Here is a 72,089-nt window from a genome sequence, read left to right as displayed (position 1 = left end):
CAAAAAAAACCTTTCCACTACATGAATTTACATCGTCCAATCAAATCATTTTACCTGAACAGAAAAAATATTCGTTGACTTTGAAACTTTGATTTTCTTCGGCGCATTTTTATCATTTAATCATTTGGCATATGTTCCTTTCATCAAACTCAAATTCATAATAGGGAAATATTCGGATGGGAAAGTGAACCAGAGATGACATTCCGTTTAATTGCCACCTCATCTTGAGTATGCCTCGAGCATTTGGGACCCTTCGCAAAAAGATTTAATTTCTGAATCAAACAAATTACAAGGGAAAGTTTTTTAATTCGTTAAAAAGTTGGGTAAACCTCCAAAAGAACAGAGAAATGTCAACGATCATCGAAAAACTTGAGATAGGAGAGGACAGAGTTACAATGAATATATTCTCCAATGAACAATATAGATAAATAAATAGCGTGTCAGTTTAATTCTAAATCTGGAAGATCAATTTTAGCTTTCAATTCATTGGTGGAAACGAATTGTTAGGGAAAATAAGTTTTCTATTCAAGAAATCCTTATTCCCTTGCAAAATTTGTTGTCATAGCTGCAGAAAACTATCTGCACGATCATTGAAGCAACTCGAAAAAATATTATTACGCGATAATGCTATAAATAAATACCATGGTGAATTCTTGACTGCTCCTAAAGGCATGTGACTTAATAATCTCTCCTTCACACGCCCCAAAGGAGAATTTATTTGTACATGTAGGATAGAATAGTAGTAAATCTCTTTTTATTTTTCCATGCTAAACAAGTGAAAATATTATCCTATCCAATTATTTTTGCCGCTAAAAATGACCTTTTTTAAGCAGAATAATTTTTTTATTGATATTTGATTAAATTTGACTGTTGATTATCAACAATTTTACTCGTGATTTTGGGAAAGTTTAACCAAATTAAGAACGAGTGATCCAAATAAAATTAGATATAGGTAATTAATGCTGTATATAATGCCGACTCGAAGAAAGTTTCTAATTTCATCTGCTTTTTATTCTTAATTAGTGGGAATCATTCCAAGATAATGAAAAACGTACGACATTAAGACGGTAATTATCAGGAAATATGAATTATGCAAAATATTTTATGCATCTCGGAACAGTGGATAATAAAATATTTTGTTCAACTGCTGGTTCCAAATTAACTGTGTACCTTTTTTTAGCTAGGTCGAAGAGAAACATATATATTATGTTGATGGCCAAATTATAAAAAATGATCTTTTACAGTAGCTCGTATATTAAGTGATAGTCAGATGATATGAATTAAATGAAGGAAACGGGGAATTTTCGTCCATAAAAACGAATATTTAATTATTGCCGTTGTTTTGACTTTGATGTCTCCTTCACCGAACAGACTGCTTCATTAACATGTAATGTCAGTTGAGAAAAATATTATATAACCGCTCAATATACGTTGAAACCTTTATGCAAACGGGGCATGAAAAGGTCCACGTTAATTCATTTGAAAGTCGGAGGAAAAATAAACTTTGACTTCGGAGGTTTGTCCACGTTAATTTATTTCAGGGTCGCGGAGAAAATGAACTTTGGTTACGAAGGTTACAATCTCAACGTGAGTGGATTTGAATAATCTGATCTTTTGAGTGCTTTTCAAATCGAAATTATTAAAACAATGTACACTACAACTCTTTTGCTTGTAGCTTGACTTAGCTTGAAGTTTGACAAGATGAGAGTTATTATTTAATATTCAGCTGATGTAGTTCCCCAAAGACGTGGTGTCAATTTGAAGCTATGTTTGTCGAGTGGGATCATTAGAAATTTTACCTGGGCTCTTCGGCCAAAAGGTAACTCTTCTCTAAACACTACATTTCTACCTCTACTAATCACACACCCTCAAGGATTCATTCTGTCGAACTTTACACTCCCTCCCCAATGGCCACTTTTCCAAACCCTTAAGTCATAGTGTCGCCCAATATATGAGTGCGTACCTCTGCGCCATTGCCACAACTTTTCCCATCCTCAACTTCCCTTTTTCCTAATGAGCCTCTTCCTTTTTTCGCTCTCCTCTTCTCTAAAACCTCATCAGTCCATTTCCGCTGCCGCCCTCCCCAGAAAACAAGCAATATGAACTTGAGAAAAAAAGAAAGCAGTTGAAGGTTTAGAGCCCTATGTTTTTTTGCCCTCGGCTATCCGCTTTTGATTCCCGCCGAAAATAGCCGAGTGAAATTATTACGGTAAGGTGAGGGATGTATGGTAAATAATCATATTTCTGACACAGTTTAACTGCCTAACAATCTATCCGATCTTTTCTTAATAGATCGGCATCATCCTGGCGCATATCATATTGTTCCAATCGTTAAATCACCATTAGCTTCTCCAAAAAAAAACAAGTTTGTGATCATTTCAATAAAAAAACACAGTAAAAAGGCGTCTAACATACTCCCAGGGAAAGTGATGTAATAATTGGCCTTAAGATTTTTATAATTTTGCAGTTTGGTGGACCACATATGGAAAATTGATGTCACTGTCATGATAGGAATACATTTCCCAAGCCTTTATGTCATTCAATTTGAGTAATCATTATTTCCGTAATTTCTGCATTAATTAATTGATTGCATAATCAGCCTCAGATATTGTCAAATTGAACCTATTTAAAAGACTGTTTTCAAAAAGCTATTCACCACACTGACTATTGCGCTTTCTCGATAGTGTTTAAAATATACAAGACTAGAATTAAAAATCTCCATTTATAGTTGCAAAGATCTCTGCAAGCATTATTTTGTGAAAAAATAATCCGACGAGATATTTGATTGTGATGTATATTCTCCATTAATGTTCAAAGAGATATATTGTAATTATCTGTTCAGCGAAGTACTTGCTCATATTATTGAGGTGCAGGTGTATATTCCTTTTTCAGTTATCATTGTTTTAAGTTGATATTTATGGTATTTTTGGAATAAACTGGTTAAAATATACAATTAATGAGTTAGCTTTCCGTACTGATCTAAAAATACAGATGAAACGGTATCTAGCCCCCCAATCTCATATAAGCGTTTTAATAATTCCCCTGATCTATTTACGTTTATTTTATTAGTTTCAAATCTTATCTCCAACTGTATATTTTTCCCTCTTAGCCCCTCAGTGGGGCCGATGGGAATGAGATGCCCCCGGAGATTTTTCCTATCATGAACACGGAAGAGAACTGATCGCGTCAGATAAAAACCAAGCGTGAAAGCCGATATGTGGCACTTGGTCAGCCAGATATCATGTTTGTGAGTGGAACGAGGAAGAAAAAGCAATTCCCGAGCAGGGAACACCGGAGGCGAAAAGCAATACAAATCTTCAGCATTCGATAGCGACCTTATTCATCGAATTACTTCTTCTCGGAAAAGCCGCGAGCACCCTCCCTTGTGATGACAATCCTAAGGGCCATTTTGCGAAGTAGGTGGTCGTGGATTACCTAATTATAAGTAAGATAACTAATTGATGACGCATTCGCGTATTCAAAGCACACCACTTAGTATAAAATTCTGTTGAAGTCATAATACGTTGGCCGACAATAATGAATTTGATCGATTGATTTACTGGTAGATTTTCGGAGTTGCCTTAAAATCGGACGAATGGTCGGATTGCATTGACTAGAAGAAATAAATATCAACGTAAAAAAATGTAAAGGAACACATAATTTGTAAATTTAATTCCATACATGAATGTCAACTATTATAGTATTTAATTATACGTCAATACGGTACTCTGCTTGGGTGTGTCGCAGGATATCGCAGTTGTGATTCAACCGCAGGCATGCTTCAAAAAGCATCACATTTTTCTTTATTTTTAACCACATTATACGCGTGTCAAATAACTAAAGTGCATATACCTATGGTTATCATATATGTTTATGCACTAAAGTTATAGGTACATGCACTTCGGTATCTGAGTGAGATATACCTCTCTTCTTATACGTGAGGAGCAATACGAACAAGACTACATAAGAACAATAACTAAGGTTAGATGTGATAATGACAACATACCAGACTACTTAGAATGAAAAATGCCTTTTTTTCCCCTGGCGTGTTTGGAAACAGTTATTCTGATCCCTTATCGTTCTTGGTAAGACTAACATCTAAAATATATATGTTCTACGCCTGCACTATCTAATATAATTCACGCAGTCTATTCTTCCGCAGTATGATGATGTTAATAATATTTGTACATCATCAATGTCATCGTTACAGAGGTCTCCTTTCAGTTAGTGCATAATTTTTATTTTTTAATTTAACTTCCGATGTGCGAGTGATTTCTAGCCCAGATCCTCCAATAATATTGATACTTTTTAATTCATGCAGTAAATATAAACTAACAATATTAGGTAAGAATGTAAGTCGTATTATTCATATGCCACATAGAGTGCAATGAACTTCCTGAGGCACATATAGAATACATATTATCATATACTAAAATTATACCCTTTGTTTGAAGGTTTTAGCTGCGATTAGCCTCTTTGCCAAATATTTTTTTCTGATTTTATGTTAATAATTAAGCTAATGCGCAGCATTAATGCCGAAAAAAATACAAAATATAATTTATATTTTCTCCTAATGTCCTCGTGAAAGAAAAAAATTAATCGACAATATTCTCCAATTTCTATAGTTTTTAGATTTTGCGTTGGTTTTATTTGATGAAACAACTTTCCCATGCAATACTAGGAGATGATTTTTAGCTTTACTGCGTCAAAAATAAAGTCTTGATTTCCCGATGGAAAAGTGACTCGGGACTCCAATTCTACATGCTCTATGGATATATAAACATAAATTTAGCAAATAAAATCTGGAATATAAATTCGTGGATTCATCTGATGTATTCAACCTCGCTTCCTGTGCTTACTACTCCGAATCTTATTCTCCATCGTCCCTCTCTAATATATTAGAGTAGATATATAATTCATCCGTATAATTCACCCGCATAATTCATTACATTGGAGTTCCCGAAGTATAAAACAATTCTGAAATTATCAAAATATAATAAAATGCATTATTTGCCTGACGGATAATATGCATATATTTCATAATTTCACTAGGTACTAATATTTTACCCGGGCCGTGGCTTTTTAAATTAGTTACTCAAATTACGGAGGAAATATATCTATGAATGGAATGCCGTATTCCAATTTAATCAAGTGAATTGCAAAGTAAATTAAATGAAAATGACGATGACGCAAATTAAAAAATGATATGAAAATTAGAGGAGATGGTCTCAATCAGTATTGTTGCCTCATTGCTATATCTACTTAAATAATAAATTAGACCTGACCCCTACCCTCACATCAGCGTATGAAAGTCTTTTTGTTATCTCATTGTTCATATGACCGATACTTATCAACGATATCATTGAAAACAAAAATTATATGAATTTCAGCAGGGTTTAATTTGAAATTAACAAAAGCAATTGGAGATTTTCCTGAGGAGCTCGTCGCCTAATCATGTATCGGATGAGTGAAGGCTTGGCTGGTTAGTTTCTGTCCGCTAAACCTCCATCAACCCTGCTCTCAATTTCGCCCTCGCACGAGTTCAGCGTCTTCCAACCCCATCCCTTCTTCGCATGTTCGTTTTTTCGCCCTCGCCGACCCCTCCCGCCTCCTTCCTCACCCAACCAGCACACACACACACCCACTCTCTCTCTCTCTCTCCCTCTCTCTCTCTCTGGTAACCCAAGTGCTCCCATTTCCAATGGACGCGTGCACGCGTATGGCGCTATCCGAAAGCGTTTTTGTTATGCGGGGGGGAAGGAAGGCGGTTGGAGGAGTGGGGGAGAGAGGCGGTGCCTTATGGATTTGTAAGAGAAGTAGGATGAGGACGAAACATGTAAACATATCGCGCGAGAAGAGCATGTGGGAGCGGAAGGGTGGGGAGTAGGTAGTGGGGGGGATGGGGATGCGGTTATGGCCGCCCCCTCTTAGTTCTTATTTTATTTAACGACCTCGGATACTTAATGGAAGAGCCGTTATGAGTCCCCGGGATGGATTTCGCGGTTTCCTGCCACGAGGAGGCCACCCTATCACTTTTTAAGCATCCCCCCATCTCCTCACGCCGTCGTTTCACTCGGGAGCCCTTTCATTTCTGGTCCTTCCCCAACCCTCCCCCTTGTTTTCGAGGGGAAAAGTGGGAGCTGCAAACAAAGCATCAACAATTCCTTTCGGCTACCGAGTGGTGTTCGTTTGATCTCCTCCCAAGATCATTCGGAACACTTGAATGTTTCCCGTACTCAAAGGATGGGTAGGGGCGTATACAGTAAACAACGTATTGGCTTCTGGATAAAGTCGGCTCGGAAAAGGTTGGGACGATATGTGACAATTTTTATGTTGGTCCAGCAACACCCGATGTGACTTTTCTCGGCCCTTCTGGATGAATAATATTTTGTTCCACGCATTTTCAACATTCAATGTTTTAACCAATTACGTTGTTCGCAGTTGCATGCAATCTTTTAATCGTGAGGTTTTTTTTGTTTTCTCTTTCAAAACTGTAGCTCAAATTAAGTCAGCATGGATGACAGACGACTTTTGATTTCGAAATTTAGAAATATGATTCAAATCTGTAATCAAAGTAGAGCCGTTGTGAACATCTCCCTTCTTGAGATAATTGAATAAAAGTAGTCGTAATGAAATTATGGGAGGTTGCATGAAAAATTATCTTCTCATTGATTTTATTCTATACTATCGTTCAATAATGGATCTATAACAGCTTGCCGCAACATTGCGGAGCTCATGTTTTCCGAAAAGCATGACTAAGCCTATGCCTGGATTTCTTTTCTATAAAAATTTTCAAAGTTGGTATTCATTAATCAACCTATATCACTCGTTATGCAATCTAATAATTACCTTTTCCATTCAGGGCTAAAACGAATAGAGAGAGAGAGTTATGGCTCGTTAATAGCCAAATTTAATTTCCGGTCGCATGACCAATTAGAATATAATACCTTGATTATATTTAATATAGCCCAGAGCGAGCATACTTAAATTAGCTAAATGGGGTCTCAAATTGAACACAAATTTTTCTTTTTTATTAAAAAGAATATATATATATACAGTTTCTCTGCATTCAATTTATAGTGTTCCGTTTCCCGGATAATGTGAAATTTTAGCAGAATTATACTGCCTCAGGTCCTCCGGATATATAAGGAGCGTTTCATGGTTGCATGCTTCTATTAATTTTTCGCCATATATTAATTAATTACAAATTTGAAATAATTTCAGTTACTTTTTGCCTCAATATTATCACTTGAAGAATCTAAATGACCCTATTTGTTAGCATTTGTACGTAAGCTACTAAATTTGAACCCAGGTTTTCGCAGCATTGATCCTCGACACCATGTTTCTCAATTGTTTCCGATAGTGGTGATCAGTTTGTTTGGTACCTGCTCCTTATTACCTTGACCGAAAATATTAGGTCATGCATGTTTCCTTATTGCACAAGCCTTTCGTAGTATTATTGTGATTTTTAGGTGCCTCGACGACTGAGGTTATTTTTATCTAACCCTTTCGTTCTAATAGGCATGGTTTCTCTCGCTATAGTTACGGAATTACAGTTAAAATTGATTCATTATATGAACTTAACGTGCTTTATAATTTTTCTCACCATCTTTGATTTGAGACAATCGACCGATTTACGCGCGTCTTTGAGTCCTACGTCAATTAGCCGTTAAAAATGACTCGAAACATGCAAAATTGGTGACCTTATTAATAAAACACAATGTCGAAAATTGTATGTGTATATTTCATTTAATATCTTCATTCTGATATAATCAAACTATTATTTGATGCATCTCTATATTTTTCGTCGTAAATAATCATTCCGAAGGACTGATGGACTATTCATCACAAAAACCCTTTTTAACTCATTTTAACTCCATTCAATGCTTTTTTTTAGCTGCTTACTAATGAAATGCAGCTAAGCAAATGCTCTTCGGCTGAGCAAATGGCTTATTTTTTTTGTGGAGGCTCACGTGGCCAGTCCAATTCATCACAATTCAACATTAATCCGTAACGTGTTTGATCGCATTCATTTTCCATTAATTAACCCAATATCCTCGCCAACGGGGATTTACTCGGAAGGTTAATTACGTTCGCCAAAGAATTAGGAGGGATTATCGAGGATTTCATCGAACACACCAGGCCGCATCAATCATCGTCAAGTCGATGCGGACCCGCGCTCATTTCAACGTCCTTTGTTGTCATTTGATTTTTGTTTCATTAAAATGCCATTTTAATCGACATATCCTCATTCTAAATATGGCTGATCTGTCGTGGTCATTTGTAGACACGTTGCATATTTTCTGTCCGGGTTTTGTGAAGTTGTAGAATATTGTCATGTAAGTGAAATTATAGCTATTGAGTCCTATGAGCAATAAAGCTAGTCTGTAATATTCAATTTTGGTTCGTACCCTACTTCTTTTCTACGCGTCTTCTAAGATTTCCCAAAACATTTGCAACCAATTAATCATGCATTTCAGTTTTGCTGCCTCCAATGAGCTTCATCTGAATATAACGGATGGGTACATTAATGTCCTCGGCCTAGAGATTAAACCGCCAGACACAGAAAACTTTGAAGAGATAAAATGTCTGAAGGTTGATTTTCCTAAAGGTTGGCCTTCCTTCTCTCTCTTTTGTTTTCTGATCCCAACATCTGTCATTTTAGGCTCTAATGTTAGAACATAATTAAACTTTGTTATTTATTTTGATTGATATGTAATTTTTGACACATTCATCACCTTCAGTAAATGTGCCTGCTGTTCAATTAACATCTAATTTCAATTGCATATTACGGACGATATTTTATAATGGTATACATCTTCAAACATACTTCTATGCTTGGGAATTATCTATTTTATGGCAAATTCTGATTGAAATCCTAGATGTTGCATTGCCACTCACCATCCTACTACTCTACATCTACATCTACATAATACCCCGCAAGCCGCCGCAAGGGCGTGTGGCGGGGGGTGTTAGGTCACCACCCGTAAAAAGGAACAATACCACATGCAAAGACAACAACATGAAAAACTATACCCACAGCTGCGCACACACTCATGCAAAAAACCCTTCATCCAAGACTCATACAAACACATATACCATAAACCAACAAACAACTGCACCCCAGGATACAGCGCGAAAGCCATCCAACAACACGCAAGCCAGGACACAACAAGCAAGAATGCGAAACTCCTCCACCACATGAACATGCAACACAAAACACTCTACCCCCAGAAGGGTTTATTACTCACGCTGTTCATTCGGTCAACAAATGTATGTAATAGTTTTTTTTTAAAGAGAAATCAGTATCGTCGCGAGGTAGAGTATTTATGAAAATTTTTTTTACAACCTTGCAAAAATGTTATCAGTAGGTATTCATTTTCCATTGCATTTGATGCGTTCATGATAAATACAGAGTGGAGCAGAATGGACTCCCTGATTTGACGGGTGAATTGTAAATAAACAAACCAAGATAATTAAAAACTGTTTTATTTATGAAAACTGCCTTCAATTTAATATTATTTTCATTAAGTTTTGACAATTATTTCATCAAGATGACGACCTTAGTGAGCGATACACATGTTGAGTCGTTCAAAAAGTTTCCGAAAACTCTTCTCAGCATATGTTGCGTAATTCCAGCGATGGCATCTGTAGTTGCCACCTTAAGACCTTCCAAGGTCCTTGGTCGAATTTGGCAAACCTCAGCTTTGAGATATCCCAAAGAAAAAAATCTCATGGGCTCAAATCCGGGGAGCGAGGGAGCCATGGAACATCCCCTCGTAAGGATATCAGGCGGCCGGGAAATTGTTCTTGCAGGATTCGGCGGGCGGCATGAGCCCCGGCATCATCCTGTTGAAACCAAAAGGCCTCTGTGTCATATTCCTCAACATACTCTTCCATTTTGGGGAGTAAAAAGTTCTCCAGCATCTCAAAATAGCGCACAGAGTTCACAGTAACAGTTGAACCTCGAGATTCAAAAAGGCACGGCCCAATAATGCCTATTGAAGACAGCGTACCAAACTGTCACTTTGGGAATATGGAGAGGTCTTGGGTGAAGTTCACGAGAGTTATTAGTCGCCCAGTAACGAAAATTTTGCTTATTTACCGAAACGGAGAGGTAAAAATACGCTTCATAGCTAGATCACAGGGCCCTCTGCGTCGCCACCACAATATTATTGTTCTTAAAGAACGTTTCTCATTCTGCTTCACCCTATAGTCGTATTCTATTTCACATGCGCATTGCTATTTTCTAAAAATTTGTCAAGAGTATGTTTGGCGCTTAATATTTAAGCGGTTTATCCAAACAGTCCTTCATTCATATATTCGCCTACGTTGGTAAACCCTACTTTGCCTACGTTGATAAAAAATTATGACCTCACAGAAAATACAAATGAGCAATTTGTTACACACGCGTACACAGTTTAATTAGTTGACTTGGAAAATCAGTTGGCAGAACCTCAGCCTACCAATGGAGAGTTTCAGATTGGAATCATGCAGATTACTATGGGTACCTCTAATCAAACCCAAACTGAGTGTTATTCTAGGCACCTGAACTTACCGGAAACGGCAGGTGCCCAAGCTCTTTCATAGCGCCCTTACCCTACCCTAGTCTTCTATGTCTGGTGACCTAACGCCCCCCGTCACAAGCCCTTGCGGTGGCTTGCGGGGTATTATATACAGGTATACCTGTAGATGTAAATGTACCCTGAATTAGTGAACTTAACTTATTGCAGGGTGAGAGCTTTCGTCAATTATCAAAGCGAATTTTGGTATTACCTATTTTAATTTTTTCAATAAGATGAAAGATCTAATTCAATAAGATGGAAGATGGTTCCATTAGTATTATCAGATGATTGCCAAAAAATAGAAAATTCCTGGTTGACTGTGACTCCTGGAAATATGATCTTTATGTAGATTTGCATAAATATATTTTTCAATATTAGTTCATTCATTTAAGTCATTAAAGAGCAGAATTCAGATGAGAGTGAACTTTCATGACGCCCCTACGAAAGTATTGGGGATCTTTTGATTATTTAAAAATTTAAAAGACAAATTTCCTTCGGAATTGGTTTTCAAAGTGAAGCTACTATTCCGTCGTGGGTGAATTTCACCCCTGGTAATAGGGGAACGAGTTCCTTTCCCGGGACCGATTATTGAATTCACACTCAAATATTCTCTTATTTCTTCCAATTATTTTGACGCGAGGAAGTCAATTATCACTTAAAATGGAAATCGTTGAGCAAAGAATCTCTCGACCACAATCGATTACAAGTTACAAGTTGGCTGGCAACGTTGATCGCCGTCCATCTAACAAACTCGTCATCCTCAAGCACAAATTCCCCGTCTATTCCTGCTGCCCAAGGCGTTCCACGCTTCTATCCGTTTCCTCCTCCTCTACCTCCTTACTTCCCCATCTCCCCTCCCTTTTGGTCCTCTCTCTTTCTCTACCCCCTTCCACTTCCCCCTCTTTCCCTCGGGAAGAAGACTCCCACCCTTCCATCGCTTCCCCACTTTAACCCCGTGGCCAGTTCCTTCCCAATCCTCCACATGGTGCGTTCTCCCGAGTGCTCAAAAAAGAAGGACGGAGATTCCTCCGGCGGGTGAGGTGGGATTTCGTAAGACGTCCGTCTTCGGGTAGGGTGATCGGCATTTGCGTTAGCCGCCTATCCTCCCTCTCTCATTTCGTTTATCGTCATTGACTTAAGTTCCGAGGAGAATAGAGCTCCGCATCGTTTCCTCTTTTTCGTTTTTTCCCTCCAATCGGAAGAGGATTAACTACCCGCAATCGAGTAATCGCCGCACCCTTCACGGTACTAACAAAGGGAACAGTTTCCTCGGCGTCTTCAGTTCGCCCGCCGTCCGTCGTCATTTTGAGTGTTAAAACTCGTGAAACAGTGAAAACGCATCGTAAATTCGAGCATGAGTGTGTGTGTGTGTGTCCGTTCATTAATTCATCTTCTGAACTATTAAATAGTGATCAAGTGAGTAAATAGATAATTCAAAGAAGTGGTTTTTTTGATGAATGAATTTCATCAATAGGACTCTAACGCGAATTTAATTTATTTTCCTTATTCTTTGATTAATGAACTTGTTCGCTGTTATACACAAAAATTTGATGAGTGCAGCAGTTAGGTATGTAATGCTCAACTGTGGTTAATTCTTAAGACGATAGATTACGTGATAGAAAACTGTGCCTACTATATCGCAATCTTTGAATTTTTCGGGACGAACGAGATAAAATTCAACAATCTTTCAAATGAATTCCAATTCTGGTTTGAGCTTGTTTTAATCAACATCCTGGAGAATCTCGACTGTAATTGTTTCTGGTCCTATTCGCCGTCATCGACATCGGCCTTCGCCGTTCGTGAAACCCTTTCCTGGGACCCCACGACGCATCCGCATCTCTAACGAAATAGCAGTTCAGTTTTTTCAAAAATATGGGCGAAGGCAAGGAAGTAATGGGGAGCGGTAAGGGAAGCGGTGGCGTTCAGTGCGGCAACCGACAGCCGGAGCAGGGGATAGCCGAGAGTGGCAGTCGCCAACAGCAGCAGAGGAGGCCCAAGTGCGCGCGGTGTCGCAACCACGGCGTCATATCCGGGTTGAAGGGTCACAAGAGGCTTTGCCGGTGGAGGGAGTGCGCCTGCACCAGCTGCAGACTTGTCGTGGAGAGGCAAAGGGTGATGGCCGCCCAGGTGGCTCTGAGAAGGTGAGAGCCGGTGGGATTAGGGAACCGTACAAGGGTACATCTACATTTCCATCTAAATGGTACCCTTCAAACCACCGCTAGGATGTGTAGCAGGGGGTGATTACGGACCAACCTACTGCCTTCGTTCCTACCTGTCCCTCTTTGTTTTACATTTAGATCCCTCGCAACTATCAATTCAACACGAGGAAGATGAATTTTCCGGGCAATCTACGATAGCTTTTCAATTGGGGTGATCCCAATTTTTTATGCAAAAATTTTATTTTACGTTATATTGTTAGTTTAATTTGTCATGCATATATATTTGATTATCTCATTGCTTCTCATTCCACGCACAGAAAATTGGTAAATGAAGGTTGTATTAGTTATTTCTTTATGTAGAGGTAAATCTCCGGAACGGTGCAGGGAAAATAATAAATGCCTTAGTGAAATGACAACTCATTTTCCACGCCCACTCCACTCAAATCCTGGGCATATTGGACCTGGAATTCGTTTTTATTCTACTGTCTTACTGAAATGCTGGTTGAGAGTTTTTGGAATTGCGGAGTTGGGGAAAATATGGAAGTTATTTGAAGTCGTTCAAAATAATTTTCGGTTTTAAAAACAGTTTTGCTCGGCATAATTTCCTTAGTTCATCTCATTATAATTTAAAATTGTTGCAACGCCACCCATTTCCCTCCCTCTTCCACGTACAGATATCATTCTTCCCTGTATTATAGCCTTAAAAACACCAACACCTACCGCTCTCTATGATCTCATACGCTTGTCTTCTCTGCTACTCACAGTTTATTTTCTCTATTATTTTTTTCGCTTTAATCTCCAATATGCAATTGTCATTTTTCTTCGAAGACCGGGATCCTTCTCTGCACAACTCCTCATATTACGTAAATACCTACTTTTTGTTACCTAAACTGAGTTTTACCTATTACTCGTGAAGAGAATGGTAGTACAGATTGTTTTATCCAATTCACATGATGAATCAAACAGTTAACATGAAGTGATTTATGTGGTGGTAATTCCGAGCACCAGGGACCAGCTTAGGGGAAACTGACAATATGCAATTACACCAATGACGATCAAGAGAGTCAGGGGAACTTAAAGCGGATTAATTAGACTATTATGTCTTTACTGGCTACTGAAAAAAAAACATAAAATGGGGAAGCACTAGACCTAGAGGTAACCTGTAGTTGGAAGAAAAAATAGAAGTAAAAAACAATTTAAACTAGTTTGAAACGAATGCGAGTATGTATATCTACTACGAAATGACACTTCACGAATTGGAGGAAGGTAATCTTTACAGAAAATTCTGGAGTGGCTTGGAGAGTAGATTTACACAGGTTTATGTAAAATGTGGGTGTAGTGATGAGATTCGAAGTACGAATAATTAATGTTCGGCATTTAACAGGGGGAGGAGTAGGATGGGATTTCGTGCCAACGGTTATTAGTTGGCTGGGAGAGGAAGTCATTTCCGAAATGATCGTTGATCACGATGTGAGCAATGGGATATGACAGAGAGCATGTGATGGGCCGAATCGTTGTTTGTGAAATGAAAATTGTGCTTGAAGAGGTAAACTTTTGAAGGCATCTAGTAAATGATTGGTGTCAGTTTGAGGCTTTTTACTCATAGGTAATTGTAAGTGAATTGTTTCAAAAATGGATTTTAAGACATTGCTGTAGGTGTAGCAAACTTTCAGACAATCTAATTTCAATATTTTTGGGTCCTTGCGTTAAATTTGTTTCAAAAGACAAGTCTGCATACCGGAAAGGCTTGGATTTAAAAAAAAGATTTTTCAGCAAGTTTTTCTGAATTTGTTTGCATCAATTATGATTTAAATTGTGATTCTTTCAAATCGCAATAATCAGTGGTATTATACAGGTAGGCTAATCCTTTATGATATATATCATGCATTTACAGTGCATGTGAAAATAGAGTTAATTATTAATTAGGTAATCTACCAATTAAGGTAGGTTTTGCATTGACAGAACAACCAAATAAATATGTTTTCTCCTAACAAAACAAAACTCGACATCCTGCTCTACGACAAGCCCCTTTCAACTCTTGTATCCTTCCATCCGCCCAACATCTATCTTATTCCTGCCCTTTCCTTGTTTGCCTAATATTCTCCCCTCTATCACAGTCTCCAACACCCCACTTCCAATCAATATGATCTCCATCAATTTTTCCTGCCTCCTTATGATTTCTCCTGACAATTCCCTCTCCTCCTCCACCATTTTTTTCCTTTTTGCCCACTTCACCCTCACCATCCTTCTCCAGATCCACATTTTAAAAGCCTCCAATCGACGTCTATCACTCTGCTTTAGTGACCATGTTTCCGCGCCGTACGTAACTACGCTCCATATCAAAGTTTTGACGAGCCTCTTCTTAACATCCTTGCTCGACGTCTCTGTCATCAATTCCTTTCCCCTTGTAAAAGCCTCTTTGCCTAGTGAAATTCTTCTCCTTACGTCCCTACTACTTCGACCATTTTGGTCCAAAACACTTGAAGATACGTAAACTGTTCCACCTGCTCTAGTTTGTGCCCTCCTACTTCAACATATAATTAGTCTTTCTCTTTCTGGTAAACCACATAACCTTTGTTTTATTTAATTGGTTTTATTGATATCAATACATATAGGCGGATGACTCCGTCAAAAGTCACTGTCGCGGTATCTCCCGCAGTTTCTTAGAATTTGTCATAGGTAAAAAAGTGTTTAAAGTTGGCTTTAACTTCGTGGACTGCGAATGCATGTGACATTGTATGAACGGTATTTCGTCATCACATCTTGTTCCTTTAAAGCCCCGAAAATTTCGCAATCTAACAAGATGCCTTCATAGCTTAACTGGGTGAAGCACTTGGCCGAATATCGAGGGAACCGGGTCCGAAATCTGGTAAAGGCGAATTAATTTTACACTCTGAAATTGTTGCTTTGTTTTATTTATATTGACTCTCATTCCATATTTATCGTTCTGAATTTCCAATTCACTTAATAATGCTCGCAAGTTATGAAAATAAATTTGTAATTCATTTTAAATGAACAATAATTTGAATTTAGCAAATGTAATCATGTTGATGCATTACAAATTCAATGTAAATGCATTTAAACGTTTTCAAAATGTATTTTAATGCTTTTGTTTGAAAGTGAGATCTCTCTCATTTGAATTTATCAAATCCTTTATATTGGAATTGATGGCTTTTGATTTGGGGCCTTTATGGTCAAAAAAGAATGTTATTTTATGCAAACTGTCTTGTCCACTAATTTGAAACATCATATTAAATTTTTATTTAATACGGCTAAAGGTATCATTTAAATACCAAAGTACAGGTAGAAAATTTCTCTGAATATGTTGTCAAAGAAAGGCGTCAACATTTTGGCCAGATTGAGTTACCAACAGCAGTGCTTAATTTTTGTAAATAAAATTGGTCCTGAAATTTTGAATAAAATTATATACTATATGTCCGATACATTCTTCAATGCTTCACTTCTAGGCAGATTACATGCAACCAGTTTTCCAACACGTGTGCAGCAATATTAGAGGGAAAACCTGGGAAAAAATTCGATATATATTAGGAGAAATTATAAATTGATTTATCTAATAAAGCAAATACGTACCTCTTTTTTAAGAGAATGGCGGCTCTGGAATCAGAAACTGAATAGTTGTAAAACCAATTATTATATGCATTCAAGAGATTCACGAACAAGGAGGTCCCAGATGCGATTACTCTCATGGAGCATTGCGCACTTGGGAAAGCATTATAACCTAGGTAGATAGGCTGTGATTTGATTTGTAATACCTAAATTCAGTTTTCTTTTCAATTCAATTTGAGTAATAGCTGAAAAATGTATTGCACTGAGGAAAGATTTCATTGTTCGGGTTCTTTCTTTCTTCCATGCATGTACCGGTTGTCAGTAAGTGATTAAAGTTGCGATAATACCATCTTAAATTTAAGGCACGGCTGGTTTGATGAGCAAATGTAGCTCCTTTTACTTTCCAGCAAGTGACTTCCAGCCTAAGTAGCACTCATCGATTTTTAATCGGTTTACACAGTTTCTCCAGGAATTGTTAGATGGACCAAGAATATTTGAATAGCGCTTCCACCTGTAGCAAGTTTCTCAACGCTACATTTTTCTTTAAAACCCATCTGAAACAAGTTTCATTTGTATTATCACATTTCTCATACTGTGTATTTTGGACAAGTATTTACGCCGCCATTTGTTACTTCAGCAGACACCGTGTATTGAAATTATAAGGACATTGAAAATTGAGTTGTAGCTTTGCGAAATAGGCTCCTGACGTTTCGTGGAATGGAGAATAAACCGTAGAGAACATAAAATGATGTACGCAGCCATTTATTAGAAGGCATTTCTTCAGATCGTCCAAAATTGAAACTTATTAAACCGAAACAATGCGAAAGGCTGAATACGAAATTTTCATGGCATTTTTCTTTATCTACTATGACTTGTAAAATCTAAATTTCTTGTAATACTTCTGCAGGCAACAGTCCAGTGACGACGGCGCTTCGCCCGGAAGGCCAGGACGAGACGCCAGCGCTCGGAATGAGAGACTTCGTTCGGCCGAGGCCCTCCTGGCCCAGAAGAGGCTCTACCAGAAGCATCTACGTAACCTCCAACAGCAAACTTCGCTCGCTGCAGATATTCTACAAGGTAATGGATCAAAATAACTAACACCATTAGAGTAGCAATAGCAGTTAATAGTTTGTCAACAGCAATATCAACATTGGGGCGCCATTCCGTTAATCTTAGAAGCAACCAGAAGCCTTAAAAGCGGCGGCGAACGGAACATAACAAGTTATCACACTTGGTTCACGGGCTACAAAACCCATATTAGATAGATAGATATTTTAGTACCCTGCAAGCCACCGCTATGGCTCGTGACAGGGTTGAATACACACCAGACTAATTTTGACCCAGTTATCATTTTTGAGTGAATTAACTGTTAACATATTTCCCTGAACCTCTCCGACGTACGACCAAAATCCTTTCGGATTCTCTTTCAACTTCGCCGCTAATCTTGTACTTTTGCATTCGCTTAATGCTTTCCGAAATTCCTTCTTAGCATTTGCCTTATATATCTTGTAATCATAAGTGATCTCATTCTTTTTTTTCGCTAGGGATATCATCCCTAATATTTTTCATCTTGGCTTGACTTAGCCTTTGACGTCGTAATACTTTTCTAACATTCGCGTTGTACCATATAGTTTCCGTGTTATCTTTTAGAAATTTATTTGGAATGAACTTTTTGACTGCTGAGCGCGTGATCCCAAGGAAGGGATTCCACGTATCCTCAGTATTTCGGTGATTTCTCTATTCCTTAAATTTTGTAAATTGACTCAGTAGCACGCATTTTAGGCCATTATAGTCCTCCTCTTTAAACGGTTGAAATTTTCTTTTAGGCTTCTTATTTCTGACCTCATGTAGCGAAAACTTGTAATTTACTGTCCTGTGGTCACTATTCCTTTCAAATTTTCTATGGTCCTTTAACTAAAATACAGTTCAACCAAATTTTCTTAATATACTACCTTGATCAAAAATTTCCCGGAATTTATTCAGAAAATTAAAAATACAAGTTTATTCATCTAAATCTATATTGTCCCCTTCAAAGTAATCCCCATCGACTGCAACACACTTATGCCAGCGCTTGATCCAATCCTCGAAACATTTTTTATATTCGGTTTTCGGTATGTCCATCAGTGCTTCCTGCGATTTTTCCATTACTTCCTCTCGGCTGCTAAAACGCGTTCCCCGTAATGGTTTTTTAACTCGATTGAACAGAAAGAAGTCACAGGGAGCCAAATCAGGTGAATTCGGTGGCTGTTGGATGGTATTTGTTGCATTTTTCGTCAAAAAATTACGAATAATGATAGCACTGTGTGACGGTGCGTTATCATGGTGCAAAATCCACGAGTTTTCTGCCCACATTTCTGGTCTCTTTCGGCGAATTGCTTCACGCAAACGTCTCATAACGCCCAAATAATACTCTTTGTTTACTGTCTGGCCTTCTGGCAAAAATTCATGATGCACTACACCGTTGTAATCCATGAAAACCGTCAGCATTGCCTTCTTTTTTGACTGAAAACGACGTGGTTTTTTTGGTCTCGGCTCATTTGGTGAACGCCATTCACTTGCCTGATGTCTGGATTGCGTGTCGTACTCATAAACCCACGTCTCGTCTCCAGTAATGATCCTTTTGATGAATGTGGGATCGGATTCAGCCTCGCAAATCATGTCTTTTGCGACGTCAACACGGTCTCTTTTTTGCATGAAATTGAGGTCTTTTGGCACCAACTTTGCTGCTACACGACGGAAACCCAAATCATTAACCACAATGTCTTGGGCGGATCCATAGGCAATGTTCAAGTCCTCCGCTATTTCTCTGATGGTTAATATGCGGTTATTGACCAACATTTCTTTTACTTCACAATTTTTTCACCGACTTTCGATGTCGATGGTCTGCCACTGCGTTCATCATCTTCGATTGACTCACGATCACTTCTGAACCGCTCGTGCCACTGGTAAACGACCGTTTTTTTAGAGAATCGTTGCCGAAACACTTTTCCAACATTTCCAACGTCCGTGCGCCACTAAATCCGTTTTTTACGCAAAATTTAATGCAAGTTCGTTGTTGCAAATTTAAATCCATTTCTGCAATTGTAAAAAATCGCCAACACACACAGAGATAGATGTACTCTTGGCTACGTAACTTTTGCAAATGTCAAGTTATGACACTAAGATTTAAAGGGAATATCAACAACAGGTGTACCAATTTAACAAAAAAAACAGAACTCAAATCGGAACGATGGGAGCGCCACACGGTGGTTATTCCGGGAACTTTTTGATCAAGGTAGTATTCATTTTTTTTTTCATTCGAAAAATTGAGTAAATCCTTTTCGTATGTGAGACATTGGAGATTTTTTTGACTCTATGGCTAGGGTTATGGCATTGTTTCAGTTAATTATTTACTCCTTTTTATTTTGACTAAAAAAATATGGATTAATAAGCCAATCAATCCCGCAGAACGACATGTAACGTACGATGTAAATCATTAGTTTTATTCCGAGGTTGTCATCCGATTTTTGGCTCGGCAATTATTGTCATGAAAAATAATTTTGTAGTGCGAATTCTAACTTAAGTATCCTTGTCAGTTATCTTGCATGTTTAACCATATTGTTTTAAAAATCAATTTGCAGTTTTTCCGTGCCTTTTTTTCGTATTTCACCGTCATTATCATGGTCTCTAATCTAGTTCAATGTTAATAGCTCAATAATGGTGCTTTTACTAAAGCTTCCGTAAGTTAATTCGTTATCAACCAAGGTTTCCGGGAATGTAGTGCCATTTTGGAATTGTTTGCGATTTTTCATCAAGAATTGGAAACCACCGCTCAAATTCGAGGACTGATACTGTATAGTCAGTTATGACGTGATGAATATCAATATGCATTAAAATGCCCACATCAAAGGTCGTTAATTGTGACTCGATTAAGCAATTATAAGGACATTTATTTTACACGTTGTTTTTGATCAAATAAATCCTTGTGGATGTCGAATCCGTAACATAAATATATTATCTTATTTAATACGCTTTTGTGCCATCGCCTAAATTTAACCCGTAATCATTTAATCGATAAATCACCGTGAAATCATTAATAACGCTTAATTCTCTCGTTGATAGGATATGTGTCCAACGCATGGGAATCTTTATAATTGAAACATTGATACAAGTGATCGTTCCTCAGGCGATGAAAAGTTGCCGCTTAAAAGGAAATAAACTGTGGGCGAATTCAATACTCAATTTTCCGCGTGCAGCCTCTCATAACTCGGTTATTGGAGATCGGATTAAATTGGGACTTGGAGATAAATTGATGCGATTGTGTTGGATTGTGGAATTGAAGTGTAAAGCCGATCGCTTTCTGGGATTTGATTGCTATTAAGCAAGAAAGAGGAGGAACCTTCATTTTTATTTCGGAGCCATCATTCTGGAAACGCTTGGTGGTCTCCACGGCTGAAGTGCAAACAGATCACATCGATTCGTTTTTAATTAGCCCGTTCACAGGAAAGTTTCATGGTTCAGAAATTCTCTTTTCACATTTTCCAGCTCTCATCGTCAGTGAGCGACGTTATCAGGTTGAAATTAATCAAGCCTATTAATTAAAGTTCCGAGTGAGCGCACGCATTACCCTGATCATGAGGACACAAATGACGAAGAATTTTATCGTGTCAGAACTCTATTGACCATTGATGGTCGCATATATATAAGCCTAAGTATGTGTCCATGGAAAATGTGTTCACCAAATCAGTCCTACTAACTACAGTCTATAAAGTGATTCAATAAACTCGAGCGGTCAGGCAAAATTATTATAAACAGTTAATTGCAATGGAAATATACAATTATGGACGCCTAGGGCAATTATACTATGGTAGTTGTAGGAATCACCTCCTTCATCATTAGTTTCGGCACAATGACGTTGGATAATACCTTGCAGTCATTATCATAAATCACAATGTACGCGTTGAATATCTGACGATTCACTGACTTGTCCTAATCTACTTAATCTCCTCCTTTTATCTTCACAAGAACTCGCCTAATAACTTTCCCGTGAAGTCCTTATTTGTATTATTTTCATTTTCTTTACAAGGTCTTTCCCAAAGGTAGTAGAACTGAGTCGATAAAAAATGTATTGTCAGAGTTAATGCATTCACCCGAAAGTCTTAGAACTAGCATCCTTGTGCGTCCACACACCGCTACCAGCGGGATTTCCACGACTCGTCCGCATTCTGGAAGGCGGTTCCCGGGATGATGGCTGCTACGTTCCCTCGTCACGGCCTGTTGCAACGCTTCCACGGAGCCATGGTGACGTCCTTTCCGCTCAAATTTGAGGCAGGAGAAGAGGAAGAAGTTATAAGTGGAAAATTTGGATCCTCTCTCACGTGGTCGAGAAGCTCTGTGCAGATCCGCGTGCGAGTTTCCTTCTGTTTGTCCTGGAGCACTCGCAGCACCAACTACGCACACACCTTTCTCATGCCCATGCCTTGGGTCTCAGGTCAATACACATCACTTTTAGCGATGCAAAATTCATCATGAACCAAGCGAGCACTTAATCTGCGATCCCTGTCCACCAAAGGCGAAAATCTCTTGCGAGATTTTCGTCACGGCTTGAGGTCGACGGGCGTCCTGAACGTTCGGCGTCTTCAACATCTTCTTTTCCCTCTTGAAACAACTTGTGCCAGTTAAAAACACCCGATCTAGCCATGGTGTTAACTCCATAAGCTGCCATGAGCATGTCATGAGTTTCTTTCTCGGTTTTGCCCTGTTTCACGCAAAATTTGATGGCGTAGCGTTATTCCAATGGCCAGTTATTGACAGAGCGTAGCGAGTTCACGTTGTAGAGGTTTCACAAACGAACTAGCTGCACTCTGCAACGACTGGAAGCAAACTGCGACCAGCCTCCAGACTTTCTTCAGACTCCCCGCCTTCGCACCCAGCCAGATAAACTGCCGCTCGCTCGCCCGTTTATCCGGGAAAAAATATCTTACTACTTTCGGGACAGACCTTGTATCTCTGTCTGTTCGATTAGAATTTTCCCTTGCTGCCTGTTGTTCTGCTTTCTTGCCATACATAACGTTCCCATGTCCGTCTCTGAAATTCTCCATGACTAAGAATTGTATTTACACCACAATTCTTTTTCCAAATTAATGGTTGGTCTAAATTTATGCTTGGCTATGTTTACATTCTCGTTCATACACACATTCTCGTCCCATTGGGCCTCACAAGTTATGGCACCCCATCGAAGCGTTTTTGCTAAGGAATTGTAGACAGGTGGACTACACCCAATCTTGGCACACATACTTTATTCATCTAAATATTTTACCTGTGACTCGTACCATTCCATCTGACTTGAGGACTCCCGAAGGAACAACCATCAATGGTGTCGTCTTGTATAAGGGTCATCATTACGTTCAAACTTTTCACCTCGTCTAATTCATTAGTCTTTAAAACCATAGACACAGTAATCAACCCGAAGGTCGGTTTGGTAGGTGATGGTAGAGTTCACCCAGTACTAAGCCCGACGGCGTGTGAAATTCACACATAAAGGGTAAGGGGGCCAGTTCCTTTCCCTGTGGCGGTTATGATTTCTTAGGAAGATCTGGTACTGGCAAATTCACATAGAGTGTAGCTGCAGGCGTACAGAGTGCCTTGCCGGGGAATCGAACCCGCGACCCTCCGGTCAGTAGTTCAACGCTCTACCCCCTGGACTACCGCGACCCACTTTATTAGTCTATGAGGGTGAAAACCATAAATGGCTTAAATTTTCAATTTGCGTAATCGAGAAGCGGCGACCTCAGAGATGACTTTACCTATGGGCTCTATAGTCAAATGAATCGGGGAGAACCCCTCAAAAATTTATTTATCCGAGGAATGATAGCGTTTTTGACCATTAATGTATGTGAGAAACGTTCAGCTCAACACCTTGGCAACTATTACTGTATCTTTTCTTGTGGGCTAAATTTTGTTTTATACTCTTGTCATGGCCCCATGTCGTTACCATGAGGCGCATTGATTTAACCGGCGATCTGGCTGACATCTCTTCCAACAGAGTATCGTGCGGGATTATTGAAGGTCCCATAAATTATTGAATTTTCTAAGGTATCATTGAAGAACCCATACACGTATCCCTCGACCTGTTCCCGGTGATCCACGAGTTGCAACCTGAAAGGCTGAAGCCTCCAGAGAATTCACTCAGTTGAATTTCTTCCTTCCATTGATTCTCACCCAGGGTGCAGACAGCGGCTGTCCAGGGTGGATTCGGTAGTGCTGCCACCAATTCTGAGCGACAGGATGAGGAAGCGTCGAGCATTCGCGGACCGAGACCTCGAAGTGGCCATGCTGCCACCTCTCATGCTCATCCAGCAGCCGCAGCAACCTGTCGCCAGCGCAGTCGCTATGGCGCCGCCCCCCCAGCCACTCATGAGAGCCCCACTGCCTCCTCCCATTCACCCTGCCCTCCTGGCTCTGCTCTGGGAAGCCCGCAGTGCTTCATTTCCTCATCCTCCGACTGCAGAAGTCTGCCCTGAAGACCTGAGTAGAATAACGGCTCTGGACGCTTCCATGGTCAGTTTACGTGACGCTGATGAGTCATTTCCTCGATTAGTGTTTTGCCCGATTTGGTATTGTCCATTTGTTAAATCCATTTGTTGGTAAACTTTGACATTTATGCTGTGCTTGGAGGATACCTACAGGTATGTGTCCCATATTGTAATAAAATCGGACCTCTTACGCTTGTTACTGAGTGTGAACATTCTCACCGTAGTAATTTTGTCTAGAACGAAGTGAACGAGCACGAGGGGGAACGATGCTATGAGGGTGAATATGATCTGTCTCGGTCTCCCATCTTTATTATTTTAAGTACCAAACCTAAGTAGACTACACTATTCAATATCTGTACTTTTATGCAATCTTTGTCATTCCTACCATGGTTATAAATGACTGTGAGTTTCAATGTTATCGGGCTCAACCTTGTGAACATTCATCTTGAGGAATAAGGCGAACTTTGTAAAATTCACAATAATTTAATGAATACGGTATTACCGGTTTCATTACATAGGTGACATAGTACCTGAAGATGTCGCCCATGTGATGAAACCGGTATTACCGTATTAATAAAGTAGTTGTGGATTTTACAAAGTCTGTCTTATTCCTCAAACGATTGTGAGATTGACGTAGCGTATATTTCAACCCAATCCATATAACGGGTGACCTAATCATGTCTACATTTCTTCCATGACTAGTTCTACATTTTGACTTTCCTTCAATTATCCCATTCGAAGTCTTCCTTTGTAAATGTATCTTTTGATTTTCATTCAACATATCTCTCCAGCAAAAGATAATCCTAAAATATATCTTTAAAAAATGTACAGAAACTTCTTTATACGAGTATGCCATTCTTCTTATAACTCCTTTACTAGTTATTTAATAAGTGATCTTCATCATTCCCTGGTAACATCACATTCTCATTATTTGCAGTATTTTTCTTCTGATAATGCCACCGACCAAGTTTCACATTCTTGGCCCAAGGCAATATATGTTCTTAAAAATGTATACGCTAAGCTCTTGTTTAGGAAACATTCCACAGAATAAAATCTTGATGAGATTTTTTTCCATCATTAATTGACGATTTACCAGAATTATATAGTTTTACCTTCTCCAAAAGATGTCGCAAACTTAAATTTCATATTTTCAATGTTACAAACGATATTAATTCTGAAATTTCAAAAATCGGAGTACTTAAACGAAGTAATACGAAGAACATACATACATTAAATTAACTATTCATCATCATTACTTTGAAATTTAGCCTGCACTTAATTTCATCGGTTAATTACGTCATAAGTACCATGTTTTTCTTTGATTGTTATTCGCCTCTGTTATTTATATTATTTATACGATTGGCTTACATGTGGGCTTCCAAATGAGAGTGCCCGGGTTCAAATCCTGGAGTCAACAAATATTTTTCAGCGGTATCTCGATTCCTACTTGAGGTGCTTTGTGGAGAGCACTTTGAGTGAGTACGACGTACGACGAGACGTTAAACTGCAAATCCCCAGCCATCCCGCACCACGCCCACATATTGAAATTAGGTATATCAACCAATCGAATGTATCTTTCCCACAAATCTATCTCTTTCTAAAATGCAATACAAGCTCGACTTTTTCCGTAAAGCGATCGAATGACCGCTACACTGATCTTGTTCTGTATGGAGGGAAAATACAAAATGTAACATATAATTTGGAAATAATCAACTCTCTTAAACCCTTGCTTATTTGTTCAATGCACATTTATTTTAATGATCATGTTTTCATTAAAGTAGACCTTACGACTGAGGACCTACATGTGAATTTTCTACGTGCCAAAATATTTAGAAATGGCATTTTCTGTGCTTAGAAAGCATAATGCCGCAGCACATAATACGTTTACGATTCGGTGTCTACTTCGCACATGATTTTCTTATGGAACTAAACTTTTATAAGTGGTGTAGGCGAAAAATCTATTTTTTTCGGAGATCAACTACGCCTGAAATCAAAATGGCAGAACAAAATACGAGGTTACGAAAGTATTTCGCTCAGGTAGCACCGAATTGCTAAGTACATGTAATTTTTATAGTTCTTTGTGAATAGTTCAAACATGGGATCACTGAGTGAAAGGATAATGTGAAACTAGGGTGAGGTAAATAAAAATGTCCCTTCTCGTTCGATTCCGGAGACACACTAGTCTGAAGTTCCTTAGCTTTCATTTCCCTAGGACTTAAAAATTACCGACGAGCCGTTTTCCAATCCCACACTCCCACAAACACTCATCAATAGAAACATGGTGTCAAGTTACTTGACGGGTCCGACAACACAGGACAACAACTGGTATCGTAAGCAATTTAGACGTCCTACCTCCATATGTTCTGGTGATTATTCAGCTACACCCTCGGACTCTCTTCACTTCCCCTTCAGGCAAAGGTTTCCCACATCCCCCCAAAAAGCTCAACTTCGAAGGATGCAAAAAGTATTCAACCCAATATAGCAGTTCTGCGCAGATGCTATCCGTCCCGAAGCCCTTATTCGATTTCAAACACCCTAATTCCCTTTCTCTCTCGCAATCAAGTATGCCTGTGCATATGTTAACCTCATGTACACCATTTTTACTTTCAATGTCTAAGCTTGCTGATCTAATTTTATCTTTCGGTGTATAACTTACTGGCCTAATATCCCTGACATATATACCACATATTTTCTTTCCATTTCTCTTGCATTTTTACTTGGAGAATTAATATGTGTTATACTCCTACCTTATCTTTGATAAAGAGCACGAATTTCCCTTCCCCTCCCCACGGATGTCACTTCATGATAGCGCTTTCACCTTCCATTACAGCGCGTCAATTTCATTCGGCCTCTGTAAACACTGCATATTGTCGCACTTCGTAGTTCTACACGCTCCTTTCGGCCGTAGTTTTGCCACCTCAGCTTACTATGCAACTCTCTATGCATCCTTCTTCCCTATTCTGTGTTTACATTCTTCCATTTAACTCTCTGCTCTCTCTCTTTTTAATCCTCTCATCTTCAATCCACGGTTTTCTCTTCCTTTCCGCATTAATTGTTGCTATAGTTACATTTGTGGCCTAGGGTATTCCTTTTTTGAGATATCCCCATTCCTCTTCTGCTTTACCCGCCTCCCTGTTTTCACTCATAAATTTTTCCCCTGTCTACCTACTGCTGCCCCTCGCGGGAAACTGTGCGAATTAATTACGCTATTCCTAACCATAATATAGTCTGCTATGTGGGTCTCCAGGAATTTCCCACGTGTACCCATGTCTGTTTTGGTGTTGGAACCAAGTTTTTACTTCAAGTAAATTATTTCCCGTGTAGGACTCTAACCGCTTTCTCTCCGCGATCATACCTTGTTACTATGTTGCAGTCCCCTACTCCTTCTCCATTTCTCCCTTTGCATTCCACCGCATTGAAAATTCCCATTACTATCAGATTTTCCTGCCAGGGAAAGGCCATTGACAATTACTTGCTGAAGAGTAGACACGAAAAATGGCCAAGTCCTTTGGTTCGGCTTTTAATTCAATGGTATTCTAACATTCGCCTCCTCTATTTTTACTACGCTTCTTTCTACCTTTTCGTTCGAAACTCATGCCACACCTCACTGGCACTCTTCCCCCCCTGTACATCACTCTGTAACTATCACTTCGGTAGATTCACATCCCCGCGTTGCAAGGAAATCGTGTAGTGAGACAGCGGAAGAGGCAAGACTATCGTGTCTAGGTCTTGCCTCTCCCGCTGCCGGGCGCTACATACGACCCAATAGGGCGAATCACGTAATTTCGTTGACTCATGCTTAGATCTATCTGTAATTGTTTCATTGGAAAATCAATTTAGGTGTTTTCCAGTTGCCTTACCCAATTGTTTTTTCAATGTGACACCATCACTCAAATGGCCGCCCCACTTGGGACAGATACCTTTGTAGCTGCCTCACTGAGGAATAATCGCCGCTTGGACTAACTTTCTTCTGGCTCCTACCCTTCGTCCTATCTGGCTGGCACGGTTGACCCCTCCAGAAGAAAATATTATTGCTTCCGCCAGCGGTACTCGAGGGGTCATCGAACCTACAAGCACATCCACGGCATAGTTGTAGTCGATGGGACAGAACCAATCAATATGAACGGTAATTAAAAAAGCGTTACAGTTAAAGAAGTAAAGTAACAAGACGGTGGGCATAGAATTAGGGATAAAAGGTACAAAGAGGTTAAAAATTAGACTGAAGAGATAAACTAAGAGGGCAGTGGAAAGAGTGGCGCAAGATATGGCTAAAGTGTATAGAGAAGGCGAAATGGGCGCGCTATACAATATCAAACCAGAAGAGATTTTGACAGGATGGAAAGAATGTATAAAGGTGCAATGAGATAAAGGTGATAGGTTTTACTTTGGATACATTAAAGTAATATGTTCCACATCCTTATCTATACACTAGCCCAAAAGCCATCGCAAGGACAAGTGGCAGGGGGTGTTAGGTCATCAGCTATACTACCTACTCCATTACTTCCACAATCAAATGGTACGCCGCAATCCACCGAAAGTTCGCGTGGAAGTGGATCGACTGTTAGTAATTGAGTGACTGTTAGTAACTACTCCTCTGGCTACACTTAGAAGGCTGATAAGGAAACCCATTAAAAGGACTGGTCCGCATGCAACGTAATCACTAATACCAGGTACCATTCTACTCATAGAGGACAGGCATTTAATAAATTTATTATTTGTTTTTTGTGCTCTATTTATAAGATCAGTTTGGGTTTATAAATAAGGCGTAAGTTGTTTACAGGCACCTTAAGTAAAGATGTAAATAAAGAACGGTGAAAACTTACAAATGGAGCGCAGTTCTGTATGACTCTTTAACTTCATCCTTGAGGCAAGAGGATAAGCGTAGATTGGAGGCTCTTGAGACGTGACGTCTATGTGTAATCTAAATTGTGATTTTATTTGGAAGCTATGTACTTGTATGCTGCTTAGCCCATCAAGGCGTATGCATAATTTAATTATGTAGAGGAACTAACTGAAAGATCAAAATACGTATCTGAATTTATTATTCCTGTCTCTTCATCACCAGAGTAACTTAAATTACAATAAATTTCTCTTTTTCAATTAAACACATGCGGATGAATTGTCAACTCTTTTCTTTATTTTATGCTTGACCATCACCTAAATTCCTGCATTTAATTTATTTTTCGGAGGTTTTACCTTAAAAATTGATTTATTTACGATTTCAGTTATCAACTGTTTCTGAATTTCTGCTTGAAATGTATCCCAAGCAATAGCAAGTTCCTGTAGTCCTCCACTGTGCTCCTTGGTGTCCACAGTTTTTCTATTTTTAGATGTCTCCTTTCAACAATTAATTAATAATATATATTCAGAATTCCCATGCGGAAATATTTAATTGACAGCAAGGGTAAAAGTTACTCTCAAGCAAAAGGAAATGGTGAAACTGCATGCTTTGTCTGCATACATTATAAATTCTGACTTTCATTCTGAATCTTTATGTTGTCTACACGCTGTTTACATGTAGAAAATTTATTTTACACGTACATGCACATCATTGAGCGTAATGTCATTACGTTAAGACGGGTTTAGTCGCAGTAATGATGGGGAGGTCATTTTTTTAATTCCAGATGCGAGAAAACACTTGTTCTAAGAGCCTGCCGTCACTCAGGCCACCAAGAAGCCCCAGACCAGTATCCCCCACCAGCTGCGAGGCCATCGGCTTGTCGTGCGATGATCCCCGGAGGAAGGCGCCGCCCCGCGATGACGGCGATGAAAGGAGCAGAGCAGCTGCGGCGGTTTCGTCCGGCGTTTCCCACCCGAGACCAAAGATCTCTTTCTCTGTCGAATCCATTATCGGCACGAAATAAAGTTTTCCTTGGAATTGCTCGCTGAACTTGAGCTCGGAGACATAAATCATTGGTGCTTCCACAGAAAGATCTCCATTGTCGTGCACCTTGCATTTAATGACTTCCATGTGCCGGAAAACAAACGTTCTCCTGAACTAGTGGACCATATTTTTTTACTTAGAGAATGTGACGTCGACCATGAACTCAGTGACATGACCATGGAGTTTCAATCGCATTCGCTCTCTTTCTCTCTGTGCTTGTAGAATGCTTTTTAATTTCTTTTCGATCTATAATTTATTTTGTTAACTATTTCTTTATTGGTGCCAAAGGCGCATGCCAATACATGTCCATGGGCTCTGTCTGAATAAAAAATGACCTCTCATGTTTGCTTAAAGTAATGAATTTTAAATCCACAGGACTCTGTCTTGAAATGAAAGCTTTCCTGCATTATTATCCAACATGAATGTACGTATTTATCTACACTTTCATCCTTGAAACGCTCTCCATTTGAAATTTGAAGGATTTATGGCAGTTGTGTGCATAACTAAGATGTTGAAGTGTATATAAAGTGTATGTATATAAAGTAAGTGTATGTATGTATATAAATACATATACATACATATAATTATATATATATATATATATATATATATATATATATATATATATATATATATATATATATATGTGTATATATATATATACATTTCTCAGATATTTCATCACAAACCAGTTTCGAAAAATCTAAATTTGGAATAATATGCCTGGTTATGCTAAAATGGGAAAGAAATTGAATCGCATAATCCGTTTTTAGCAATTTTCATCAGAGTTTATTGCTGTCATAAACTACTACAGCATTGTCTACTATCACTCTAGCTGTAATTTATTATACCTACTAATCGGTGACACCAAACTGTTTTCATAAAGGCACCAATACAAAACATCGTTGGTAGAGCACCTGACCATGAATGCCGTACAAAAACCTTATTTGCAACTTTCTTTGCCGCGGGAAAAGGAGGTTCGCTGGTAGATAAGCCTCTGGTTGCACAGGAGGCATCATTCAGTCCATCCCCATTATCGCTGAGGTTTATTTCTTCAATTAAAGTTCTAATTTCTCGTCTGTAGTTCCATCGTCATCACTGCGTGGAGACCATCGCAGGGAAATTTATCGTCGTAAAGGATAAGAGCGTAGAAACTGAGTACGTTTTAATGTCTCATTGTATTTCATTGCCTAGTTAAAACATTGAAGGTCATGATGCTGGGTTGTAACTCTTAGCATACTCTATCATCTTGGAAAATTACAATACAGCTTCAATCACAATCGACCTTTTAACTATTATTACCCGGAAAAGCATGCATCTTCCTACCACAATTTCGCAAGTACGACTGTTTTATTAAATCATTATTTCCTTGTATAAAGCACTGAAAAATTCGGGGTAGAGAAATGTCCTTGTTCCCCTTGTGTTAAAAATCAATTGAGTAGAGCACAAAACAATTACTGTTTCCAGTTGAAAACCACTCGAACAAGAATGGTTTTCATTCTTCTTGGGCGGATGAAGATGTAATGAAGGTGAAGTGAAGTAGATACTTCCAAAAAGCCCTTGCCAAAGATAACTGCCCCGAGATATCGGGAAGAGAAGACAGAGGAAAACGAGGAAAGCGAGAGACAAATTTTAGCATTTGGATTTCAAAAGAATTTTTTTTCTGGAACGTAACTAAAAAATGAATGCTTTGAATCCACGGAGGTATGGAATGGGTTCCCGATTTGAGTTCGTGGCGAGGAAAATGTTTGCTCGAGCCCAGGGCCATTTTTATCATGTCCTCCCGTTTTCCACACCGCTACGATTTTGTGTGTTTTTTCGCGGTGCAAAATTCCTTTCTCGATGTATCTACGCCGCTGCACGCGGTACATTTTGTGGTATTTTTATTATATCAATCTACGACTGTGGTCAACGCTGCGTAGGATTTAGTAAGCGCGAGAAAGCAAAAAGTATAGTGCTGGCAAAATCGCAAGGAAACTCTTTGTAAGCATTAGGGCCTTCACTTCGTGCCGACCAAAAACTAAATCTGCAGTCCCATGGAACCAGTAGCCTGGTTTCCACGTTAAGCTAGCGTATGCAGAAATAATTTCAATATCGCTCCACCAATTTTTATTTTTTTTTAATTTCACTCGACGTGACATGAGAAATCTATAAGGAAAACGTATTTCATGGTAAAATCGCAAATGTCACGAATAGCATTCGTTGATATAACCCGCTGTTTGAGCGCATGCAGCTAAAACGCTGATTTGACGAAATATTTAATTTTCAAATGTAATAACAGTAAATCTCATTACACATCTTTAGTTTTTCCATACGAATATTAATAAAAAATGGGAGTCCACAATAATGAGCATTTATTGCATTTAATTAATTCACTACGAGATACATTTCGTGTCGAGAATGAAAGCGTAATAAATACGGTAGAAGTAAAAGGGTTGTTGGTAGCATTTGAATTTAATTTAGACTTAAATGCAAACCCATTGACTGGCCAGTTTCAATTCCTTTCATTATGTTAAATGCAACAATTATAAAATAGGAAGATACAACTTTGTAGCATTGCAATAATGAGCGAGTGAAAATTTAACCAATGACCATAAGACTTGCAAATTCGAAAACTCAACACATGTAAAAAAAACTATACAAGAAAACTGTTTTCAAGAACGAGATATAGCTGCAATGGTCAGTATAGAGCTAAAGGAAGTTAGAGCCTGAACACTAAAAGGAGCGGTATTTATTTTTAAAATACAAATATGGCTCTCGGAGAGCAATTTCGAATTTGTTCTCATTGCTTGCTCATATTTCATCACCAGGACTCGAATAAATAACTCGTATTTGAGCAAGACGCGGTACACTTAGCGGGAGGGTGAGAGAAAGTCACTTAGAAGTCCCTGTTGTCTTCTTTGATTGATGACAAAGTGTGTGGAATTGCAAAGTCAATAATTTCATTTCAATTTGTATTTCCCAATTTTTAATTTCCAAAAATACCCCAATTTTTCAATGTGGATTTACGTCTTATGCTCCGCGAAATGACTTATTATATTCCATTTCCAACCCTCTTCATGCGACCTGAAGAATGCTGGTCGTCTGGCTTATTTCCAAAATTTTTACTTGAATAAGTTCAAATAATTCCACTTAAATCATTTCATGAATTAATGTTTGTTTCCTTCTCTCTGAGAGTTTAGTTGTGTTTGGGCATTAATTAAAATTGACCTCTCCGAGCGTTTTTCGCATTTCCACAACTGCTACAGTTCATTTTTTGCTAAAAGGCTTGATGTATCTTTATCGTTGCTTTTATTGAATTGAAAGCTGCAGTCGAGTGTGTAATTTAGAATAACGAAAGGAAGTCAGGCAGGCAGGCAGTCCTAAGTTGGTGGGGTTTCTGGGTACCAAACTGTGAGATAAATCGTAGAAGAGGATCGGGGAGGAGCTGGCCATCAGCACAAAATGTGTGCATTTCTTACACCTCAGGGTTTAGTTTTTGTGAAATTTAACCTTTTTAAACCAGACTTAGGGCAGTAATGGTAGTGATAGTTTTTTTTGAATTGCCTCGTGGGTTAATTAGTGAAAAGCTATCTGAATAATTCACCCATCTACATGTTGTTTCATTTACCCATCTATATCTACACTCCTTGTTTTTCTCTGAGATTTAAAAATGACAAAACGCTTCCCGAAAGTAGTACAGGACTCTTTTACCTCAAAGGTTGTAATATCTCCCCAGCTTATATTTAAAATCCCATCACTATGAAAAACGTTTGATTCACCACCTCTGCCAAGTAACCGACCACAGGAAGTCATTCAAAATTTGGATTGACGGATGAGGGCAGAGCTCACTTCCAATTGTTTTCTAAGGCGAGTTTTTTCACACACTGCAATATGGAGGCCAGCTGTATTCCTCATACAGGGTACGGTTTTCCAGGAGAATCTTGAACCCGAAAAATCGAACAGCATAAATGAAAATGAGGGTTTCAGAGGCACCCGGATTTGAACCCGGGGCAACTAGCCAGCAGCCGAACACTCTACCCACTCGGAGACCACCTACCTAATCTAATTGAAAATTTATAATTTTCAATTGATAATCCGACACCACTTTTGGCATAGTTTTTTTACAATATTTTCTCAGAAACATTCAATATTCTTGTGAATTTAAGTGATTCGAATACGTGATTACTTTCACAGATCGTTTGTTTCGTGCTTGGAATGTTCCCTGACAATAATATTTATGGCCGTCGTGAAATCAGTCATTCTAGAAAATAAAGCAAAGGATACCCGAAAAAACGACACTTGGGTCTTCAAGAATTGTTTCCCGGAGTCCTAAAATTTGGTCTTAAACCCTGAATTGAGTGCCCTGAATAGAGATACTTTTACAAATGCCAAGCCCTCTTACATGCTTAACGGCGAACGAATACCAACGTAGATTGACTGCGGCGCCACCATTTACGAGTATGTGCAATTCGTGCGAGGACTATTGAAACGATCCCCAACGGGAAATGCGAACTCTTTGTTCAAAATAGTTTTTAAAATGCTCTGACTCGTTACTTTACGAAACATTTCCTTCAAATTACATAGGGTTAGTATTGCATGATAATGGAAATTGGTGGGCTAAATAGATATATTCGATGTTTTTGGGCTTAACTTTGTGGAAATCCATTATCACTTAAGTAAAAATACCAATCTATATTTCCACTAAATGTCTATTCGGTACAAATAGTTCCAACGCATCGGCTTCATCCTCAGATACACATTTACTGTGTGAACAAGTTTTACCGAATAAAAATTTAGTGAAAAGATACATTGGTATTTTTACTTCAGTGGGGTAAATTGATTTTGGAGGAAAGACTGGAAATCTACTGAGTGGCAAAGTCAAGTCAAAACACCATAGTAAAAATTAAAAATTGTACGTCATTGAATGCCGAGCATTACATTGTTTTCACAGAGGACTGTATTCCCTTACAATCACAAGCTGAAGAGACATGTAAAAGGGGCTTTCGGTCCGTGGGTAAGAATGATTTCTGCCGGAGTAAGCTATTTGTGTTGATTTAATGAATCTAGGCACATTATTACTCCTTAGGTGACTGCATTATGTTACGAACAAGGCAAATTATTATTTATGGAAAAATGATTTGCGTCGAAAACTTCAAAGTGCAGTAGTTTTCTATCATCACGCTCTTTTTCCTATAGGAAACTTTTGCCTGACACGCTTTGTTTTAGGAAAACGTTTTTTTACGTAACACTCTAGCCAAGATGCACACTATATATTAATGTTAAAGTGTTATCATTTATTAAAGTGCAGCATGATAAGAACATTTGAAAAAAAACGTACTTCTCATTTGGTCTGTCTCTTTGAGACAACTCTATAAGAATGTAATGTTCATGAATCCACTTTTTATACAACCGGGGACTTAATTGAGCAGGTATGCGTTTTGAACCGACAACTTTCAGTAAAATATACGCATGCATTTATTTGATATTATTGGTAAATAAATGGCCTTTTCAATTAATTTTAAACTATGAACAGAGTTTTAAAATTATATAATTTGCATGCTCCGAATGCAATAAACGTTCAATAGTTTCTTCCGCCTTATACATTGACTCAATAGGGTTAAGGGAAAGGAAAATTATTACCTTCGACTAACAGTTGAGTGGATGCATAAACGAGGATAAATTCGTTATGAAAGATTAGCTAATCAATATTGATACACGATTTTGCAACGATTTCTTCGCAACTCCGTCCTGATCACGCATTTGCTATGCGGAAAAATTAAAAGAAATTTTGGCGAAAACGCAGCAAATGAAAAATTGTGGCATGAAACACTACATGGAGAAAATGATACTTTCATCACTCTCAATCGACGTCAGCTACACAGAATAAAAGCAGCGTTTCATTGATTCCATTCTTCTTTATTAATGCAAGCAAAGACACTTGGGACGGCATTATCACGCGAACATAAAACTTGAAGTTAATTGCCTTTCTTGTAGATACTTACATGCATAACCCTCATTAAAAATTATCAAACCAAAGATTGCAGTACTTTAACTCTTGATTTCCTTCTCTCCTCAGATTCTCTCTTCATTTTGTTGAAGCATTTCATCGATATCTTCCGTTATCTGCTTGGCACAGTACTTGATCTTCCTTTTCAGTACTCCTCATCCATTTCTCCTTCCATAAACTGCCTCTGAAAAACTGCTTTAATTATAATATCTTCAATTATATTGTCTCCTATTCTTCATAGTTTCAAAAGCGGCATCAAGGAGAAGAAATAAAGCCCTTTACATTCCACTCGTTTCTTCTGTCTTACTCTACCCCTCACAGATCGTCTTCGAAGATTAATTTTTCCATTCAGCATTTTTATGTGATATTTCTATATATTATTTGATAAAGTCATCTTTTCATCCATTTATATAAAGACTCTGTCGTGAAATGTATGGGAAAAATTCAATATGTGACTTAAGTTGATCGTTCGGATATTTTTTCCAAATTATTAAAATTTCTCACTCTCCCACATGTCCGATTGCATGGGACTATTCACTCGGTTAGTAATTCCTCTCCCTCCGCTCCTTTCTTCTCCGAAATTGTAGTTTATTTACAGCCTTTTAATTAATATGAACTACTAAATTTTCGGGAGGGATGTCAATGAGATAAAAAATGAGTGCTAAATAATATTCTGTCCCTACCACTTTTACTAGCAATATTTAGATTTCCATTGATTTAAAAGCCTTTGGTGAAGGACATCTCATGCCTTTTCATATTTTTCTTTAGTTTTTAAATTTGAAAGAAGGTCAGTTCATTTCCAATCAGGTGGAATATGAACAAGATTGACAACACTCTGGATTTCACCTGCATCTCAGGGACTCAGGTTCATGCACATGGAATGCAGACAGCTCAATGTTGAAATGAAAAAAAACTATATCTTCTCGGACGAAGCTAATTTAGCACAGTATTTCAATTATTTATTGATTTATTATAATTATATTTGTTTATATATTGATGATATAATATTTAATTTAATGGTCACAAAGTAGTCAAATGACATCACGTAAAATTCAGAATATTCATCAATATTATTTTTCAAATGAGTGTTATTGTACGAAAAAACAAAGCTATTTAAAAAAAACCTATTATCATGTCAATCAAATATTTTATACCACAGCAGAAAACAGCAACATATTATCCTTTTCATTATGATCCTGCCATTTGGTGAAATAAACAATTTAAATTTTCCTTGGTCATAATTGAGAATTCACTCGTAAGAATAGGCCATAGAGGCACGGTTAAAAAATCACTTAAATAAGGACGACTCCTTCGGTCTGCCCTATCTATCAAAGGCAGCGTACTGTACTATATACTGTTTTGACGATAGTTACGAGTCACACGTACGGTGAAGTTCGACTGTGGAAAAGGTTTTCCAGAGTCCTCGCTTCACTTATTTGCTTTGTGTTCTTGCTTAGACCCCATAGATATTAGAATTTACAACACCTGGTCCCGACACCGATTTCGAGGGTCTCATTCAAGGTATGAAGGAATATGGCAACCAAATGAGGACCCCTTGTCGACCGCCGACGCTCCAGGTGTCCGATAAATTATCTTCCTCACCCTTTTCCCGTTTGGTTTTATAAACATCCACCCACATTATGAAACTGAGATCGACCAATTTTCCCTCAATAGCGACAGCCAGAATTCATTCATATGGTCATTTTTTAGGGGAGGCGACCGACAGCTGAGGTCATTTGCGCCATTAGGGATGTACAGGAAAGGATGAAGGGTGGATATAAACCCGGCGTTGGCATTAGCCTACTCTTAACGAAAGGTGCCAAGGGGTTCACAGCTTAACGTCCCGTCCGACGGACGGCGTTCTCACTCGAAGTGCCCTCCACAAAGCACATAAAGTACGGATCGGGATACCACTGAAAAAATATCTGCCACCTACAGGATTCCAACCCGGGCCTTCTGGATGGAAAGCCAGTACATTAGTCGCCGCACCATCCCGATCCCCAAATAAATCATGTAATAATTTGATTCAACCAGGAAGGTGCTTGTCTGTAGGGAGTCTGCAGGGCAAGACTCGATATTATCAAGCTCCAGTAGCAGTGAGGTTGTCAGGTAAAAAACCAGGACATAAGTAAACTTTGATGTCCTACAATCTGAATTTCTACAAAAAATGTTATCAATACCTACAAATTCAGATCGTAGACAGCCTAGTCAAATCTCGTCAATATCGGTGAACGTCAATTGAAATTCTTTCTGAATGACTCTCAGAATTCCTACGAAAGGAGTGAATTCGTCCGTCCCCAAAGTTGTTTTTAAAATGGGTTAGAAGTCCTTAGCCCCAGGTCTTGTGCATTTACGGAATTGGTGATATTTTATTGTTTCGTATCACACTTCTTAGTCCTGGAGTTTGGTGGTTCACATAATCCTATGCAGATTTTACGAAGATTTCCCAAACTGTGCAGTACTATCAACGCCATTACTATTCGTTCAAAATTCCAGAAGACTGAATGCAACATTTTGTAATCCGTGAGCCATAGAATATCGACTTCTGATTTTCTTGAATACACTATATCCAATTACTGCAGCACATTAATCGAATCGCGTCACTTTCTTCGTTTTAGAAAAACACATTTTGTCCTTTCAACTACTGGTTCTAAAATGTTTATTGTCTCGAAGTATACATAATAGCAAATTTCAAGATATGATATTTCACAATTTTCAAGGAATCTATCATGTGCTCATGGTTAGAGCTGCAGGCTTTATTCAGCCACATCAAAGACAGTGGATATTTTGAATGTGCTCGCTACAATTTTATTGCCTCCGTTATTATTAAATCATCACGCATGAATAGAATTTTTTAAACGTTATATAGCATAATTATCACTCAAAGGCCCCTCCCTCACTGGGGACAGAAAACTGTACAGCCGTCACACTGAGGAACAAACGATGCAAAGACTACTTTTCGTCTGACTACCCTTAATGTATCCCGGGTTGCACCAAAACAAATCGCTATCCATGCCAATCAGAAAATTTTCTTTGGAAAATTTTTCTTTAACATCTAAAAAATGAAGAAAAATATTAATGAACAAGCTCTTTTCCTCATCATTCGAAAGCACATGTATTTCGATCGCCTGGCTTATATATCAAGATCCTACTATGTTTCACCGTCTCCCCTATAAACTGTAAAATTATTAATAATATTCAAAATTTACCTTTTCCTCCTTCGACTTCAACTTTCACCCTCTCCTTTTCTCCAAATAGTGAAAATAAAGTTTTGAATACACCGTTCTTAACCTTAAGTCTTCAGACCTCTCGAAAACTGATTCCCATCCCAATCTCCGCCCTCGTCAGAAGCGTGGTCACAATCCCCCCCGGCGAGGTTCAGTCAAATCACTAAACGGCGTAGCAGCTCGGGGAACAAATGGACCATAATACGGCGGGGAAACTTAGGGTCGTGAAAAACGAGAAAGGGACCGGAAGAGGTGCTCTGAATAATGGTTCCGCCATGTGCTCTCCTCCGAGTTGGGGTGGGTTGGGGTGGGTTGGGAAGTGCGACTGGAATGGTAAATCCTCCCGCCCCCACGACTACTCTCGCCCAACCTCCTCTCCACTTTGAAGGGGGGGGGCATGCATGAACCATCCCCGCCCCCATGGTCGCCCAAGCCCCGGGCTGTAGGGGTGTGGAGAAGTGGTGGCTGGATCCTCTCCGTTGGGGCAGACTGCTTGGCACCGCAACCCAAAGCTCCCCGCGGCGACTATGGAAGGTGGGAGGGTCGGAAAGCCCCCCTCGCATCCCACCCTCTCCTCGCCTCACCAACATCGGGAGACCCTCTGCGCTCTGTTATCCCATCCTGACTATGGGGGTGGATTTTCGAAGTGTTTTCTGGGTGAGAGGACGAAAGACATATTCCGAGAGGTGGGGCCTCCTCCTTTCTCCTTGGGAGATTTTAAGGGTCCGCTTTAGCGGTGAGTGCGTGGGCGGGTGGTTCAGGGGTGCATTTTAGCCTGAATGTGTGTGCAGGAGGGAGCGGTTTGACTTCTCGTGTGGGAACGGGGTGGGTGCCCGGCTGTCTGGTGGTGTGTAAAAGTAGGGAATGGAATGTTGAATTTACGGAAGGGGAGGTTGACGCCCGTTCTCGGAAGTGAAGGAAGATGGGAACCGTGGGAGAAGGAAGTTGAAAAGGGAGAAGGGGAAGGATGGATGAGAAAATACTGACAGCGGTTAAACAGATGACCTCGGGAGAGAGGCCGAATGTGGCCCCCACCGGTCACTTGAGAAAGAAACGAAGAGGTTTTCCAATTGGGAAGCGATGGCTGTCATTACAACTACCCCGGTGGTGGAACAACTCCTTGTGTTTTAAAATTTTGTGAGGCTGATACTTAGGAAGTCTTGGTGTCAAAATTTGAGGGAAGGTGTTAAATTGGTACGCCCTATCCTTGGCCATCCGTCAAGTACTTGGGACCTCATCGCGAAATTGAACTAAATACAGAGAAAAGATCCTCGTTTCTTAAAAATTTTGTTGCCGAACAATAAGTGTAACATAATTGTTGGTTTACCTGAGCAAAGAATCACTGCTAATACGAAGATTATTCACACCACCTAAACTACTCCATAAATACGATTCAGTCTAGTTTAAACTTGACGCGAAGGGAATAATTTTACTTCAGCATTGCATCGGTGGGTGTGATAGAAAAGAGAAGTAGATAAAATGGTCCACCAAACGTGCTGGGAATATATTTTTCTTTTCAATTCATGACTATTAACGTAAGAAAATACAATGAGTGGCATCACTAATGATCAACCATTATTCTAATTGCAGGGGACCCAACTCGCCTAATCCTCATACTCGTGTTCTACCCATTTAAGGTAGATTTCGGAAAGAAAAGATACAGGACGATATTGCGGACGATTTCTCCCTTTGGAATCATAGATCCCCTAGCCTCAGTTACCATATAGGTATCGTGATAACTTCAACTTTTTGGCCCTACATTATATCCTTCTACCATTCTTCCTGCGAATAACTTATATCTGCTCTCATGCTACCAAAAAGCCAGCTCTCCCTCTGACTTGCTTACTCAGCATTCGCCCATCCATCATTAGCGCCTTTAGCACCATGCTACCTTTCGATATTTCTTCCAACTATCGTATAGGCGCTCCGGAGACATGCGATGAGTGCAGAGGACATGCATGATTGTAACATACGCATGGAACTTCGTACGGCCGCATACCATAAGGATCTGTTTTCTTCCATGTTATTTTATTTTAAATTAGGGAGGGAGATAAACTAAGCCCAACAAATAGACAATTGGTTCTAAATAAGATCTTGCATATCGGTCACAGTGAAAACTTACGGCAAACTACTTTTGCGAAGGTAATTGATTTCAACAAGGTATGGAGTATAATTATACGATTCCAGAAATAAGCTGGTGTGTAAAACGGATACCTAAAATTAATACACCTTCTGTGTATGGAAAAATGCGAGAGTAATCAAATGCAAAGTGTAAACAGACAATCAAAATATGAAAAGGGATGCTTATTGTCACCCTAAACCCTCTCTTTCATCCCGACGGTGATAAACTAGAGTAAGAGAAGGATAGAAGGTAGCATATTTGTGCACGGAGGACGAGTAATTACAATGCGGAAGGGTCTACTGGGCTATATTTGTCACTATGAAATACATTTATTTCAAGCATTACATTATCATTTATCTTATGCAGCTTCGGGTGTGCTGTTCAGTGATGTTTATGCGGAGCAGTTTGATGGAGAATAAAATTGCATACGGCTTCAGTGCAAATCGCGAGGAGCTCGTTGCTACTGAGTCGGAAAAGGACTTTGGCGCCATCAACTCGCCCATGTATCGAAAAATCACCCGTAACGCTTCTTTATGTGACATCTTGCACTTGAGGCGTCGAAGAAAAATGGGAAAGTTTCAAGAAAGGGTTGTCTAAAGCCTTAACGCTAAAAGGACTAGGAAACCATGGATCACGGATGAGATGATTACAAAGATGGATGAACGGCGAAAATGGAAGAATGTAAATACAGAGTTAGGCAAAATGAAGTACAAAGAATTGAACAATAAATTGAGGCGGGCAACAAATAAAGCAAAAGAAGCATGGTGGAAGACACAGTGCGAGGAAATGGAAAGTCTGCAGAGGAAGGGTGAAATCGGTGCGCTGTATAGCAAAGTTAAATCGTTATCGGGAAGTAAGAAAGGAAGAGCTATGCTAACAGTTAGAGATAAGGCGGGTAAGGTAATAGTTGACGCAGGAAAGATCCAAGAGAGATGGAAGGAGTATATAGAAGAACTGTATGGTAAAGAACTCAGACCAACAAAGTTAGACATTGAAAAATAAAATGACGTAGAGGAGGACAGCTTAGGTCCAGGCATACTAGACCATGAGATAGAAAGGGCATTAAGGGAGATGAAACTAAATAAGGCCGTGGGGGTGGATAACATTCCCGCGGATCTATTGAAATGCTTAGGAAAATGTGTGAGGAAGAGTCTAATGCTATATGGACTGATTCGTAGTATTTATGAGGAAGGAATTTGGCCGGAAGACTTTGTGAGATCAGTTTTAGTTCCTATTCCGAAAAAGGTAAAGGCTACATCATGTGAGGACTACAGGACAAAAAGTTTGATATCCCACGCAGCTAAAGTTGTTCTTAGGATCATAAACAAAAGGATAGAGAGTAGGGCAAATGATTACTTAGGGGATGATCAGTTTAGGTTTAGGAAGGGGAGAGGTACGCGTGATGCCATTGCAGTAATGAGATTATTAATCGAGAGGAATATAGAACACAACCAGGAGGTATTTGCCTGGGAGAAGAATGGAGAAGGTGAAATGAACAGAGAAGAAAACAAATGAGGAAGTACTTGGTATGGTGGGCGAAGAGAGGGGTTTGTTGGGAGAAATCCTATGGAGGCAGGAAAAGTGGATGAAGGGGGTATTGACCGGCAGTGGGATGTTGAAGACTGTGATAGAGGGTAGAATGTTGGGCAAAAGAGGAAAGGGAAGGAATAGGATAGGGGTGTTGGACGGGATGAAGGGAGGAAGAAAGTAATCAGAGCTGAAGAGGGACCTGATGTAAAGTAGGATGTTGTGTTTTGCTAGGGGTCACAAATTATTTAATTAGTAATTATGCCCATCCATAAACCTACCTTAACCGGTAGATTACCTAATAATAATATATATATATATATATATATATATATATATATATATATATATATATATATATATATACACACACACAGTAGTCCTTGGGGTTAAGCGTTGGTCTACTGACCGGAGGATCTCGGGTTCGATTCCCGGGCAAGGCACTCTGTGCACCTGCAGCTACACTCAAACTATGCGAATTTGCGTGTACCATATCTTCTTGGGAAATCATAACCGGCACAGGGAAAGGAACTGCCCCCCCCCCCCCCCATCCTTATGTGTGAATTTCACACACCGTCGGGCTCAGTACTGGCTGAACTCTACCATCACCTACCAAACCGACCTTCGGGTTGATTACTATGGTTATGGTTTATATAAACATCGGAGCACAACTTCTTCTCTATCACTGGGGCTCTAGCTTAATGCTTCCCAGCTCCGCTGATAAAAGATAATAGAAATTAGATCCACAACAGTGTGATGAGTTTAGGTTGCACTATTTATAATTATGTGAAGTTGAAGATAGATCATCAAATAATTTAGTTTGTAAAACTATAACGATTTATTGAAAGGTTAGCAGTCATCATATACACGCTATTTCGTTTTTCACGCACTCTTGTAAAGTATATCAAAAAAGTGAAAATAAAATAAATTTCTACATTTTGAAATATTTTATCTTCCCGCCAAAGCCGGCGAAATGGCATAGAAGCTACTCCAACTAGAGTCAACAATCGTTTTTTGTATTTTATAGTTGTAATATAAGTAAAAACTAAGTGTCCTACTCTCATATAATATAAGTTGCCTGATACACATAATTGTGAAGCAATATTTTCTAAGAAATTAGCAGTTGACCGACCCACGTTTCCGTACTATCGAAGTTGCTGAGTGATCGATTAATTCGTTGCAAACCTCGACCTGAGAATATCGACATTCTGCTGGCGTAACTCGTTACAGAAGCCGGCTTTGCCGGAGTTTAAGTCTGGTTGTTAAATTGTGAATTACTCTTATATTTCGTGGCTGAAATGACACTTGAATTTTGCTATGTGAATTTGTGACTCTCAAGATATTATTTCGTCAACCTCGTTGACTACGCTTCAAATTTGAGTTTTTCGAAGTTATAATCAGATACATATAATGGAGAATGACATCTTGGATGCCCTGGAAGACATAGGGCAAGCTATTTTTACGATCAATTTTTGTGTTGATTTTGACATTTTTATGTAATGATATAGTTTTTTTATTTAAATCGTTGAAACGTCAGGTATACTGGCCCTATGTTGGAAGATGGAGCACTTGAGAAAGCAGTAGAGGGGGGCCCTAAGTCTATCGAATACACTGAGTTGGTGTCTTGGCTATCTAATGAACTGAAAACATTATGCAAGTTGGAGGAACACATAAATGCAATAACATCACCCGAAGATTCGAGTTCATTTGTAATGGAAGTCAGCAGTTTCCTGAAAGAACTTGGTTTGTAAACATCAGCATGCATCATGCTGAGTCTTCTATTCATTTAATATTGCATTAAATAAATTCATATTAAAATCAAAATCCAATTCTCCGATATGGAATCAGTTGTAGCATTTTGAATTTAGTATTCAACTTATTGTGGATATGATCTATGAAAATGTATTTTGCATTTTGTAATTTTACAGGTTGTCCTCATAAATCCCTAACTGAAGGTCATCTAAGTGAGAGACTAACCACTAAAGTTAGTCGGATTCTCTTCCTCGAATTTTTGGTTTGTGAACTTGAAGCTGCTAGAATGATCAAAGTTAAAAAACCCAACGACGAGAAAGGAATGCAAGTCGAATTGGTAGGTAACAATATAATTTCGAAAGATTTCTTTTGACAGTAATGTGAACATTTTGTAATGGTACGTTCTCATACACTGCCACTTTGGAAATTTCAGAAAGAAAGCTCAACTGCTAGTGATCTGAAGGCGATGCTTATTGCTTTGAAATTCCCAAAGCCACCATCCAACATTACTTCATCAATGCTCTTTGGAAAGATGGAACAAAAGGTTTGCAGTTGATTCTCTCTGTATTGTATATTATAAATAGGTTTCCAACCATCTTAATTAGTTTGTTTCAAGTCTTATTGTGAAAGCCTAATCTTGTTATGATTTCTCATTGTTTAATGAAGGTGAAGGAAGTGGTGGATAAAGCACCTGCTGGTTTGGTTGGGAAGCCTCTCTTTTTTGGTACCCTTTCTGACAAGCAGTGGCACACTTTGATGGGAATCCAACAGGAACTTCATGAGGAATATAGGATGCGACGAGAAATGTTAATCAAGAGATTAGATGTTACTATACAGTCTTTTCTGGTAAAGTAGCTAAATATTAGGACTATGAGTTCATTGAATGTTTCACTCCTATGAGTAATGTTATCTTTATGATTTAGGGTGGATAGAAAACTCAGTATTCAACATTTTTTACCACTAATTACACACAACTGTAATTATTAATGAGTCAATTGCTCATTTTTATCTAACGTGATTTTCTGTTGAACTCCATCTGCTATTTTTTACATTACTCATTCTGGCCACATTTAGTGGTCATAATTATAAACTATTATTTCAAATTATCTTGTCATCTTGTGTTGAGTTTAAGTTATCTATTTTTATTCTCTAGTGGTCTGAACGTGCCAAAAGTCAAGAGGATAGGATAGCTCAAATCTTTCAAAGTAAAAGAGCTCGGTTGCGTGTTGAACCAACAGTGGAACTGTCACATCTCCTAGCTGCTAGGGAGGACCTTGCAATACTGGAGAAAACTAGCTGTGCATCTGTTCGCAAAAATACTCAGTCTCAGATAAACAAAGTTATCATTGGGAAGGTAAAATATCAGATCTTAGAGTTCCTTATTCATAGTAATATATATGAAGTTACTCGGCGTAAAATTTTGTGCCACCCTCTATTTACTATATGTTTATATAAAAATATCTTATTGATAAATGGAAAACATACCACCAATAAATTAAACGTAACAACGTCATCTAATTACTTTATACAAAAATGGTGTCAAGTTGAATAAATCATCAAGTAAATGTGTAGTCAGTCATTCACTCCACATTTTGAATCAAGTATAGCAATGCCTAGAAAATAATGCTCTAATATGACGACCCATTTTCATGCTGGATATTTAGAAGTCATTCCTTAGTTAAATTAAATGAAATTTCTTGTTTTTTTTTACAGGTACCTGACCGAGGTGGCCGTCCAAGTGAGCAGCAGCCCCCACCTCCTGAAATGCCAAGTTGGCAGCAAAGGCCATCAGGTCAGTGTCTTCTTTGTGTTTGATGGTTTTCCTACTTCATAAATACTGTTACTGGTCAATCACTGTTGGTATTAATTAGATTAGGCTCTCTACTAAGTTATTTGTGTTACCTTAGCTCTTAGCAAGCAAGAGTAAGTGCTCATACTTCGATGAAAACATCTAAATGTCAGTTTTACTGTGTACTTGTTGTTACTTGGGTCTTGTTGGAATTCTTCTTTGCCAATATTTTTAAAGTTAGAATGATAAAATTTGCAAATACCTTTTATCAAGGATTTTTTAATGAGACACAAGGTGTGGCAGTGTAATTCTTAACCTTTTGTTTCCTAAATACTGGGATATTTGCCATTGATTGATGTCATTGCTGCATGTTGATTTAAATTGCTTATCTGTTGGAATGAACCTCTTTAGAGTCTAGGATGAAAATATCAAAAGGTGACTTTGCACTCATGGCTTTTAAAAAATAGTGCTGCTATTGCTTATTTAAACATTTTTAATGTGCCAAACCTAGCACATAGTAAAGGTAGGCCTGAAATTACCATGGGACATTTTTACTCCACGCTTATTTTTCATGGCGGTTTCGCTTATTTTAGAGAAAAACGTTTTTATCCTTTAAAATTTGTACAAATTTATTGAAATAAACTTAAATTTATAATCACAAAAGTCTTAAGCTGTTTGCAGTGAATGCATGACAGAGTTAGAGCAAATTGAATCTTTTGTAATTAGTACAGCACATTACAATGCATTTGCTGAGTAGGTTTTTTGCTAGTTACACATATTTTGGCTATGTGAGGAAAAGTAATTAAATATTTCAAGCTGCATCCCAATCAATTCTTATTGCGTTCATTTTGTAATTTTTCAAAATTAATGTTGTAGGGTTTTCAAAACTGGTACCCAATTGTAGTGTTCTTTATTAATAAATATTTAAGTTGAATATCATTAATTGGGTTCCAGTTTTGTGCAGATTATCTGAATCTCTTCCAATAGCCTCTAAATTTTCATAAAATTACAATCATAAAGATGGCTGCTTTAAAATTCTGATATGCTATTTATAAATACAAGTTTGAATTACCAGGATTTTCTTTAATAAAATTAAATTTCACGGTATAAAAATTTGTCAGTAGTATTCAATGGTTTAATTTTTTAACCTTTCTTTTTACTATCAATATGTTTCCATTACCATTTCTTTGGCATTCATTAGCCCTGATTATTCCATATTCTCCTTTAAGATGAAGAAAAACATAGATTTACTGAGAAACGATTAAGTCATTAACTATCCAAACTGCATTATTTTGTTCAGTATTATACAACAATTTAGGATCCATGGCAGCAATCCTTTGCTAATATTCATTCTTTGGCAGTTGTTTGTTTTTCCTGACTTCATGATTAGTTTTGCTTTCTGAGGAAACTACGTTCTGTTATTCACACCATGATAGTTCTGTGTTCTTGTAAAACTATAGCTTCACTTGTACAAAAATTGCTTAAAAATGGAAAGAGTGTACTTTCCAATATTAAAAAAATGAAAATAAATCACAAGGAATGGAAGTGGAGAGTCCCCGTTTATATCATGACCATATTCTCCGTGCTTTTCATTTATCTGTGTTTTTCTATTATTCTTGCTTTGGCATGCATTCATGAGCCCGGATAATTGAGAGGTCACTGTATGAATGGGAACTATTAATGGGAAGTAACTTCACCAGAAAACTATGAAAAACGTTTTAGTTACAAATTAAATCTTTGGAATAATGAATGAACAAAATTAAAGTAGGAGTTACTTCCATATCCAGAGGAATTGATTCCCCTTGAATATTTATTTATTCTTTTGTAGAGTCTCAATGAGGCTGCTAGTTTCTTTGTATATTGAGAGTGGGTCTTTGAAACCTTATCTTTGCATGTCCTTCTCATGGGCTTTATTCCTATTGCCTGCAGATGGTGGGCGTGGTGGTGGAAGGGGAGGGGGTGGAGGTGGTGGAGGAGGAAGGGTGCAGGGAGGCTGGAGTCAAGGGGGAAGGGGAGGGGGTCAGGGAGGTGGAGGAGGGGCTGGTGGCTACCAAGGAGGTGGAGGTCATCAAGGTGGAGGAGGTGGTTACCAAGGTGGAGGAGGAAGTGGGTACCAAGGAGGTGGTGGTGGAGGAGGAGGTGGATACCAAGGAGGTGGTGGTGGAGGAGGAGGTGGATACCAAGGAGGTGGTGGTGGATACCAAGGAGGCGGTGGAGGAGGAGGTGGATACCAAGGCGGAGGTGGAGGCTATCAGGGAGGAGGTAAATGTAAACCCTTTGCCATGATAAATGTATTACATATTTGTTCATTAGTTAAAGCTATTTTCTTAAAATGGTGTTTTCACTATATTTGCCTTATCAAAGTTCCTCTTGTAAATATATTTTCCTTTTGAAAGGAAAATATATTTACAAGAGGTTATGCCCCATAAATGAAGCAGTAAGACCTGTTTGTTCTCCCTTGTCAATATTTTTTAATGCTTCTGTTCAAGTGCACTGAATAGGGTAAGAAAATACATGAAATTAGGGATAAAGAACAATGAGGAGAAAATAAAGGTGCTTCAATCTGAACGAGGTGTTGCGATTAAACATTTTGTTGATTATTAATTACATTGGAAAGTTTATCACATTCACTTTACTCTCCTTGCCAAATTCTACAACTTTCCATACAAATTTTTCAATGTTCATAGCAATTCTTAAAGCTTCCTTCTGTTAGGTTGTTGAGAACCTCCATCGCTTTTGCTTACACTGCTTCCCACTGTCAAATCATGTCCCCCATAAGCTCTAATTTGGCCCTAGGAAATAAAATAAAGTGACAAGAGGGCCAGATTGGGTGAGTACGGTGTGTAGTCCAACTTGGTGATGTCATATTTGGTAAAGAATGCTTTCGCAGACAAAACGGAATGGCCTGGCATGTGTTCTTGGGGAAGCATTCAGGAATTGCTCTTCTACAAATTGGGTTTTCATCTCATCACTCGTTCATGTAGGGTAATCAAAACTTTGATATTATAATATTGATTGACTCTCGGACCTGTAGGAACCCAGTGAATGTTGTCATTCCATGTATGTCCAAAAAAAACAATCATCATGGCTTTGAATTTTTATCTGTTCAGTTTTGCTTTTTTTTCCGGGGTAAGTTTGGCATATTCCCATGCATCAATTGGCATTTTGTTTCAGGGTCATAGGCAATAAACAATTATTCTTCACAAGTAATCACTCTGTCTAAGAATTCTGGATAATTATCAATGTTGTTAAAAACGTCGACACAAATGTTCATTCTTGATTCCTTTTGCTATAGAGTGACTAGTATTGACACCATTTTTGTGCAAACTTAGTGCATGTTGAGTTATTTGTGCAAAATCTGACGGACACTTATTTTGTCAATTCCTGATATTTCTGGAAGAGTTTGGACATTTGGATGATGAGTTTATGCTAATCAATTTACCTACTTTTTTGATATTGCCTTCCATTTTTTATGTTAACGGTTGTCTAGGGTGCAAATAGGCTTTGGTCATTTGACGTCCTTTCTTAAACATTTTAAACTACTGAAAAACTTGTGTATGTGATAAAAAGTCACTTCCATACACTTCCTTTATCAAGACATGAGATTCTGTAGCAGTTTTCCCAAGTTTCACAAGGAACTTGATGTTAATTATTTCCACCAGCTGAACACTGAATTTTTTTGATGAGACACTAGCGCATGAACTGGAACGAGTGATTGTTTCAGCGAGACTTAGCAATGTACAACCTTGCCTATTAAGCACAGAATGGGGAAAGCGTCAACAGGCACAGACATATTCAAATCTGCCATGGTGTGCTCTCTATTTTCCATTAGTAGCACCAATCCCATTTTTTAATTGCTACACCTTGTAGATGACATTTCAGTAATTTTTGGAAAGTAAGAATCTTGATAACTTGCCAAAAATGGTGGAATAATGGAACGAATGTAATTTGAAGAACAATAAATCTAAAATTAAACAAATGGTGTGTGATGGAAAAGTGCCAAAGTTAAAGTGATATTGGATGAAAAAATACGGGAAGAGGGTAATGAATTCATTTATCGAGGAAGCGGAATTACTAAAGAAAGGAGAAGGGAGAAATAAGAATTAGGAAAAGGCATGAATGACAAAAACAGGAAACAAGGCATTTAACCATAAAGGAAGCCTCTTTGCTATGAACAGCATCAGTTTGTGTATAAGGATGAAATAACTAAAAATGTGTAGTGTTGCCCAAATCCATGCGAAACCTGGACGATAGAAGCAGAGGAGAAAATGGGGCCTGAAGCCTTTTGAGCAGTGATGCTATGGGAGTATGCTCAAGTTCAGTTGGCAAGAAAAAATAAAAAATGAAGTTCATCACAGTGTTGGGTTAAATAATTTCATCTGGAGAAATAAAAGCAACATTTGGAAAAGACTGATAGGACCAAGTTGTCCCACTTCAAACAATTTTGAAAATGGACAACTGTTTGTAATGGCAAGATAGCTCGTACTCCCATCTTTTAATTTCTCCTTAATAACTTGGGAACATAAATTTTATCTTGCTTGAAATGGGAAGATGAGGCATAAAAATAACATTTTCAATTGAGGGCAAAGTAAAAATTATGGAACTAATTGAATCTCATGATGGAATCTTTGTTGATCTGGATAGATGTCTAAGATTCCAGGCCTTTACGCTGAATTCAATGTTAAAAAATCGTGATTTGATCATAATTTCCAGTGAAGACTGATTTCAGAACACATTGATGAACCCTATATTACTACATTTGATTCTTTTGACATTTGTCCAAAAAGAGAAAATATGTCAAAAATTTCAAGCATAAAGAATCACGGAGAGTGGACTTAAAGCGGTGATAGATCCTCAAGTATCCCCTTGTGTAATGTCATCAATGCGCATTTCCACAAGATTGGGAATCAAAAGATTTCACTGAAACCAGTTGTTGGTTGGATAGGTTCAATTGTAGGTAGGTATAATAGGTATTGTATACAAGGCTGTGTGTGGTGAAATTTGAAGCGTTGCCATCGAGATGGGAACTTGATGGAAGGTGTCAAAATTGAATAAACTTTTTGAAAGCTATAGCCCAAAAAATGTTTTCAATGCAGATGTGATAGGGTTATTTCTTTATGTGCTGCCAGCAAAAACACTGTGCTTCAGAAGGCAACAACACCATAGAGGTGTGCTGAGGAAACAAAGACTTGCTGTCTTATTAAGCATCACAAATGCAGATGGAAGTGGGTAGTGTATGAGACCACTGAAGAGTGTCCCAAGTTCATATCAGAGTGATTTTTTTGTGACGCCCTCTACTTGAAGTCAAACAGTGTGAATTTATGAATTATATAAACAGTTTTCTAGGAAACCACTTGTGACATTAAGAGTTGAACTGCCTTTGTGGTAATATTTGTTGGCTAGCATTCATGGCAAATGTAAAAATGACTTTAGCTCTTTTTCTTGACTTTTCTTCGGTTAGGGCTACCTTTGTATATTGTGAGCAATAGGAACACTTCTGTTTGCATTAAAACATGTTTTTTATATTATTTGTCTAGTGCAGAACATGTGGATGAACCATATACTACTACCTTCGATCATTTCTTGTAAGATATACTTCCTACATTTTTTCAGGTGGTGGATACCAGGGTGGTGGCCGGGGAGGAGGTCGAGGAGGTGGAGGTTACAGGGGTGGAGGAGATGGTGGGAGGGGTAACCGAGGGGGAAGAGGGGGGAGAGATCGAGATAGATCGTACCAGCAGAGGAATTATTAATGTCCCCATGTGGAGGGGGCTGGTTATTTCATTGGTCTCTCTTTTTACTGTGAATTTTTCAGAAATGGTTGTTTATACATTTTGCGTGTCTTTGTGTTGCATCCGATGGGCCTTTTTTTGTCTACTCCTTCCTTCCTTTTTGGTCAGGATGCTCTTATCTCGAAATTATTGCATATTTTTCTAATTTTGCATTCATGTGACCAATATTTGACTGTAAACAAAGTGATCTGTCCAAAGTCATTAATTTTTTGTTTCAAGAGATAAGTTTGTTGGTTGATTTCTTTTGAATTAATTTATTAGGCATAATATTTCTAATGAAAGAGAAATTTTTGTGCGACTTACCTATACCTTTAGTAGCTTTTGAGTTCTAAAGCTAATTTAATTTTGAAAGCCCAAATGATGTCATGATATGTGATTCTTCCAGCTTCATACTCAAAAGTTACAAGTTCCAAAAGCCATGCAGTGATTTGGTGTTTATAAATGTAACAGGAATAGTTATTTATTTTTGGAGTTTTGACTAGTATGGGTATCACTATGTACAGAATTTTATAGCATTGTTATCCAGTTAGTTTAAATTGATTTTAGCAAATCAAATATAATTTTTTTAAATGATCATTTTGACATGCATTGTAAATTCATTATTCGCTATAGAAATTATTTTCTAACTTTAGAAAATGTAAAATTTTAGTTGTTAATGTATCAGGTAAGTTTGCATTTATAGTTAATGAAGCATTCTTAAGAATAATTTATTCCATGGCAAATGATAGCGCTAATAATAAGTTTGATTTAGTCATTTCAATTTAAAATCTATGAATCGTCTTAGGTGAATGTGTAAAAAATGGGATATAATTGTTTTCACCCTTCACTATTCTTGGTCTGTTGTTACTAATCTGGCCATTGAATAAATCTAATAAATTTTTTTAGTTATTGAATGATCACACATCTGTGTAAGTGAGCCTGAATTGAGATTAATCTGGGTTGAAACCATAGTAATGGCTTTTTATCCCATTTCTCCTCAATTATTGATAACGGGAACTATCATATAGCAAGTTTCATGTAAACACTGTTGACCTTTAAACTAAAAAATGACAGTGGTGTATTTTTTGGTGCCAGAGTCTTCCTATAATAATGAATGAAATTAAATTCTACATGTAGAGTGAAGCGTTAAATCATGTAAGCCTTGCTGAGATTATTTAATACTTATGCAGTGGTATTTTCCATGAGTAAATATTACTCGATGAATAGTGAGATGTATAACAAATATACTTATTATTCAAGCACTTAAGGTATTAAAGATTTCATTTGCAAATTTAAATAATAGAAAGGCATTTCAGTAATTTCTCATTGCAATTCACAAAGTGCCATTACAATGCCTTATTTCTAAAACCATTATCATTTTCGCCAAACACGGATATCATCACAACGAAACTTTTATGCCCTCATGTGCATTATATTTAAGGTGTGTTCATGTGGTAAGAGTGTCTGAGTAAGGTAAACAATTTTTTCTGTGAAGTTAAATTGTATACCTCTTGTGTGTGATGGGTTTAGCTTTAGCCTTTCCCACTGAATGTCCTGTGAAAAAGGTTTGCTTCTAGCAATAAATTTGTTGAAACTTTTGAACCTCATAAAAAATTGTGTTGTTTTACTTGACTTTGGTTGGAATGGTATTTGTGTTTGAAAAAGTTGTAGCCCGCTGAAAAACATGAACCAGTTTTTATTGTTGATCAAAAGAGAAGTGGCTCAGTTGGATGTGTGCTGCATGCATGTCCAATAACCCATATTTGTCTGGTAATTAATTTCCCTGGTGAAATACGAGGGTGGTCCCAGAAGTACCTGACCCAACAAAGAAAACAAAAATTTTGGAAAAAAATGTATTTAATTTAAACATAAGCTCCTTTCAGCTCTATGCACTTTTCCCAGCGATGTTTAATAAGTTTGATACCCATTTTATAATGAGAACTGTCTTGCTCCACAAAATAGCCATTGACTGCTGTCATCACTTCTTCACGATTGGGAAATCTTATGACCACTGAGCCATTTTTTCAAGTTTGCAAACAGAAAATAATCCGAGGGGGCTAAATATGGCAAATAGGGAGCATGAGGTAGAAATTCAAACTTTAATTCATGAATTTTTGGCCATTGCAATAACAGATTTGTAAGCTGGTGCATTGTCTTGAAACAACTTTTTCTTCTTAGCCAAATGCAGCTGCTTTTGCTTGATTTCTTCGCTCAAACGTTGCAATATGAGTAAGTTTGCATTATTTATTTATTTTACAGTTACAGTTATTATAAATAATCGCCATTGATAATTTTTCCTTTTTCAAGATTGTCAATGTAAATTATCCCTCGCGCGTCCCAAAAAACCAATGCAATTACCTTGCCTGCTGATGAAACCATGTTCGCCTTCTTTGGAGCCGGTTCTCCCGTTTGAATCCATTGTTTTGATTGTTCTTTTGTCTTGGGTGTGAAGTAATGGACCCATGTTTCATCCATGGTTATGAAATGGCACAAAAATTCTTCTAAGTTGCTGTGAAGCTTTGCAAAATACTCCATTGAAACGTCTTCATAACACTGGTTTTGCTCAAGTGTGAGCAAACGCGGCACCCATCTTGCACACAGCTTTCTCATGCCCAAATTTTCAGTTAATATGTGATGTACTGCCCTTCCTGAAATGTCTGCTAGCTCATGCACTTTCTGACGATCATCCAGTATCACTTAATGGATTTTCTTCACCGTTTCTGGAGTCATCACCTCATTTGGTTGACCAATGTGATGCTCATCGTGACAGCTCATACGGCCTTGTTTAAACTCTGCTACCCAATATTTTACTGTTGTAAACAAAAGAACAAACTCACCCAGAGTAGAATCCAATTCAGCTTTTCCATTGGTTGGGCTGAGGCCTTCCAAATAAAAGAATTGTATCACAAAACAATGACCAATTTTCTCTATTTTCACAAATTCACTGAAAATGTTCACTATTAATGGCTGCCAAACAATTACTAAACAACGTGGCATGGTCAAACTTGAAACATATGATTTAAGGATTGCATACTTTCTAATACAGTGATATTTTTCAAAGAACAACCGCCATCTCTAGGTCAGGATGGGTACTCATGGGACCACCTTCATACCATAAAAGCTGAGAACAGAATGGCAGAATAAAGTGAGCCAATATATCTTAGAGCCAGTGAGTAGGGGAACTGTAGGAAATGATTTCTTTCTCCTTGCCCTGTAACTTCGATCCATGGGAGAAAACCTTAATTAAAGAATTAGATAAGGTTCAGAGAAATTCCAATAGCTTTGTAATAAATTGCTATGGGTAGCTATTAAGCATCATGGGTATGCTGGAGGGATTAGACTGGAAGTTTCTTGATTCATGGAAGAGGGCAGATAAGATTTAGACTTTAAGAAAGACATGGGACACATGAGTTTTCTTGCGATGCAGTGGGAATCAATATGGCACCAAATTATATTGGTTGATTTGATCACTGGGATAGACACAATTGGAGACAGATTCAAGTATTCATTCTTCTCTTACACGATGCACAATGATTTAAAAAATCAAACTTGAAAAAAGTATTAACGTAATGTAAAATAACCAGGTTTTGCCAATTTACTGGGACATGTACACTGAGTGAAAATCATTAATTCTAGTGATTAATATGATGTAGTAGCTGATGATTGAGCAAAATTATCATATTAATGCAGACTGTATAGAAATGATCCTAGCATAGTAATAATTCAAAGGGTGGTTTGAAAAGTTCCGTGCAAAATAATGACTTGAAATTTTTGGGGTAAATCATTTTTATTTTTCAATAGAGCTTTATGTAGTCTTAGTTTCTGAAAATATTCTCTTGTTCGAATAGCAATTTCCTGCTAGACTTTTCTTCATATTTAGTAATCTGAGGGGACCAAATTCATTAATTAGGAGGAAGGGAATGATTTGGGAGTCTTAACTCCATCACTTTTGTAGTCCAACTGCAGAGATATGAGCTAGTATGGAAAAGTACGGTATACTATATGTTGGAAAAGGACTTTTTGATGGAACAATCATGTGCATTTTTCTTGCAGCTTGGTTGTCAAATGGTCTAATAATTAAGGTTGGTGTACACCTGTAGTAGTTTGACCCTTTGCAAATGGACAATGAGGATTATTCCTTGCCAATCTCAAAAAAATCAGCATAACCTTCCCAGCTGAAGGAACATACGCTGTATTTTTGGTGTGGACTACCCACCAGCTACCCATTCCTTGGACTGTTCTTTCGTTTCAGGGTTGTCATTGTTTTCAGTGGTGTATCCATGTCTCCTCCACAGTAATAGAATGATGCTTAAACAATTCTTGGCAAATGTAGCACAATTTTACTTTTAAGTTGACAGTGATTCATTGCAGCAGCTATCTTGTGGGTAGCTCATGTCCAAATCTTGATGCAAAAGATAATTTCCCATTCACTCAAAATGTTTACAGCTTAACCAATGTCATGCCCCTACACTCGTACATTATCCTGCCTTCTGGTATCCCTTTCTTGTTTTTGTGATTAATGATTCTACTTTCCATTTCCTCAACCATGTTACCTGTTTCATCCTCTAGGATCTGGCATTACCCTTCATTAGTTCTAAATTATGATATGAGTTTGCATCCCCTCCTGGAAAATTGCAAATTAAATATGCTGTTCTAAAGTCAGGCCTAACCATATTATGGTCCAATATCTTCCTGAATCCCCTGTCATTTTCTATGTATACCTTTGCCTCTTGTGTTGTTGGAATCAGGAGTTCATTATGATTGACCCCTGTATCCTGCAGACCACTATAGCTTTCTCCACACAGTCATTCATTTTTCCTAAAACATAGTCCCCTACCTCACTACGATCTCTTCACTTCAGATACTTTGCATCGAGGTGATTTCCTGTTACCTTCCTCAGTAGTGTTTTTAATGTGGCATCATCTATAAAATGACTGCTCCACTGCAGTCAGATTCCTTTGCGGCAGCTACACTGATGAATATTTGTTTGATAAATAGCTTGAATGCTATAATATTCAGTCGTGTACACCAATGCTTCTAGAATGTTCAAATTTATAATTAGTCTTTATTTTTTCTCTAAATAGGGGTTTACAATGGCCAACTGATATGACGTCAGCTAAAATTATTAGATTTTTTCTCTGTTGTTGCAAAACAGTTCCCATATCTCTACCATTACTCCACACAAATATTTAGATATTTATTGACAGGAATAACAAAATCATAGATTACTTGATTTGGAAAAGAGCCATATACTGCTGAGGTAATCTTTAGGTAATCTGGCTTTGAAGTTTATGAAAGGTGGGTAGTTTACGATAGAATATTACAGATAAAAAATGGCTAATAATTATTAACAGTGAGTATTTTTATTTATTACAATATCATTTGTTGAAAATGTACTGAATGCTACCTGGAGTTCTTTTAATGATTGAGCTTTTAGGAGGACCTCCTTGCATTCATTCAATGAATTACATAATAGCATCAGCATATGTTCACCTGGGAGATGCTATTTACATTTTTATTAAATAGTTCATCGTGATTGAAAAGTGGAGTGGTTCCAGGACTGTAACCTATGGGACACTGCAGTGAGTGCTCAGCTCTTGGGGCCTCCCAGTGTTAACAAAAACTATAATTGATATAGAGGTCTCCAACTAACCAGTTTTCTTGGAATAGGCTGGAGTTAATACACAATGTTAAATAATCAGCAATTTGCATGTGATCGTCCTTAAAGCTTGATCATTTTGTAGGATGATTAAGCTTTAGTTTGCCAAAAAGGCAAGAGGTGACAATCATTGCTTAGTGCATTAGAAAACCAGATTGATAGTTATGGGATGAGAATTTGTGTAAACAAAATATGAGGTTTTCAAGGAAGAGGAAGGCTAAGTGAAGCCTGTAAATAAGAGGAGCCAAAACTCGAGCAGGTGAAATAATTTATGTATCTTCGCATTGTTTTGGGCCAAGATGTTCAAAGTAATGAGGACATTATAAGGTAAAAAGGAGAAGAGCCACATTGCAAGGCAAAGAAGCATTCATAAGGAGTGGAGAATTGGTGGTAAGGATGTTGAGTGAGGATGTAAAGAAATGATAAGTGATAAATTTGATATGGAGTATGGTTTTATGGAAACATGTTAGATGTAGATTGGAGGCTTCTGAATGGTAGGCGTGGAAAAGATGAAATAGGAAAAAATGAAGTGCTGGGTATAAAGTGGGAGAAATGGGGATTTTGGGACAAATGAAAAGGAGGCAGGAAAGATGGATACAGTTGGTTTTGGGTGATGATATGATGTTGATCATATGATGGAGGGAAGAATGCTTGTTAGGTGAGATAGAGAGAGGAGAAGAATAGGCATTTTGGATGGAATGAAGTATTAAGTATGCAGATTTGAAGGAATTTAATATAGTGTGAGCTGTCAGGTTGTTTATTGTTCGGTGAAGGTTAAGAATTTAGCAATATTCCATCTGTGTCCATCTGAAACCTACTTTGAATGACACACTTCCGGTTAAAATTATACTGAATACACTTTCTGTAGGTTTTTGAACAGTCAAAATTGTCTTTACTCTCTCTCAGATTTTATATTTTTTAATGTCCTGCTCCATGTCAGCCTTCCAAGTAAAACTTGTTATTGTCACCAACTTCATAATAAGGTCTTAACAGTAACACTTGAGATTCCTAGGCTAACCACAACATTGATAACTGAGTTTCTATAGTGTACATGGAAGTTATTAGCAGTTAAAGGGATTCTACTATAGTACTCCCTCCACCTGTTATGGTTTTCATTATTTCCAGTGCAGCCTTAGATTGATTTCCTGACCTGCTGATGTACTCTAAGTTTGCTTTTAATTTAGCCCCTTCAAATTGCATTTCTATACTTACTCGCTACCCCGGAAAGTTATTCTTATTTTGGATGCTTGGATGCTGTAGTCTTTTAAGTCTTATGAAGTGCTAAAAGATTGGATTAAAGTTTAAGGATGGTAGTTAATCATTTTCTCTGCTGGTTTACAGTGATCAAACAACTTTTTAAATACCGAAAGAAAACTTTCATTAAAGCACTAAGAATAGTGAAAAGATATTGAAATTAGCTCCTTCCAGATGAATTTGAAAAGTTCTTAGAATGGAATAAAAGTAAAAAACTGACCTCAGTAATACTTTTTTATTTTTCAATGAAGTCTTCTTGTACACTAATGCACTTTGTCCAGCGATGTTCTGATGTCATGATTCCATTTCGAAAATCGGATTCCTTCAGGCCTGCAAAATGCTCATCCACTTTGGCTGTTAATTCTTTGTTTGAAGAGAATCTTCATCCACCGAGGAAAATTTTGAGCTTAGGGAAGAGATGGAAATCTGATGGAGTCGAATTAGGCCAATAAAGTGGGTGTGGTACAAATTCATATCTCAGTTCACATATTTTTGCCATGGCAATGACACTCATGTATGGGATTGTATAGTCTTGATGAAAGATGACTTTCTTCCTTACCCAATCCTGGCCTTTTTTAATGTATCTTTTGTTCCTGTTGGTCCAGATGGTTAGCGTAGTCCAGTAATTTCTTGACCAGTGGGAAGGTAATCTATCAGCAGAATCCATTTCGCATCCCAGAAAACTGAAGCTATCACTTTCCCGGCCGACCATAGTATTGATTGCCTTTGCTATCTTTGGTTATGGTGAATTAACATGTTTTAACCGCTGTTTTGACTCTGGGATATAGTAATAGACCCAAGTTTCATCTGTGTTCACAAACCGGTGTAGAAAATCTTTATCTTGTTGGTTGCTCTTAAAACAGTTAAAACATTGTTCGCAAATTTCTATACTGATGTGTTTGTGTTCCTTCATCAAGAGTCAAGGCACCCATCTAGCAGATAATTTTCTCATATCCAATGCCACTGTTCAATTTTGATATACCTATTCAGATGGCATCTCTACAGCTTCAGCAATTTCTCACACTTTCAGTCCGTGATCTTCCATGATCATTTTATACACTTTTGCAATAATTTCTAGGGTAATGGCTCATTTTGGCCAATTACTATGTGGATCATCATCTAAGCTGTCCCGAAAAAACGTTAACTCATTTGTCCTCTTGGCAACAGTTGAATATGAAGGAGCAGAGTCCCCCAGAGTGTTCTTCAAGTCTGCATGAATTTCCTTTGCTTTCATAACTTTCTTTATGGAGTATTTAATAACTGCTTGAATCTCCATTTTTTCCATCTTCACAAATCACTACATGGGAACAACAACAGAGAGGCGTCTGCACCACAGATCTCTCCCCAGAGCACTGATGTGTTTACACATTAAGGATTACCTAATACTACATGGGAGACTCGTCGCTGTAGCGCTGACATCTAGTGGGGCTTCCAAGAAACTATCAAACTACCATTGTGTACAGTAGTAAAGTAAACAGCCATTCCAGGGGACATTGCGTAACATATCAATAAGAACCTTGAACTATTCAAAGGATATGTTCTCATGCAAGTGTTCTGTATCATTTGATTTGCAACTTTAGGGTCTAAGATTAGACCACTGCGGTTTATTAATATGGGTTTGTAACTATCATGAAAATGGAGCAGAAATAAAATATTGTTTTAATTGGTGATCAGTGTGACTGCTGGATCATCAAAATGCAGTTCCATGCAGTGTGCTCTCGCATTAATTACCTTAAACTGAAAATCATCCTTTTGCTGTGGTATACTCCGGAGTCCTACTTTCCACGTGTCAAAAATGGAGTGTATTGTGTCTCAGTAACCTTATTGCCCGCAATACAATATATAAATGTCAATTTTCATAACATCATGGAAATAAAAAAAATAATCTTAGATTCGCTGTTTACTTAATGGAAAATTTTTATTAGTTAATTTTGTCAAACATAATTTTTTTAAAACTTCAAAATATGATAAGGGCACCACAGAGGTAGAAAAGGTATGTACACAACAGCCTACCATGAGAATGTACTTGTTATGTTCACAACAGCAAAAGGGTTCAATATCGTGACTCCTACTTTTCCTGCATATCAAGCAGTAACTAATTGCTTTAAAATATCCATCGAGAGTCCCGTTCATGCCTTCCTCTTTTAATCAAAGCTTGCAGTAACAAGGTGCACCCATGTCATGCTTAATCAAAAAGGCATCAATTTTATCCAGTGTTTTATGTAAATACTGAGTATTCATTGGGAATACCCTTAGTCATGCCATCTTATTTTTCTCTGCATGCCAATCAGGGTGATCATTGTTAGTGCCTTGACCCTTTCTACCTCCAACCTTAGGTCGCTTAAGGCTTAGCAGTCAGTCAGCTCCCCTAAAAACTACTACTATGAAGAGGGGCCTGTTGTGGAGTAGAATGTTGGGTTGTGTTTTGTTAGGAGATGCAGAATATTTATTTATCCAAAGCATAACTGTGACAGTAATCGTTAGATTGCCTAATAATAATATCTTTTTCATTTTATTTATTCTACAACCTACATCCTAATCTCACAATTATATGCAGGTATGAAAAGTTTTCTTAACACTGTTTAATGACATTTTCTTGAATGGAGTCCAATTTTAATGTTAAAACTATTTCCTTGGATGATGAAGAGATTTTAATAATAAATTCTAATATGATTAGCTATACGTAAACCAATACATGAGTAAATATGTACAACTTTTCAGTCCACAATTGATATTATTTTTCTTTGTTCACACGGCTTAGTTTCCTTAATACAGGAAATTTCCTGTATATTGGACCAGATGCTATGGATGAAAACTAGTTGCATAAAGGAAGTTATCAATATTTCAAGTGCTCCATTGCAATAAGATTCTTGATAAGGCTGTGCACTATCACCTTTGCTTATCAATACTTGCACAGAGGCTATGGTAAAAGAGGCAAAGGAAAAGCAAAAGATAGAGAAGTTATGAAATTCATAATATAAAATGAAGTTTTTAGAAAATTCATATAATCTGTTAGAATTACAGATATGGAACAATTGCTAACCAGTCGGCTACAGATTAATAATCACTGCTGATAGCATTTGAAAATCAGTGTGATAGTAATGGGATGAAAATAATGATAAACGAAGGATATGAATTGAAGATATGAAGAAGAAAATTTTATATCAAAAAAGCATTTTTTAGGGGAAGGGAATAGATGACAGGGCCACTGAGAAAGGATTTTAGGAAAAGTTAATTGAAAACCTTTATCTGGTGTGTTGTTTTATGGCAAGTAAATTGGTCATTGAATTATGATATTACGTATGGATTGAAGGCTTTTGAGATCTTGTTATGGAGATCAATTGAAAAGGAAAAATGGATGGAAAGTATCATCAAACAAGTATGAGTACTATGAATGGGGGGGGAAGAGAAAACAATGGTTGGGAGAAACCCAAAGGATCAAGGAAAAAAGGATAAAGAGTATTTTCATTCATAATGGAATTGAAGATTGCGATATAGGGAAAAATGATAGGCATGCGATGTAGGAAAGGGAGAGGTAGGCTAAAAATTACCTCAATCCTAGAGGTACCTAAAAATGTCACTTAGTTACATGCTGTGCATGATGAAGGGGGCACTTAAGTGTACGGAGTTAAGTATGGTTTTATGGTAGTGTGTGTGTCAGGATGTTTCTTTTAATCGAGGCTTTGATATATAGCAGTATGTATCCAAAATGTACTAAACAGGTAGACTCCGAAGTATAAAATAGGGTTTGCTATGTCATTTACGGATTAAATGAAATTTTATTTATTGAATATAATTTTCCAATAAAGTTATAGGATTTTGATAATTAATCAAAATTTCCGATTTTATGGTCGAGCATTCCGATGAATTTAATCATATTTGCGAGTACCGTAAGTTCATTGTAGTAGATTTGGCGCGCGGCAATGCGGGTGGCTCGAAACATGGCTGCCTTGAGTGATGCTGCCATCTGCTGACGATGTATGATACCAAGAAGAGAGGCAGACGAAGAATCCGTCCCGGTATTTTCGATGTTATATCTTTGATGACTCACCCATGGACTACTACCATGACCTGGTGGAATGGCTTGTGCGTTCCGATAACCCTAGAGCTGTGCTGGTGGGAGTAGAGATAATTACTCTGGGTTAGGTCACCCACCCATGACGGATTGGTCGAAGGTTAGGAGACAGATGAAATGGTAGTCCATGCAGGGTCTGCTCCTCAGAGAGATGGCTGCAAAGGTGTTTGAGACCAGTCATTGAGTGTTAGAATAGGAACATGGAATGTTAGGGCAATGTTGCGAACAGGGAATTCTGGAATGGAAAGAGGAAAACTAGAGATATTTTAGGTGTATGCGAGGTGAGATGGAAGGATAACGGGGATAACTAGAGTGATCGTTATAGAGTGATGTACTCGGATGGGACGAAAGCCAACGAGGGGTTGCCATAATATGAAATGAAAAGGTAGGAAGGAGCGTAGTCAACATAGAGCAGGCAATGGATAGGATATTAATGGTAGAGGTAAAAGCAGAACCGACCAACTTGGTCATTGTTCAGGTATACATCCCACCAAGCATTCATAAGGAGGAAGATGTCGATAGGGTACACGAGCATTTAGAATACATTATCGTGTGTGCTCCTACAGAGAAACATTTGATAGTGATGGGGGATTGGAATGCGATGGTAGGCGAGGAAGAGATGGTGATGAGGTGGGGGACTACGGTTTAGGCACGAGGAATGGCCGCGGGGAGAAATCAGTTGAGTTCTGCAGGAGGCAGGGGTTAGTCATCACCAAAGTATCATAGTTTCCAGGAGTCATTGTCTCTATAATGTCCATCCGAAAGGTTTTGGGGTAGCTGAGCTGGTTTCCCATCGCCTTCGTCAATAGTATTTTTAATGTGACACCATTACTCCACGGCCTCCCCATTGGGGATAGACGCCTTTGCAGCCGCCTCACTAAATATCACACGGTGCACGGACTACCTTGCGCGTACTTCGACCTATCGACATGGGAGACCCTATTTGGAGCAAATATCATTTCTGCCGGTCAATAATTATTTTTTTTAAATAGCCCAAGAAAGGGTTCTTGATGATTTCAGTTTATATAAGAATGAATTAAACATCGTCAATATCTCGTACTAAAATTTTCTTGAAGCAACGAATTGAATGGTTAAGGAAAAATGCAAATATTTGTTTGATATGACTTATTTAGGAGGTGCACGAATGTCACATCTCGTAACATTTCGATATTGAAACCATTTTATTCCCACCATCACAGCTCTAGGGGTCGCCAGAATACACACGTTAAGTACATACGATATTTATTTCAGATATTGCTACCATGTCTAAAAATTCTTAAAAGTACATCCCTTGAGAGTCTACACACTTTTGCCAGCGGATTTTCCACGACTCGAAGGCTCCCTGGTTGGCAGATTCCTGAAGGTCCTTTAGGGTACGCGTGCAAACTTCTTTGACAGCACTAAGGGTCTCATGGTGGGGCCCATTGAGGGAGGATTTCACTTTTGAGAATAGAAAATAGTTTGCCGGTGCCAAGTCGGGACACTAAGGGGGTTGGGTAATCGTCGCATCGCTTTGCAGAAGGCCTTCGCTAGCAGTCTCTGCTTTGGTCGTCCGTCAAGACCTTCGTGATGAGTTTAGGGTAGATATTTTGCATCGCCTTATTTTCAGTGATAATGGTGTGCACTGTCATTTTATCAATGCCAATACGATTTTCAAGTATGCGCACGCTTAACCGACGGTCTAAATTAAGCACTTCACGCGCACGTTATCGTCGGTTCTTGACGTCAACGGCCGTCCAACACGGGGGCTAGCTCCACACTCTCTCGGCCAATTTCAATTTCGCTGCATTTTGTGCTTGCACTGAGTCACTAAAAACTACACACGGGTTAACTAGAAACACGATCTAGCCTGAACGAACGCTCACAGGCGATTGGCGCTTGGTGCGCATTGAAGGTCAGACACTCCCAGTCACCGAGCAAGCGCGGGGCGAGTGCGCTGCGACGAACAGTCACGTCATGAAAAATTGTTCTCGATAATTTTTATCCGTAACATGTGCTACACTGTCCAATAAATACGCCAACTGAGGCCATCAAAACTTTGTTTTACAAAATTTAGTCTACATCGCTTTTATCCCCTTCAAAGTACTCTCCAATCGTTGCTATGCACTTATTCAATCTTCTTTTCCACTATTTAAAGCACACTTCGGAGTCCTCGGCAGTTAGGTTTTTCAGTTTTCTTATCGTTTCTTACTTTATTGTGTCCTTATCTACCCAGTGATACCCCATCACATTTTTGCATTTTGGGAATAGAAAAAAGTCACAGAGGGCGAAATCTAGTAAATAAGAATGCTGATTGAATTTTTTGCCAGAACCTGGCGAACAATCAATGCTGAATGTGCAGGTGCATTGTCATGGGGAAGGATCCGCCCATCATGTTCGATTAAAATGGTGTGCACTGTTGATTTTCGTAAATTTAGTTCATCAGCTATCATTCGGACAGTTTTTCGACGATCGGTAAGGGCAAGGGACCTCACACAATCAATGCTGTTGTCAGCACAAGTGGTTGAGGGTCGTCCCGGCCTTGCATCATCCATGACGTCTTGTCGGCCATATTTTAAACGCTTAAGCCACATGAAAACGGATGTTTTCTTCAGAGCATTATCACCGTAAACAGCTGTCAATAGTTCAGTAATATCTTCATAGCTTTTACTGCACTTCACCAAAAACTTGATGTTGATTCGTTGCTCCGCGATTTCGTCAAATTCCATTTCCAACAAACAGTCAAAACAAGAACAACAGAAACTAACATAACTGGCACCATACGCACAGCTCGACGATCCGCCAAGCAAAGACGGCTCATTGAGCCTCAGGCTACTTGCGCCGCTAGTGGGCGGGGATATAATCCGCGTCATGACCACCATATTGCACCAGTTCGCGCATTTATTGCACGGCGTATGTAGTCCATTGGGAGGGATAATGCATATGCAGTTGTCTTGTACGGTGTGAAGGCATAGTCATTGAAGCAAGAGGATAGGCGATGATTTGAAGATTTTGAATTGTGGTTGTGGAAAAGGATGGAAAAGGAGAAATACACAAAAAGGAAAGCAAACCAGGAAGTGCTAGGCATGCTTACGGAGGAGGGAGGATTTTTGGTTGAAATCCAAAGGCTGCATGACAGGATGGTGCAGATCTTACACCATCGAAAGTCTAACGTAACTGTTGGATGACTAATTATGATGATGATAAACTTTTTAATATTCTTATATTTGCCACTCATGTCAAGATAGGAGATAATGGATTTGATCAATAGGGTACACACTTGAGAAACCTTATTTTGGTGTTGGATTTATTTACGGTTTCATGAAATAACAGATTCTAAAACCAACATTTTGTATTCTTCGGTGTGGAATTAAGAGTCGTTTCTTGTTAATGTCTTACCTTATTTGTCTTTTACTTTAAGATCATTTCAGCTAACGATGTAAATGCAATGGAGTGGAGAGTATTTCGCTTCTCATCTATTGAACTTCTAGCTACGTAAGAGATGCTCCGGATACATCGTTAATACGACAGACTAAAGGTTTTGCTTTCTATTTGCTAAACCCTTTGACCTTATAAATAATGGACGATAATTCAGGTTTGAAAAGAAACCTCGAAACCACTGCAAATTTATTAAATCGTCCAATTTAACAATTTCGTTTTATAATCACTATCGTCCGTATTTCATTAAGTCCCATCCAAACATCAATTTAATAATGTGGGTAGACTTTGTACACATAAGTGTACACTTTGTGAGATGGTTGACGAGGGTGTAAAAATGAAGCCACTGCCTAAAACATGACAAGGTACTTTCTTCTTAAGGTAAAGTGAAGTCCCTTTGAAAAGTAGTAAAATATAAATACAAATCTTATACGCCCAGGCGTATTTCTCATAAAAAAGTCATTGTCGTTACTTGGAGGTTCTTTTTGAGACCTCAGTGAAATCTTCCAGAAAATGACACTTGGACTTGTGTATGGTGCAGCACAGTCTAGGGACCAGCTGATGGGCATTTTCGTAGATATCCCATGGGGGCAACATCCGAAGAAGTATCGGGTCTTTCTAGGTCCAAATAGGTAGTGATTATTTCCGTGTGTGATAGTAATTTATCATTCGTGGACTTATCAGTCCCTGTTTTTTTGCTAATAGGTGTCAAATTAATTTTAATTTATTCTTAAAATTGTGATATCACATACTATTGGATTAAGTTATTTGTTATCCCGGTTAAATTTCGAGTCTTTCATCGGCATCTAACCATTAACAGGTATCAATAACTGCAGTCCCAATTCTGCAAAACCAGGCGTCCTTTTCCACGAATTGAGAATTGCAGACTTGTATGTATAGAACTAGTGAAGTGATTTTAATCACATTCTAAATGAATTTTATTTTATGAAGTTTCATTTGTCGTAACGGCATCACATCTGCTTGATAAAATTGAATCTATACATCATATTGAACATATTCACTTATGGTGAACACGGTTCGGACAACATTAAATAGAAGTACTTAATTACTTACTGAAACTTCATTTATACAACAGTGCTAACAGACTGGTCAAATATTGTCAGCAGTTAATAACTTTCTATGTACGCGATTTATGATTTAATTTAAGCTTTTCGGATTCATTGTTTAATATGGCCTTTCTACTTGCATTCAAATGGTTTATTTTCATCTCATATTTTCCTCTTGATTCTGCGACTATGTGATTAACCTTGCTTTCAATCGTTTGGCTCCCGATTCTCAATCCCCTTCGCTTAAAATGAGTAGCTTCAGGCGTGATGTGGTGGAAGTCGAACATAATGAATAACTGATCGTAGCACTTTTCCACTTGATAAAAATATTTTTATTTACGACCGGGTTTCGATGTATTACATCATCATCGATGATGTAATACATCGAAACCCGGTCGTAAATAAAAATATTTTTATCAAGTGGAAAAGTGCTACGATCAGTTATTCATCCCCTTCGCTTAGTTTTGCCATTTCATTCATATAGAGATATCGAATGGGTAACCTCTTGGTATTATCTATATGTTTTATAATGTATGCATTCATTTTATCCAATCTTCTCTCTTAAATTCATTCATGAAATTCTCAAGGCAGAATATTATTTGTATGTACTCTTACTAATATGGTACTACATATTAACGTTCTCACTGTCGAAAAATAGTTGTTAGTTTCCTCTTTTAAACCTAAACTGTCCTTCGCATTACCTAGGTAGTATTTTGCCTCGAAGCCATGCTTTCCATCATTTATTGATGGGACCGTAAATCAAGTTATTGACAACACCCACCCTATGCGTATGCCCGAAATAATAGGGAAATGCCATCTCCCCACCCTATTCTTAATTGTAATTAATGGCACCGGAAACTTCGTTGCCTATTAACTCCGGAAAATGACTCAGGCCTTTTGTTTGGAAACGTGAACTAGATACTGATTATAGGGTATTGTTTAATACTGCTTGTTTATACTCATGATTTAAGAGTACAGACTGATTATATTAACTAAAATATCCTTAAGCCGTAAAAAGAACCTTTTACGACTTAGGGAAATTTTATTAAATATAATCAGTCTAAAAATAGGACGTAAGAAGCTCAATTTATCCTTTCTATTAAACAGTTCGTTGGAATAAAACACGCAACGCAACATAAGTTTGGTGAGGGTTTTATTTTAAATAGTTTTTCATCAATGCGTATTAAATCAGTTTTGTAGACCTATTTTTCATAAGTAATCAAATTAGGCATATGCGCTAGAAGGATGGAAAAAATGCACGCAAAGGATGTTAAATACTTAACTCAAGGGGTGACATGTTAATTTTCGGGTAAACAGAAGTAACCCGAACTGTGACCATGACAATCCCAAGATTTGAGGCGGAGATTAAGGATATCACGTCGATGTAAGGAAATAAAATGCCGAATATACTCTTTGTCGTATTTATCCAAGTCTGTCTTCCGTTTAATGTCCTCACAGAGATATTGAACATATTATTATTTCCAAGTTGAAATACTGCACTGAGAAGAGGAACGGTAATTAACGATCGAAGTTAGTTCATTTTTTTCCTACGTATTTCCGTACGCCAATCGAGAGGTACGTCTATATTTTCTATATCCGAGCCTTTTGCCCTATTAACATTTTCGTTTTCAAGCCTTAGTTCACAACAGTTTTCAGAGGAAAATGTACCTATTATTTTTTATTTACCCCCTTTTTTATACTCTTTTATTACATGTCTTTTGTTTCGTACCTTCAATAATCTTCAATCTTCCTATCAACCTTGTCATCAATCGCAAATCTGGGCATTAATCTCTGTTAAAAGAGGAAGTAAAAATATTTATCATATTAGTCTTTGATAAATTGCCATGCAACCCATCAAAATTTTAAAATATGAACTAAAATGAGGGTAATTTTAGTTAGATCCGTTTGGTCATAAAAAGAACATTCGTAGGAAAAAGTTTTTTTGTCGGTTTTGGTTTCCTACGAACCTACTCCAATTCTCTACATAATTACCGTTCACTCCTAAGCACTTTTCGTACGCTGCACCAGCTTCTTTCATCCCTCTTCCGCCTATGAATGTAGTCGCCCGATCCAGTTAACAACGGCAGTCTTGAGTCTTCAAACCGTTGTACGCCGAGGAACTGTTTCAAGTTCAAGAAATGGAAATAGTCGCTTGGTGCGAGGTCAAGTCATCTCCGTCTTGTCGAAAGCGGTCAAAAAATGCTCGTCCACTCAACATTCTTTATTCTTTGTATTGGTCGGTAAGCAATTTCGGTGCCCACCTTGCGCACAATTTGCGATATTTAAGCTTTTTATTAACAATCATGTACCAAGTTGTACGTCAAAAAGAGGAAATTCATCAACCAGAGCACTATTCGTCAATGGTCGATAAGTTCGCAGTTTTTCTACCTCTTGTTGAACGACTTCATCGGTCTAGATACTGGGCCTACCATTCCTCTCTTCGTCATGTACATTTGTATGGCCATTTTAGAAGCTCCGGCACCAATGCTTAACCTTTCCTCCCCTCATTACAGTTGGTTTGTACCCTAAACACTAATTAATACAGAATTAGGGTAGCTGACGATCCTTTTCTACACAAAAATCGAATCACCGCACGCACTCCGCAAGGCAAGGCAAGAAAACTATCAATAGATGGCGCTGTATGCGTACAAATTTGTCCTAACCCTTCAATATTTAAACATGAGAAAACGGCCCTCTTTTAGAATAGGCCTCGTGATACCACAGCTGCGGAAAAATTATGTCGCCATCCTTGGACTAGTCATTTTGCGACTGTTGCAAAATTTATCAAATTTCATTCCCGCGAACATAACATTTTCATAAAGTTTAAAGGTAAAAATGATTAGACTAATCCTGGAAAAATCTTTAATTTTGATGGATAAATTTAGCAACGCGGTTGACGAAGGGAAAGATGGTAGTGCGGTGAGGGAATGCGGTTTAAGAACAAGGAATGCCCACGGGGAGAAAGCAGAAGGCATTTTTCATAAATATTATAAAACTAAGATATGCCTTTCATTTCACTGTGAAGTTTCATTAAATATAGTAAATCTAATAGATTTTGAAATCGATCTTTTTTATACCTGCAATCATCCGGCGACCAAAAGTCTGATATCGTGGTACAAAACTGTGACGTTAAAGTCTATTTCGGAAAGCGATAAGTGAATTCAAAAGGAAAAGGTTGGCGGAAAATGCGAAAGAAAATCTAAAAGCATTTTGGCAATACGTCAGAAAGGTTCAGGGAAATAATTCATCTGTAAATTCCTTCAAAAATGATAAAGGCGAAAGAGCAAGCAGTCGTTTGGAAAAGGTTAACTTATTAAATTCCTTCTTCCAAAGCTTCTTCACCAATATCTCACCGAATACCTCCAATAGCTTGCCAAATTGTGCCGGTTAACCGATGCCCAAAATTGAAATCTCATATAATTGGATAGAATGCATGTTGAAAAATATTTAGTCTAAAATTCCTCCGGGTTCGAAGAAATACTCGCTCGCTATAAGTATATTTAACAATCTAGCTTCGGCAATTGCGCCGTACATAGAAATAATATTTAAGAAATCGTTGGTAGATCAAAAGGTTCCCATAGATTGGAAAACGCCTAATTTAACACCAATATTTAAACACGGAGACCAGGAGGAACCGAGCAATTACAGATCTATTTCTCTCACACCATTTCGTGCAAGGTTATGGAACATACAGTGGCTAGTTCGATCGTGAAGACCCCTCTATAATCAGGAGTAATTTATGAAAAATCAGCACGGTTCCCGAAAAGGTAGATCATTCGAGATACAACTTGCGCTTTTTGTTCATGATAGTCTTATTTCAGGAAAGAGGCGAATTCATGCGGAGGCGGTTTTTCTAGATTTTAAGAAAGCCCTCAACAAAGTACCTCAAAGTAAACTCCTCGTAAAGCTAGAAATATGTGGCATGGATAAAAACATCCTGGGTTGGATTAATGACTTTTCGAATGGTCGGGTACAAAGAGTAGTGATAGATGGAGTTAGTAGTAGAAGTTACTCCAGGTGTTCCACAGGGTAGTATCATCGGACCTCTTTTATTCTTAATTTACGTTAACGATATTGAATTCGTAGTCACTAGTAAGATACGTTTATTTGCCGACGATGCAGTGGTTTACCATGATATCCTTCATCCTGAGGACGCAGCGGCTTTGTTAGATGGCCTTAATGCTATGTGCGCTGACGCTGGTGCGACACTTGGCAATCAGAATTAAACTTAAAAAAGTGCGTAGTCATAAATATTTGGAAAAAGAGCAATTCCCTTCCGAACGCCTACTGTATCGGGAACACCGAAATGGAATGTGTAGACTCATTTAAATATCTAAGCGTTACCCTCACTCACGATCTCTCCTGGGTAAACGCATGTGGGGAATATGTGGGCAAGCTAACAAAGAACTAGGTTTTATGAGAAGAGTACTGGGTAAATGTGATGAAAAGTTCAAAGAGAATGTTACCTGTCTTTGGTTGGCCCTCATTTAGAATATGCTGCTAGTATATGGGATCCGCACAAAGTTGGATTAATTCCCGAATTGAATAGGATACAGCGTAGAGGAGTTAGATTTGTAAAGCGCTGTTATGGTAAACTTATTAACGTATCCAAAATATTAGAGAGACTAGGCTGGGATTCCTCTTGGAGCGAAGATTAAATTTCAGATTAAATCACGTGCATAAATTGTAAGTACGTATCTTTAGCAGTGCTGTTGAAAATGTATTATTACCCCCATCATGGGAGGTAGGAT

General features: G+C 38.2%; 2 protein-coding genes across 2 annotated transcripts; both read left to right on the top strand.

The window, feature by feature from the left end:
• Nucleotides 1–12,458: 12,458 nt before the first annotated feature.
• LOC139695442 (uncharacterized) lies at nucleotides 12,459–28,381 on the top strand. The gene is made up of 4 exons (XM_071594228.1): nucleotides 12,459–12,706; nucleotides 17,199–17,368; nucleotides 23,496–23,830; nucleotides 28,238–28,381. Exons 1-4 carry the CDS (start codon nucleotides 12,459–12,461, stop codon nucleotides 28,379–28,381), a joined length of 897 nt encoding a protein of 298 aa, XP_071450329.1.
• A 15,399-nt stretch (nucleotides 28,382–43,780) lies between these two features.
• Nucleotides 43,781–51,848, top strand: LOC139695441 (protein FAM98B). The gene is made up of 10 exons (XM_071594227.1): nucleotides 43,781–44,002; nucleotides 44,092–44,297; nucleotides 44,483–44,643; nucleotides 44,740–44,850; nucleotides 44,973–45,152; nucleotides 45,460–45,660; nucleotides 46,020–46,098; nucleotides 48,025–48,357; nucleotides 51,192–51,320; nucleotides 51,709–51,848. Exons 1-10 carry the CDS (start codon nucleotides 43,965–43,967, stop codon nucleotides 51,846–51,848), a joined length of 1,578 nt encoding a protein of 525 aa, XP_071450328.1. The 5' UTR covers nucleotides 43,781–43,964.
• The last annotated feature ends 20,241 nt before the right edge of the window (nucleotides 51,849–72,089 follow it).

The sequence above is a fragment of the Hetaerina americana genome, unplaced genomic scaffold, assembly GCF_022747635.1.
Source record: "Hetaerina americana unplaced genomic scaffold, ioHetAmer1.1.p SCAF_6, whole genome shotgun sequence".
Lineage (NCBI taxonomy): Eukaryota > Metazoa > Arthropoda > Insecta > Odonata > Calopterygidae > Hetaerina > Hetaerina americana.
This window is presented reverse-complemented; position numbering and strand designations above follow the sequence as displayed.

Bases quoted from the DNA above. Each gene is read 5' to 3' on its own strand.
- LOC139695441 (XM_071594227.1), top strand. From the start codon at position 43,965: ATGGAGAATGACATCTTGGATGCCCTGGAAGACATAGG. The intron at 44,298-44,482 runs GTTTGTAAACAT...GTAATTTTACAG, and splicing joins CAGTTTCCTGAAAGAACTTG to GTTGTCCTCATAAATCCCTA. The intron at 45,661-46,019 runs GTAAAATATCAG...TTTTTTTTACAG, and splicing joins ACAAAGTTATCATTGGGAAG to GTACCTGACCGAGGTGGCCG.
- LOC139695442 (XM_071594228.1), top strand. From the start codon at position 12,459: ATGGGGAGCGGTAAGGGAAGCGGTGGCGTTCAGTGCGGCAACCGACAG. The intron at 17,369-23,495 runs GTAATGGATCAA...ATTCTCACCCAG, and splicing joins CGCTGCAGATATTCTACAAG to GGTGCAGACAGCGGCTGTCC. The intron at 23,831-28,237 runs GTCAGTTTACGT...TCTATACACTAG, and splicing joins CGGCTCTGGACGCTTCCATG to CCCAAAAGCCATCGCAAGGA.